Here is a 57,832-nt window from a genome sequence, read left to right as displayed (position 1 = left end):
AGATAAAAACTTCCTATGGGAAAAGATAAATTTGACTACATTAAAATGAGGAATTTCTATTTATCAAAAAACAGAGAGAGGTTGGGAAGACAAAAAACCGGGAGAAGACATCTGCAACCCATACGATTGGTCTGTATCCAGAATATGCAAAGAATTCCTATTAACTGAAAGGAAAAACAAACCACCTATTGTTAAATGGGCAAGACAACTTTTACAGAGAAAGGATCCCAGATAGAATTCATATAATAAATAGCATACGAGTAGGTGCTCAACCTCATTATTAGTTACAGAAATCCAAATTAAAACCACATGGAAGATCATGTCATACCTGCCAGGTTGACAAAAATAAAAACTGATACCAGGATGTGCTGGTAAGGGGACAGAACAATAACTTTTATCCAAAGTTGGTGGGGTTATAGACTGATGCAACCACTTTGGGAAACAGTTTCATATTATCCAGCTAAGTTGGACATGAGCATACCTGCAGAATGTTAGAGCATTATTATTTGTAGTAGAGAAAACTGGAACAACTCAGTGCCCATCAACAATTTCATGAATTAGTAAGTTGTGATATATTCATACAATGGATTATATGGGAAATAAATGAACCATAGCTACACCATCTACACAACTGACTCAAAAACAATGTTGAGAGAAAAGCAAGTTGCAGAAGAATATGTACAGTCTGATTTCATTTTTACAAAGGCAAAAAACCGGCCAAACTAAACAATGTTGTGTTTAGGGATAGTCACATAGGTAATAAAATCCATTAAGAAAAGCAAAGGAGAAAGAAAGAAAGAAGAAAAGAGAAGAAAAATGATTAAGACAAAATTCACTGTAGCAATAACTTCCAGGTGGGGAGAAGGGGCATGTGATTGAGAAGGGAAGCAGGTGGCTTCTGGCATATGGCAGTGTTTCAATCCACAGACACATGGATCAACCTGACAGAATGGTCCTAACAGCCATGAGTATGGGTGAAATGGCACAGGAAGGAACATCAATCCTTAAAAGCACTAGAGAAAGAGGAAGTTTCCAAGGTCAGAGAAGGAACTGAGTGGACAGGAGTAAATACTGGGAGGAGAGACAGGAAGGAGGAAGGCAAAGGCATATTGTGTGCTGCAGTGGGATGGAAATGCAGGCTGAGGCACATTTGTTGGATTCAGCCAGGTTTCCTGCTGACCTTCCTTGGCTGTAGAAATTTCAGCCAAGACCTGGTGGTACAGGCCACATAGCTGAGAACTGAGTGGGAGCTAAGAAGTGCAGATCGGAGAAAGGGATAACACTGAAAAAGTCTGAAAGGGGGAGGAAGAAAATGGATAGCAGCTGGGGGGATCGGGTGGGGGCCAGGGTTCCTTGAGAGATGTTAAAGGGTCTAAAAGCAAAAATAAGTACATTTTAAGCTATATGCGTGACTGGTACAAATATCATAGTGACAGAAAAAAGCAAGTTGCAGAAGGCTACGTACAGTATGGTACTATTTACATAATGGTCTTAAATACAGAAGGAATTCTATGAAACGTTTAACGATGTACACAAATGCAGTAAAAGGAGTAAAATGTGCGCAAATTTACCTAAATTCAGGACAGTGGTTACCTGGAGGGCAGGGTGGAATTATCTGGGATGTGCTAGGTACCTGACATATTGCAACTTTACGTATAACCCGTTTGGTAGGTACATTCGGTCCATTTTACTAATGAGCAAATTGCGGCTCAGGGAGGTGAGCTGGTTAGAATAGCAGTTTCGCTAGGTTTTGACTATGGATTTCGTGGCGGAACGAATGAAAGAAAGGAAGCCTCAGGTCTGCCCTCAGTACTCTCCCGGAGCTCTCTTCCAGACCCATCACGGGCAAAATCCGGGTTTTTTTCTCAGCTGGATTCGAAGTAGGTTCCGGCCCCTGCCCCCTCCCTCCGCGGCTTTGGGCCCCGCCCCGGACCGCTCAGCACTAGCGGGACTCATGAATATGCAAGATAGAGGAAGATATTTAAAGGCGCCGGCGTCTATCGCAGGTCCCTGCCCAGCGCCGCCCTTCCTGCGCTATCCCGTAGTCCCAGGGCTGGTTCCCTTCGCGTGTGTCCATCACTCTGTGCGGAAACTGCCAGCATGTCGGACAAACTGCCGTACAAAGTCGGTGAGTTCCAGGAGCGCAGCTAGCCGCGTGGGCTCCACATCTGCTGGGGGCCTGTTGGGGAGGCGGCCGCGGGCCCCTCGCGGGGAGCTCTTGGTCCTCTTGAATCTTTGGCTCGGCGCGATCTTGGCTGCGCGAGGCCTTCTGGGGGTTGGAGTTCTCAAGTCAAAGCGAGCCGTTCGTTGGAGGCGGCCGTGGACTACAAGTTCCGGCGTACCGCGCAAGGCCCATTGCCCCGGCGCGGGCTGCGGAGCCGCCAACTGGCGGCGTGTTGCGCCCGGAGGGGGCTGGGGCAGGCGGAGAGCGTGCACCTGGCTGCGGCCTGGGACTGTTGGCACCTGCAGGGACCTATTCCAGGAGGCCAAGATCCTGTCGTCTGGACCTGGATCCCCCTTGGCCAGCTGGGTGGACCCGGACAAGTGCCTACCCCTGTCTGGGCCTCCTGTAGGGAAAGCGAGGGCGCTGGAGTGCTTAAGGCGTGTGCGGGGGGGGGGGGGCGCGGGGGGAGGCCTGGACAGCTAGCCAGAGGCCGGCACTAGTCCACTCACAGGGGACTTTGGGCTCGTTACTCAACCTCTGGGGTCACTCTCCTGGTCAACAGGGACAGTCGTGCAGCGAATCTCGAAGAAAGCTTGGAGTGCTTAGAAAAATCCTTGCTGTCCTGTGGATTAAAGTTGATAAACTGCCAGTGTATTTTGGGCGTTTACTATGGGATGGGCACCACCTTTGACCTTTATTCTACATTAATTCATTTTATGTCACGGTTTTTTAGGGAAGAGACTATTACTTTCTCATTTGTTGAGTATGCGTAGTCACAGGAATAAAGATAGCTTGCTCAAGATCTTACAGCAGGTTGGTGTTGGAGCAGGATATGAACGTAGGCCTTGAAGGCCTCTAAGCACACTCCTTTCACCACTGTGTAATTGAACACACTTGGCGCAAACTAATGAACTCTCAGCACAAACCTGTTCAGGCTGCTAGCAGTTTTTAAAGTAAATTCAAGACACCATTAAACTTGGAGAAAGGCATCAGTATTTATGGGGCACTTGCAGTGTATTTGGTGGTTTGCTTGTGTTTACAAAATAATCTTTGGAAGTAGACTTTATCCCATTATACAGAGGAAGAAACTGAGGCACTAGTAGGAAGTACTTGTAAAGATGCTGTGGAAATAGGATGCCTGGGTGACTTAGTGGATTAGGTCTTAGTGAGTTAGTTGGGCTCAGGTCATAATCTCAGGGTCCTGGGACAGAGCCCGGAGTTGGGCTCCCTGCTCAGTGGGGAGTGTGCTTCTCCCTTGCCCTCTGCTCCTCCCCTCTGCTTGTGCTCTCTTACATAAAATCTTTGGGGGAAAAAAAAGATATTGTGGAAATGGTGGCTTATCAAATAGCCAGTTGTCCCCATGAAACTGAAGCCCAGAGAGGTTAAGTAAAGATCTCATTGGTGCCTGAGCTAGAATGGGGTCATGTCATACTGTGGAGAGATCAGCGGGCAGTAAGTTGGATTATATGAGTCCTAAGTTCAGGGGAGAAGTTTGGGCTGGAAATAACAGTAGAATTGTTGCTGTAGGGAAGGTATTTAAAAGCTGTAATGTGATGAGCTCACCTGGTAAGAGAGAAGAGGGAGATGATGGAGCCCTGAAGGCTTCCAAACATTAGAGTCAGTTATAGGAATAGGAGCCAGGAGGGTAGGAATAAAACCACGGGACGACAGACATAGAAGCCAAGAAAAGAAAGGGTTTCAGAAGGAGGACGTAATTAGTGGGAGCAGTGCTTCAGGGAGAAACATGAACATAGATAATTGACCATTGGATGTAGGATCAGACCAGTCTTGGGAGACCTTGAGAACAAGTTCAGTGGAATAGTAATGTTGCACAAGAAGGTGAGAGGACAGGGTATCAAGCCCCACCCCACAGAAACTGTTCTCTTATAATAAGAATGCTTGGTCTACAGCTACGGAGGAGGAGGACTAGTGGATTGCATGAAGGCAATATGGCATAGTTCTGATTTCTTCTCAATGAATTGTGAAGTGAGGTTATTAGTTCATGAGGAGAGGTGCTAGAGGCTTGGACAGAGTAGGAAAAGAGTAAATTTTTTTTTTTTTTTTTTTTTTAAGAGAGAGAGAGTGTGCATGCAAGAGAGTACACCCACCCAGGCGCCCTGGGAGTGAGAGCCTTAAGCAGGCTCCATGCTCAGCACTCACAACCCTGAGATCATGACCTGAACCAAAATCAAGAGTTGGACACTTAACCAACTGAACCACCAAGGTGCCCCAGCCTAAGGAGAGTAAATTTATTAAGAAAATCCTACGATTGGGGTGCCTGGGTGGCTCAATGGGTTAAGCCTCTGCCTTCGGCTCAGGTCATGGTCTCAGGGTCCTGGGATTCAGCCCCACCTCGGGCTCACTGCTCAGCAGGGAGTCTGCTTCCCCCCTCTCTCTGCCTGCCTCTCTGCCTACTTGTGATCTCTACCCATCAAATTAATAAAATGTTAAAAAAAAAAAAAGAAAATCCTATGATTGCTGAATGTGCTGTGAGATTTGTGGTCTTAGTATGGTTATGATTTTCCTCCTGCTGGGCTCACTGGCTTGGGTGCAGCGGAGGGTTGGGTGGGGGAGTTTTGCCAAGGAGTTCTCAGAGGGAAAGGGGAATCTTCCACTGTGGAAGAAATTGAGAATAGAAGGTGGTGTGGTGAGGGACTGTGGAAATCGGTAGGATTAATGCATTCGAGGTTCTGACCTGATCAGCTTTGCCCTTGTTGGAGTTCGGGCTCCAGAGGGAGAGGATTGGAAAGATGGGACATGGCCAGAGCTGGTTTTGAAATCAAGAATTCCAAAGGAGGGTCAGAATTGGTGCTGGCCTGCCAAGGTGAATGGGTGGGTGTGGGATGGGAGGGTGAAAGGGGAGGGTGTGTGTGTTGAGGCACTGGGGGGAGTCGTTCCTCCCGTGGGGGAGGAATATTTCTTCTCTGAAATTGTTTAGATGTACAGTAGGAAGCAGACTTAGTTTTATTGTTACTATTCTCTGTAGTTCTTTCCCTCCCACCAACTACCTTTTTGGGTGATTGGCAGGACATAAATTTCCCTGAGGATAAAAATCGCCAGGAGTCTCAGCCCTCAGCCTAGAACTCTTGAATCTTTTTTTCCAGGGGAGATTTACAAGGATGCCTGATGACTCTTATCAGGGAAGTTTGTAACCACTGACCTAGGGGATGAGCTGGTGTGGCCTGGGAGAGAGAAAGGGTGAAATTGTTAGAAGAATATTGAGATGGTGAGAGAGCTCATTATAGTATCCTTCTTTCCTGTCTGAGAATTTGGACACATTTGAGACATTTGGGGGGGGGGGCAGAGAGAAGCCAAAATAGAACTCTCATTACTGATGACATCAAAGCCAGAGGGTGTAGATGAGTGTTGAAGTCCGATGATCCTGCTTAGCAAATGGCCAAATTCAGGTACCCTGCAGGTACAGGCAAGGGGAGCTTAGGTACGTCTCCATGTGAAAGAACTTGCTCCCCGCAGGCTGGCTGGCTACTGCTTGCTTGCAAAAGGGAGAGCTTAACCGCGCATGCCCTTCATTCTTCCCAAGTTTACCAATCAGACATGTCACTCTGGCTTCCCCAAGGGCAGAGAGAAGCCAAGAGTATTAGTTACACAGGTGAGTTTACTCCCAGTGGAAAGAAACATCGGTAGTGGGGAAGCAGCATTTTCATATGGTCAGGGAGATCAAGCAACTGTGTTGTAGTGACTCCTTGATTACACGTGTTCTCCCACAATGCTGTAAGCTGTGGTTAGGCAGGGACCATGTCTGTCTGTCTTTGACTGCCCTGTTTCCGTAAATCCTTGTTGTGTTAGTGAGAGTGCAGTGACCAGATTGCTCACTTGAGTGTTTTGTGTCCACAAGTGGATGAGCGAGAATGGTGGTGTTTTGTGGTTGGTGGGAGGAGGTGGCTCACGGAACTCCCCATCCATCTTGGTCCTACAGCCGACATCAGCCTGGCCTCCTGGGGACGCAAGGCCCTGGACATCGCGGAGAATGAGATGCCGGGCCTGATGCGCATGAGGGAGATGTACTCGGCCTCTAAGCCACTGAAGGGCGCCCGCATCGCTGGCTGTCTACACATGACTGTGGAGACAGCTGTCCTCATTGAGACCCTCGTGGCCCTGGGTGCAGAGGTGAGGCCCTCAGCATTTCCTGTGGGGGGTGGGGACGTCCAGTGTGGTGCCCCTGGGGCCCAGTAGGGGCTCCAGGCTTGTCACAGTGTCACCACCCTTTGTGGTGACTGTTCTTACGCATGTTTTTGCCCTGACTGCGAAGATTGTTTGAGTTCCTTCAGTTCACATCCTGCTGACTGAGGAGCTCTGGGTAGGAAAAAACTCAAGGCTGGTGTCCCACTGGGTCATCTAAGGACTGCCTCTCACGGGCCCTCCCAGGGTCCAGTGCCCGCCATGGACCAGTCATGGTGCCAGGAGGATGGGTGTGCTCTCGTTGTTTCAGCCTGGGTTTTAAGTGCCAACGGCTGGCGGCTCTTCCAACCTCTCTGGGAGTTTTGGAGTAAGATGGTTTCCTGAGACGCGGCAGGGAAGAGCAGCCAAAACCAACTAACCAAGCTACCAACCCTCAGTCCTTGGACCTCTTATTTATTTCTCTTCAACGCTCACACTCAGTGGTCTGATTTCATGGCTTTAAGTACTGTCTGTACGACTCCAAAATACTTGTATTAGCCTGGGCTTCTCCCCGCAACTCCAGACTATGTATCCGGCTGTCGCTGTGTCCGTCATCTCCACTTAAGAAATCTAGTAGACATCTCAACCTCAACATGTCCAAACTCATGATTTCCTGTCCCCCTCCTCCTCCTGCAGTCTTCCTCATGTAAGTAAATGGAAACACCAGCCTTCCAGGTTCTCTCCGTCCAAGGACCTGGACTCCTTTTTCTCTCTCCCGCCAGCAACTAACCCCACAGCAAATTCTGTCATCTCGGCCTTCAGGATAGACCCGTCATCACCTCCGCTGCTACCATGGCATTTCTCGTCTGAACTCTTACAGCAGCTTCCTCACTTATCTCCTTGCTTCCTTGTGGAGCCCTTTGCCCTTCCCATAGCACCAGGTGATGTCTTAAAACCTAAATCGGGTTTTGTTAATGCTCTGGCTCCCATCCGCTCACCAGTTGTCCCCAGCTTATGGTTGAAGAGACCCTCTGGGCCTCGTTCCCCCTTGTTCCAGGGCTTTGCTCGATCCCTGTCCAGTGCATGAGCCGTCTGACCAGCAGCCCTGTCTCGTTGGCTCTTCTAGGTGCAGTGGTCCAGCTGCAACATCTTCTCGACCCAGGACCACGCAGCTGCTGCCATCGCCAAGGCTGGCATTCCAGGTGAGTCCTGTTTGCTGCTGAGGGATGTGGGAATGCATAATGGGGCTCTGCTTCTCCCTTTGCTGCCTCACTGACTCGCACCGCAACAGATTTTCCCATGGCAGGGGAGAGGGGTTCCGGTCACAGAATTCTAGCCTAGTGATTTAAGGAAAGAGTTGTTTTGTGCCACTGTCATCTAAAATCCTCTGGGATGCACTTCCTGGCCCATCCCAAATCATATAACCAGGGAGGGTGGGATCCTATGATTGGGAACCACATGATGCTGAGGAGAGGAAGTTCCTTAAAGGAAGATGTACGTCTATTTCCAAAAGAATCAGGGGGGATACTGGGTGGAAAAATAGCCCCAGAGGTCCATTGCCTAGAGTCTGATGGTCTAGGAGGCTGAGGAAAGGCTTCTTCACAAGCTGCTAGAGAAACAGGTACACATCTGCTGGGACTTTGGGAGGAAGTGGTTAGCTCTGATGGTGATTAAATAGGACATTCACAATTCCCTCTAACCAGCCATTGGTGGAGAGAATGGGTGGGGGAGGACCCTTCCAGAGCCTGGACTGGCAGGTCCCCCAATCCTCTGTCTTATTTGGCTCCGTGACCCTTTTCTGGGAGAGGCCTTGTTTTCAAGACCACCCACCATCTGCTGTAGTTCAGGGGAGAGGGCAGCTGGGCCTGCTTGGCCAGTTTCGTTTGCTCACAGGAGATTCACAGGAGCCCAGCATCAGTGTCCCACTCTGGGCCGGCAGTTAGGAGGAGGCCTGGATTCTGGTGCCTGTTCTGGAATGCCCATGTTGTGACCTGGCCGCATCTTAGCCCCTCTCTGGGCATCAAAAATGAATGATGGTAATGCCTGCCTCAGAGTGTTACTGCGAGGAAAAATGAGATGGAGCATGAGGCATTCAAAATAATGTCTGGCACAGAGAAAGTGCTCCACGCACAGTAGCTGCTATTAATGATTTTTTGGCCAGACTTAGCCCAGGACAACCCACCACAGAGACTACTGGGCCCTCAAGTCCTTTCAGTGCAGAATGGATCTTGGATCTTGGCTTGTGGGTCCACCTGAGTGTGGCTCCGTGATCCTGTAGCACTTTGCAGCATTAGGCATTGTGGGTGGGAGCCCTGGTCACTTGTTGCTGTCCCTGTCCTTGGGGTCCAGACAGAAGGGGGTAGGGAAGGAAATAATTATTTCCAGATACCTATATATGGAGGGGCCTTACTTGGTCTCCATCTCACTTAATGAGTACTGTTAGAGGTGAAGAAACTGAGGCTGTCAGAGGTGAAGTGCTTTGTTCAAAGTCCCCCAGCTGGTGAATGGAGAACCAGGATTTGCCCTCAGATCGAGCTGGTTCTTTTCACCGCCTGAGTCCTCAGAGGGCCTGGAGGTGGCTGGGGATGGGAACTCGGTAGGAGATCGCATTGGCTGTGCTCAGGTGGCTGCCTGTAGCAGGCCTCAGTGGGGAGGGTGAGTCCCGATGTACTGTGCCACCCAACCTCCAGTGTACGCCTGGAAGGGTGAGACAGACGAGGAGTACCTGTGGTGCATTGAGCAGACGCTGTACTTCAAGGACGGGCCCCTCAACATGATTCTGGATGACGGCGGTGACCTCACCAACCTCATTCACACCAAGTACCCACAGCTCCTGTCAGGTAAGTGGGGTAGGTGGGTGGGCAGGATATTGGTAGGCTAGATGGGGCCTGCTTGCCCGTGTGAAGGCAGCAGCCCTGGCAGAACTCCACTGCCTAGAGCAGCAGATTCTGTGGAAGATGGGAAGATGGCAGGCTCCTGCAGACATGCTGGGGCCTGGCCTCCTGATTTCTGATGGTGTGGGGCTGAGGTGGTGGGGGGGAGGTCTGGCTAAGGTCTGGTTTGAGGGCTGGGAACAGCTGGGAAGGAGTCAGCTTTGTTAAATCAGGGTGGGAAGGAATGTAGAGGGGTTAGGCAGTACAAAGGCCCTGAGGCAGGAAAGGATGGACTATTCAGGAAACTGAAGGGAAGCCAGTGTGGCATTCCTTTACTGAGGGGAATTGCAGGGTGAGGACGGAGCTTTAATGACGGGCGGATGTGTGAGGACTTAACAGGCCAAGAGAAGAGAGTTTGGCTTGATCCTGAGAGGAAAGAGAAGTAATTGGGTGGTATTAAAAAGATTTCTCTGAAAATATATACATTAAAAATGGCTGCTGGGCTCTGTGTAGAAGATGGGTTGTGGCTGGGAGACCAGGCGAGAGATGATGGTGGCAGGGACTAGGGCAGTGGCAGTTCGAATGGAGAGCTTGGGGATTGCTGGGAGACGGGATCCTTAGGGCTGGTGATGGTAGTGACTTCCCTTGCATGCTGGGCTAGAGGATCGGGTGACTGGTATCAGTCACAGAGATGGGAACCCAGAAAGAAAAGCAGCTTTTGGGGCAGAGATGAGGGATTTGGGTGAGTTGAGGTGTGGGCTCTTTGAGGCTCTTGGGGTTTCATCCCAGAGGCACGGCCATTAATTATCCTTTGGTCAGCCCCTTCCTGGCCTTAGCCTCATGCCCTCCTCTCTTGTCCAGGCATCCGAGGCATTTCTGAAGAGACCACAACGGGGGTCCACAACCTATACAAGATGATGGCCAACGGGAAGCTGAAGGTGCCTGCCATCAACGTCAATGACTCAGTCACCAAGGTGAGTCCGTGGGGCAGTGTCGTGTTCAGCTGTTCATTCCCAGTGCAGCTCAGGAGCAGGCCTCTGAAGAAAGGGAAGCCTGGGAAGGCTGTAGGCCAAGGACTTGAAGCCCTCATTTGACAGGGGGAAAGGAGTTATAATGACTGAGGGTAATAAGTGCATTAAAGAGGGAAGAATTATACAATGAGTTTTAGAGCTAGACAGCCAGAGCTTTAAAGTGAAGCAGATTCTAGGCAATCTCTCTTAGCAGTTGATCCTCAGGAAGCCTTCTAGACTGGCACAGAAGAGCTAGGGAGAATGTCTTGGGCTGATCAGAGCAAGGGGCATATGAGCACATTAGCTGGTGGGGAGAAGTCACAGGAAGTGATGAGCCCAAGCCCCACTAGGCCAAGATGCTGAGAGTAGGCCCGAGGCCCCAGGGCCTTGCCTGCCCCCGTCACCCCTTTGCCCCCTTCTCCTTTCAGAGCAAGTTTGACAACCTGTATGGCTGCCGGGAGTCTCTTATAGATGGCATCAAGCGGGCTACAGATGTGATGATTGCAGGCAAGGTGGCAGTGGTAGCAGGCTATGGCGATGTGGGCAAAGGTTGTGCCCAGGCCCTGAGGGGTTTTGGGGCCCGCGTCATCATCACGGAAATCGACCCCATCAATGCACTGCAGGCTGCCATGGAGGGTATGATAGGGCAAGGGTTGGCTGTCAGCCACTGGGGCCAGAGGGGCAGGGCCACCCTGGATGACCCGTGGACGCCATCTCTGCACAGGCTATGAGGTGACCACTATGGATGAGGCCTGTCAGGAGGGCAACATATTTGTCACCACCACAGGCTGTACTGACATCATCCTTGGCCGGTAGGTGCCAGGTTGGGGGTTGCAGGGAGCGAGGAAGAAGACAGGCTTGGGGCTGCTCTTTGTCCCTGACAGCCTCCCATGGGTTGGCACTCCCCAACAGGCACTTTGAGCAGATGAAAGATGACTCCATAGTGTGTAACATTGGACACTTTGACGTGGAGATTGATGTCAAGTGGCTGAACGAAAATGCTGTGGAGAAGGTGAACATCAAACCCCAGGTGAGAAGCCCCAGCAGGGTGGGCAGATGAAGGCTGAGGGGGATGTGTTTGTGGGCTGGTCACCAAGAAGAGTAGATGAGGGGGCTCTGGCAACCCGGGCAGTGGAACGGGGGAGGACGAGGGCCTAGTTTCAGGGCCACTTAAATCAGAATCTTAGAGTGACACCAAGACATCCCCATATTTTTTTAAAGCTCCCAAGATGATTCTGCTGTGCAGCTAAGGTTGGGCACACCTCCCACTTCGACTAAACATGGAGATCGAGAGAACATGGGATTTGTCCTCAAAATGTCCAGGCTCAAATTGCAGCAACTTAACCCTTTAAACTTCAGTTTCTCTATCTGTGAAATGAGGATAATAATAGTACTTAAATCATGGGGTGGTTACTGGAATCAAATGTAATAATTATATACAAATATATGATTAGTTTGTGTATGCTTTTAACCCAGGGCACATGGCAATAATAATGATAATAACATTAGTTAATACCTACTGAGTACTTAGGGTCTGCCAAGCCATATGTCAAGGGCTTTACACGTGTCAGCTCATTAAATTCTCACAGCAGACCTGTGAGCTCTACAGCTCAGAGCTCCTTAAAAACTATTGGCTCTTACTAATTGTGAGTGCCTGGCCCTGTGCTGGGGGTTGTTCTAGGACAGTCCAGTCCCTTCACAGACGCTGCTGGAGGCAGGAAGGCCTGCTAGACAAGAGGGTAGGATGAGGCAGGGATGGACATTAGGAACAATGTCCTGCCAACCCTCATTGCTGCTCTGCCCACTTACAGGTGGACCGCTACTGGCTGAAAAATGGGCGCCGTATCATCCTGTTGGCTGAGGGCCGGCTGGTCAACCTAGGCTGTGCCACGGGCCATCCCAGCTTTGTGATGAGCAACTCCTTTACCAACCAAGTGCTGGCACAGATAGAGTTGTGGACCCACCCAGACAAGTACTCTGTTGGGGTCCACTTCCTGCCCAAGAAGGTGGGTTTGCATTTCTGCCCTCTTAGGGTCCTCCCAGAGTCCTTCACAGGGCAGAAATCATTCTCTCCATTTATCAGAGGAGGAAACAGGCCCAAAAGCAGGGACTGACTCCCAGAGAGTGGCTGTTGCCCCTAGGGGAGCTGGCCTTTCCCTAGAGTGCGTGATCCACGAGAGAGCAAAGGAGGAAGCTTCAAGTGCCTTTTAGGACCTAGTCTCCAAGTCCTACAACATCATTTCTGCTTTATTCTATTCATTGGAAGTGAGTCACTCAAAGAGCGAGGAATTGGCTCTACCTCTTGAAGGAAAGGATATTACGAATTTATAGACAAAGAATTTAAGGATATATTGTAAAACAGTTAACAGCCATTTTAACCTAAAAGGAAACCCTTGGTTATATAACAGAGAAGTCTAAGAGTCAGACAGTGGACCTAGGGATTCATCTTCCTCTGTGTCTTGGCTGTTCTCTTCTTTAGATTCACTTCACTTGTCAAATAGACTTGCCACTGACTCACGAGCTGAGACCGATACCCTCCCTGTTTAAGATTCCCTCCCCTGGGCTCTCAGGTGGCTCAGTTGGTTGAGCAACTGCCTTCCACTTGGGTCATGATCCTGGGGTCCTGGGATCAAGTCCCACATCGGGCTCCCGGCTCCATGGGGAGTCTGCTTCTCCCTCTGACCTTTTCCTCTCTCATGCGCTCTCTCACTCTCTCTCAAATAAATAGATAAAATCTTAAAAAAAAAAAAAAATTCTCTCCCTGTTTAGGAATTAAAGAATCCCTGTCTCTGTCATAGAAAATATGTTCTGTTCATAGATAAATTCCAGAGCAGTGTTTGGTAGTTGCTTGGGTTGGTGGAGGGTGAGGAAGGAGATGTAGTCAATGGTCTCACCAGGGCTACTTGGAGGGGGTATTTTGCGTGGTTCCCTCTTGAGGAAGGGGAGCTGGGCAGCCAAAAACAACACATCCAGTGAGGCTGGCTGTGAGGATAGAATGAGGTAATATGTGTAACATGTATGATGGATACTTCAACAGAGTAGTTCTTGTCTCTCTTGGTAGCTGGTTGCAGGTAATGGGTCCCAGAGCATGACACTGATTCTAGATCTTCCTGTATTTCTCTCTAGCTGGATGAAGCAGTGGCTGAAGCCCACCTGACTAAGCTGAATGTGAAGCTGACCAAGCTGACTGAGAAGCAGGCCCAGTACTTGGGCTTGTCCCGTGATGGTCCCTTCAAGCCTGATCATTACCGCTACTGAAAACCAGGCCTACTGTTTGCCTTATAGCTGCTGGCCTTGCTGGGGTCCCACCTCTCTTCCCCAAGAGCAAATGGCACCAACTTTGAGATAGGTTTGTTGATGTTCCCCATTGACTCCCCAGAGCTAGTCACTCCATCTTTGGCTGGTGCATCCCTCATACTGTTCTAAAAGTGTGGCAGATGGAATTGAGAAGCCCCTTCTCAAGCCCTGGTCATCACAAGTACATAGGAGATACCCACAGGAAACCATGAGCTCAGGGGTTTTGGAACTGCTCAGTCAGTCCTTACTTGGGTTGGAAGTCAGCAGTGGTGGTCACAAAGTGCATGCACTTTACCATCTAGGCCCTCACCTGGCCTGGGGACTTTACATATGTTCTTAGTTTACTGATTCACTGGTTCCTCAGCCCATGACATGAGAATGAACTGTATCAGAGAGCTGGAAGGAACTTTTGGGAGTTTGATGTCCCTGAGAACCTACCTTAGTGCTGCGGATTCTCTTGTTTAAGAGGTTTCACAGAACAATGAGGTTAGTACTGTCAGTTTCTATTTTACACAGGTTAGAGTATACTGTTAAGGGAGAGCAAGAAAAAGAGAAGTGACACCCAGAGGTTGAGAGGGGCCAGAGAATCCTAAAAGGAGGCATAGATCTGCCACCTCTTTGGAACACAATGGTTCCTGTCACAACCCTGGATCAAAAAGATTCATTTGGTTTATAATGTTTAATGTTTATAATGTTAAAAGACAGCAGGAAGATGGGTAAATAAAAATTTTGGTGCCTAAAAGAATTCTGAGCCTTTATTATACAGATAATCCACAGCCAACAATAAATGCCGTGGATAAGAAGTAATAGTTGACTGCCAATGAAGATGAGGGTTTGTTTGCAGTGTGGGGTGGGGTGATAAAGCCTGCAAGCAAACCCTTGGACTTGGAAGAATGGGTAAAGTGAAGAGAGAATTTGATCTCCTGAGGTATGTGCCTTGTAAGCTTACATGTTTTTTTAACCTAATCTATCATTTAATAGGTGGATTTAGCCCATTTATATTTATTGTAATCTCTATTCAAATTTTTTCATCTACCTTATTTTTTTGTGTGTTTCATTCATCTTTTCTTTTTCTCCCCCTTGATACTTTGGGTTGATCCAGTGCTCCTTGGGGGAGCTGTTATTTACTGAGCATCTATCTACTGGATGCTAGGTGCTTCATTATTGATTTTCTTTATTCTCATAATAAGCTTAGTAATAATGTTACCCCACCTTTATAGTTGAGAGTGGAGACTCAGATTAAATGTCTTTCCTAAAGTCCCACAGTTTATAAGAGGCTACTTATAGGAAATTGAGGTCCCTCCTATTTGCTGAAATGGTCATATATTGAACTCTGTGCTGGTCCTGGAAGTCAAGAACCCACCTGGAAAGGGTAACTGAAGACTATTCTATGGGTCATTCACTGGATGGAGGGCCTGATGGGGATATTGGGATGTTTGAGATCTGACTAGCCTTCTGGGATCAAGCTAGAGGGAGAATACACTTACAAAACAGCTTTGCCATCTCCTGGCATTTCTTTTTCTCTGCCCAGCTTTAGAGTTCAGTTCCTGGCAGTAGTAGGAGAAAGGCACAGGGAAGAGGTAATGCTTGAAATGGATTATGAAAGAACTGGTGAATTTTAACGGGAGGAATTGAAGGAAAGGGCATTCCAGGCAGAACAGCTTAAGCAAGTGTGAGTTGAGGGGATGGGTAAGGATAGAGTTGTTCGGCTGTAATTTAGGAGAAGCTATGAGATAAAGGGCTTGAAAGGTGGCCTGGGGGATAGGAAGGATAGACTTGGAACACTAAGACGAGACCTCTGGTTTTAATCCTTGAGCCATACAGACTCCTGAAATGTCCCTACTTGACTGAACATTCCACAAATGTGGTTTGTTCATTTCTGTATTCTCGGCCTCCAGCTATGAGGTGGTATTATTCCCATGTTACTAATGAGGACGGGTTCAGAGAGGCCAAATGGCCTGACCCTAGGTCATACAAACATTATTGCATATATGATAGGTCTCTACTGTAAATAATTTTACAAATTTTCATACTTCAATGATTACCAGTAACAAATGACATAGGACCTACTTCTCAACTGATTGTGACACCAATGGTCAAACATCCATTACCATGCCCACTGCTGTTTCTTGTATACCTAATTGTTTATCACATATTGTGCTAAGAAAGTGTTTATTCCTCATGATAACCTCGTAGGGGCTTGGCATTCCTGTTCGACAGATCAGCAAACAGGCTCTGAGAGGAACCATGAGAGTGAACTGGCCTTTGTACTAGGTAGGATTCTGAGCCCCAATCCAAGCCTTATCCATACCCCAGGACTTCCCAACATTTGGATCAGTAATGGAACTGTAATACAGATCCCCCTAAAGGTAAGACTTCCACCAGAAAGTGCTGCCCCCAGCAACCCCCTCAGCAACTCTACCGTGGTGGTCTTTGGGACAATGACTTCTCAGTGGAAAAGAGGGGCAGGCCGCTGTTCATCTGAGTCAGAGAGTTAGACACTTAAGCTCACAAGGCAGTCATGCTGCTCCCTCCAAGAAGCCCTGTGTGTAAGCACATTCCCTTCCCTCAAGTCCGCCTCCTCCCAGACCTAGGAAATACCTTTCTAGAATTCCCTTCTGTGAGATCCCCGCGCCCCCAGCCCCGACCTCCAGTCTCCCAGGAGTTCTGGTTTCTGGTATCCAGGCCTTTCCTTTTTTTTTTTTTTTTTCCCTTTCGTCTTTGGAAATGTCCTGCCAGTTCTTAGAATCTTTCTTCTTAAAAAAACACTGCCTCCTACACTATATATAATGCATCTTTCAAGCAACATCCTTATTAAGATATAAATGTACACTTGTAGGAATGGGAATGGCCTCAGGTAAACTCAGTAAAACTACACTGTGTATTAAAAAACAACCCTCTCCTCTTACATCTGGTTTCAGCCTTACCTCTGATCTCAGGTCTGCTAATCTGTCACATGTGTAACATTGACCTGGTACCCACAATGAAAGATGATGTGTCTCGTATGTCCCCAGTCCCCACTCCTGATGTCTGGGCTCCATCATCAAAGCTTCATGGGGTAAAAAAGGAATTGGCTGAGGGTTCTGTAACACCTAACCTGGCCATGGCTGTCTCCGTCCCCGCTTCCCCCACAGGAAAGGGAGAAAGGAGTTAAGGCCTTTGGAGGCTGGGTGGGGGTTGTGGAGCAGGGGCTGGGGTTTGAAAGAACGAGACATGGGTCTGCTGTTAACCCACCACGTGACTTGGGGCACGGACAAGTATCTACCTCAGGTGGCTGTTTTGAGGGTCAAATGATATAACATGTATGAAGAGTTTCATGTCAAATTTTAAGTGTGTCAGGGTGCCTGGGTGGCTCAGTGGGTTAAAGCCTCTGCCTTCGGCTCAGGTCATGATCCCAGGGTTCTGGGATTGAGCTCCGCATCAGGCTCTCTGCTCAGCAGGGAGTCTGCTTCCCTTCCTCTCTGCCTGCCTCTCTGCCTACTTGTGGTCTCTTGTCTGTCAAATAAATAAATAAAATCTTTAAAAAAATTTTTTAAGTGTGTCAAGTACAGTGGGTGTGAGGGAGCAGTTTTGAGGGCAGAGAATTTAGAATACTTGGAAAATTAGACAATACTATAGAAAAATCATAGGCTCTTAGAACCAGGAAGGGTCTTAGAGCATCTGTAGAGCCAAATCCAACATTTGTATGTGGAGAAGTGGAGGCTCAAAGAACTTAAGTGACACATAAAGTCATCCTGCAGATCCAGGTGTCCAGCTTGCCTCCAGATAGAGCTTTTCCCTGGATACCAGGCCCCTCTGCTCACATCCACGTGGTGGCGGGGCCCTGCAAGGCTAGAGGTGCTGGCATCCTTTTCAAGTCCTGTTGGGGATAAGTAATGAGCTTGGAGGGGTCGTGTGGGCCTGTTGATACCAGTGGGAACTAGAAGCGGCAGCAGGCAGGGGTCACCACTGCTTTGGTGGGGGTTCAACGTTTCAGGAAACCTCAGGAATCCAGACTCTTATACCTGAGACCTACTCAGGACTACCCCAGGGGACGAGACTAGGAAACCTACTTGAAGTGATGGAGGCAGCCAGGGGTGCTGATGTGATCCAGGCCTTGTCAGTCAGCTTCAGTCTGTTCCTCATCTATCAGCTCTCCAAACTGGCTCAAGGACAGGCACGTGGCTCAAGTAGGTCCAGACTCAAATGCAGGGCTTTAGGACTTTTACTGGAAATCTGGTGTGTGCAATGTAGAACATTTCCCAACAGTGACCCCAGGACCCTGCTCTGGGCTGCCTGGACCCAGTGGGAGCTGCGCTCATTCCCAGATTCCTCCAGGACTACTGCTTTCTCTCCAGGCTGGAGGAGTTACGATCTCACAAGGGGCCCAAAGACCCCAAGTACTAGGCACTGGGCTTTTCCCGACAACTGCCATAAGTATAATTGGCACCTAAGTCCACTCTGCCCAGCACCCTAGTGGGCTGCCTGCACTCACATTTGTTCTCATACTTGTCCTGTCACCAGGGAGAGAAACAGGTGGGTGGGAATATACACCTACAGTGTGTCCAACAGAATGCCTTGCTTCAGCATGACTCTCCGTGGGGACCTGTGCCTGCCTTTTTTTTTTTTTTTAAAGAGTTTATTTATTTATTTGACAGACAGAGATCACAAGTAGGCAGAGAGGCAGGCAGAGAGAGAGGAGAGAGGAGGAAGCAGGCTCCCTGCTGAGCAGAGAGCCCGATGCGATGCGGGGCTCTATCCCAGGACCCTGGGATCATGACCTGAGCTGAAGGCAGAGGCTTAACTCACTGAGCCACCCAGGTGCCCCTGTGCCTGCTTTCCTACTAACTGCTGGCTTATGTGTAACTCCAGTAAAGCCTTTTCCCTAACCCAGTGGTTCTTAAACCCAGTGTGCATCAGAACTATGTAGAGAGCTTATTGAAACAGATTGTTGGGCCTACCCCCAGAGCTCCGGATTCAGTAGGTCTGGGATTGGGCCCTATAATTTGCATTTCTACAAAGTTCCCAAGTGATGCCTATGCTGTACAGCGATCATTGTACAGTTTGCCTCTGTGCCTGTTGCAGAGCAAATGACAAGGGCAAAAGAGACCTACCTGTCCTGAAAATGAAGAAGAGGCACACTCTTCAGTGGGGCTGCCAGGCTTGATAAGAATATAAACCCAGACCTGCTGCTTTGCCCCCACTAGGGGGAGCCTACCTGAGGGGGACATCACCACAGAATTGGGGGACAGAGTGACAATTCCGGAGGACCTGAATCTAAGCTTTATGCTAACTAGAAATACCTTCTGGACTTCTTAGGGAAGTGAACAATGACAAAGCTGTCCCTGGCAATTTCAAGAGTCCTGCTGAGGTGGAGGAGAAAGAAATGACACCAGGTTGTAGGAAAATAACAGAGAAAATGGGAAAAGACCTTGGGGCTGCATCTGCTATAAAGTGTTGGCTCCAGGCAGATAGAATCTCATACCAGGCTTGCAGAGGCTTAGTGCTTAAGATGGGCCGGAAGTGAATCAGCGGTGAGATGTAAGGTCTACGCACGATACTTAGCCCATCTGAGCCCCAGTCCCCTCATTTGTCATACCTACCTCAAGAAGTAAATGTGGGAGCTTGGTATCACTCAGGCATGAAGTAGCTGCTCAATCAATTGTCACAGTTAGTGTGATATTGTGCTAATTGCAGAGCACATGGCCTCAGGCTCTGAGCAGCAGCTCTGGGTCTGTGGCAAAGGTGAGGAAACAACCTTAGAGGCATCCTGGAGAGAGTGGGTAGGTCTCAGGGCCTCCAGAGGTATCAGCAAGTGCAGGAGTCCATGATTCTGGCTTGAGTGAAACTACTGAGGATTACTTGGGGTATTGGGCCTTCAGGGGTGGTGGGCGTGGGGGATGCTCTGTCAGATGGAGATCAATTAATTCCCAGATCATTTAAAATGGGAAAACAGACTGCCTTGGGATTCCAAAAGATCAGCCCTTGGCTCATCAGTGAATTAACTGTCCCCTTTCCCTCCTTAAGCCCCCCAACACCCACTTTATTTCCCAGTTCTCCAGGTGCAGCACTTCTGTCCCTTCTCACCAGGCCCCATCTCTATTTTTCCTTTGCAACCTCTGACGTGCATACATATGCAGAATTCCATATGTTGATAGATACTGGGATAGATAATGGGAGGGGAAAAGAAAAAAAGAGAAGAAAAAATAACAAAATAACAGAAATTGAGAAAACAATCCCCAGGGTGCCTGGGTGGCTCAGTTGTTAAGTGACTGCCTTCGGCTCAGGTCATGATCTCAGCGTCCGGGGATCGAGCCTCACATCAGGCTCTCTACTCAGCGGGAAGTCTTCTTCTCCCTTTCCCACTCCCCCTTCTTGTGTTCCCCCTCTCTCTGTGTCTCTCTCTGTCAAATAAATTAAAAAAGAAAAGAAAAAAGAAAACAATCCCCATTTGCAATTGCATCAAAGGGTATAAAATACCTAGGAATAAATTTAACCAAGGAGATGAAAGACCTGTACTCTAAACTGTAAAACATTGATGAAAAACTGAAGATGACACAAACAAATGGAAAGCATTCCATGCTCATGATTGGAAGAACAAATATCATTAAAATGTCCATACTACCCAAGAAATCTACAGATTTAATGCAGTCCCTATCAAAATACCAATAGTGTTTTTCAGAGAACTAGAACAAACAATCCTAAAATTTGTATGAAACTACAAAAGACCCCAAATAGCCAAAACAATCATGAAAAAGAAGAACAAAATTGGAGGTATCATTGGGGCGCCTGGGTGGCTCAGTGGGTTGAGCCGCTGCCTTCGGCTCAGGTCATGATCCCAGGTCCTGGGTTCGAGCCCCACATCGGGCTTTCTGCTCAGCAGGGAGCCTGCTTCCTCCTCTCTCTCTGCCTGCCTCTCTGCCTACTTGTGATTTCTCTCTGTCAAATAAATAAGTAAAATCTTAAAAAAAAAAATGGAGGTATCACAATCCTAGATTTCAAGGTATACTACGAATCTGTAGTAATCAAAACAGTAAGGTGCTACATAAAAACAGAAACAATGGAACCAAATAAACAGCCCAGGCATAAACCCATGATTATATGGTCACTCTTCAATGAAGGAGGCAAGAAAATTCAACGGAAAAAGAGTCTTCAACAAAGGTGTTGAAAAAACTGCGTAGTTACTTACAAAGGAATGAAACCAAACCACTTTCTTAAACACACACACACACACACACACACATGCAAAACCTCAATGTGGATGGAAGACCTAAATGTGAGACCTGAAATCATAAAAATCCTAGAAGAGAGCATGGGCAGTAATTTCTTTGGCATCGGCCATAGCAACATTCTTCTAGATATGTCTCCTGAAGCAAGGGAAACAAAAGCAAAAATAAACTATTGGGACTACATCAGAATAAAAAGCTCCTGCACAGCAAAGGAAACAGCCAACAAAATTAAAAGACCATCTACTGAATGGGAGAAGATATTTGTAAATGACATACCCAATAAAGCGTTAGTATCCAAAATATATAAAGAACGTATAGAACTCAACAACAAAAAAACCAATCCAATTTTTAAAATGGGCATAAGGGGGCACCTGGGTGGCTCAGTCGTTTAAGTGTCTGCCTTCAGCTCAGCTCATGATCCCAGGGTCCTGGGATAGAGCCCTGCATCGAGCTCTGCATCGGGCTCCCTGCTCAGCGGGAGGCCTGTTTCTCCCTCTCCCACTCCCCCCTGCTTGTGTTCCCTCTCTCGCTGTGTCTCTCTGTCAAATGAATAAATAATATCTTTGAAAAGAAAAAGTAAAGTAAAATGGGTATAAGACATGAACAGACACATGAAAAGATGCTCAGCATCACTCATCATCAAGGAAATATGAATCAAAACCACAATGAGATATCTCACCTCACACCTGTCAGAATGGCTAAAGTAGAAAACACAAAAAACAAATGTTGGCAAGGATGTGAAGAAAAAAGAACCCTTGTGTGCCATTAGTGGAAGTGCAAACTGACGCAGCCACTGTGGAAAACAGTATGGAGGTTCCTCAAATTATTCAAAATAGAATTACCACATACTCCACTAATTCCACTACTCAGTATTTACCCAAAGACTACAAAAACACTAATTCAAAAGAATATTGCACCCTTATGTTTTACTGCAGCATTATTTCAAAAGTCGAGTTATGGAATCAACCCAAGCATCCAGCATCCATCAATAAATGAATAGATAAAGAAGACATAACACACACACACACACACACACACACACACACACACACACACCAGAATATCACTAAGCCATAAAAAGAATAATATCTTAGCATTTGCAACAACATGGAAGGATCTAGAGGGTAAAGTGCTAAGTGAAATAGGTCAGTCACAGGGAGATAAATACCACATAATTTCACTCATATGTGGAATTTAAGAAACAAAACAAAAAAGAGACAACCCAGGGGCATCTGGGTGGCTCAGTTGTTAAGCGTCTGCCTTTGGCTCAGTTCATGATCCTGGGGTCCTGGGATTGAGCTGAGTGAGCCCCAGGTCAGGCTCCCTGGGTCAGGCTTCCCTCAGTGGGAAGACTGCTTCTTCCTCTCCCACTCTCCCTGCTTGTATTCCTTCTCTCGCTGTTTCTCTCTCTGTCAAATAAATAAATAAATAGAATCTTTATTTCCAGAAAACAGCCTCTTGACTGTAGAGAAAATGTGGTGGTTAACAGAGTGGAAGTGGGTGGGGAAGGATGGGTGCAACCAGTGAAAGGGATTAAGAGTGCCCTTATTTTTTTTTTTTAAAGATTTTATTTATTTATTTGTCAGAGAGAGAGAGGGAGAGAGAGCAAGCACAGGCAGACAGAATGGCAGGCAGAGGCAGAGGGAGAAGCAGGCTCCCTGATGAGCAAGGAGCCCGATGTGGGACTCGATCCCAGGACGCTGGGATCATGACCTGAGCCGAAGGCAGCTGCTTAACCAACTGAGCCACCCAGGCGTCCCTAGAGTGCCCTTATTTTGATGAGCACTGAGGAATACATGGAATTATTGAATCACTATAGTGTATACCTGAACCTAATATACCACTGTATATTAACTATACTGGAATTAAAATTTTTGAAAAATTAAAAAATAAATTGGACTGAGATTGAATTTTTATTAAAATGTAAAGGATACACACACACACACACACACACACACACACACACACACACACACACACACAACTTTTCCCCAAAGTCATAAGGCTCTGCTTTTTGATTTGGGGAGGATCAGTGCACCCAAAGGCTTGCAAATGTGATCTCACCAAATTAGGTGACTTGGGGAAGTTATTTTTTATCATCATCATTATCATTATATTAGTTTTTCTAGCAGTTGTCTTTTATTTTTGTTCTGGCAGTTTATGCAGCCATTGGGTCCAGGAATTCTAAAGAGGAGTTCTGGAGAGTGTGGAGACCTTCAGGAGCTTAAGGAATGAAGCTGTCCGCTGGGCTCCCCAGGCAACAAGGAGGCACCACCATTATCATCATCATTGTCATCATCACCACCACCACTAGGTGGTGCCACCTCCCAGATTCTACAGCTCCCATAGCCAGTCGGGAGAGCTGGCAACAGCTACAGTCTCTCTGCGGGCCATTAGGAAAAAGCTTTCTGGAGTAAACATAAACATTTGATGGTTTTTACCAATAAAACAAAGGCTATTCCTGCCCCACCCTCAACCCCGTCTACACACACACCCCACCCCCAGGAAGAGAGAGATGAGCAAGTTTATTTCAGACTAATCTGAAATTTGCTACAAGTGGTTTGGCTAATTGAGTTAAAATCAAATTCCTTTCTTCACTTAATCCTGCCCCCCTCACACACAGAAATTAGATCTTGCAGTTAGAATCCTCTATATAGTTTCTATTGCATGACTGGGGGGTAACTTCGCGACAGTGGGTGGAGATGTTACATCTGTGGCTGTTCATACAGATGAAGGAATTTACAATAAGGAGCCAAAGATTGCCCTTAGGTTGGTCTCTGGTCCAGAATCCAGGAAGGGGTTTGAGGCCCTGAAGGCCATGGTTTTTGAAGTCTATTATTTCTGTAGAACCATAAGCTTCAATTTCTACTTTTAAAAACATTGAAGACTTTTAGAAGATGTAGTAAAAACTTGCAGGTTTCAATGTGCGATGCACTAGATTTTAACACATTGGCAGATTTAGATTTAAATAAAGTTAGATTTAAATAAAGTTTAGATTTAAATAAAGATTTAAATAAAATATCAGATTTAGAAATAAATTATTTGCTGTTTCTCTTTAATAGAAGATTGTTCAGAGATCGCAGGGTGAGTTGTTCAAACCTTTTGCAATAACTTCTCTGTGTGAGTTAGATCTTTGTCAGTACTGTGCAACCAAAACAAGACAGAAACAAACTGGTTGCTGAGGCTGACCTAGGGGGCAACTGTTAATCTTGATTCCCCGATTTCAAATTTTTGTGTGCATCATTATCACGTTTTACTAACTTAAAACTGCTTTAATGTGTATTATATAATGAGGATTCCCCCTTAAGATTTCAACTGAGGAAGGGTACCTCTTTGAAATTAAAGCAAGGCAAAGTAAACCATCGCTTCAGATTGTATTATTCAGATTATGACGCAGAATTTCTGGGGTTGGAAGTATCCTGCTAATAAATCTGGAGTCCAGCTCTCTCATAGTGGCCAGTTGCAGGTTTTACCCCCCCAGCAAGTCTGTCTTTGATTTTCTCTTGGAGAATACCCTTCCTCTGTTACAAACAGTGTTTGTGAGACTGTTAATTGAAACAGACCACGTGTTCCTGGGCACCATTTCAGTTCAATCAGATCCTCTCTCCTGGGAATTGAAATTGCAAGAACTGAAGTGGTTGGGGCTGACTTGTCCTGTGGTCTTGCCTCGAAGACAATGTCTACTGGTTTCTTTGACCTGGCTTCCTTAGCAGCCCTTAGGGTGCTGTCCTTTCTAAGGCCTGTCATATGGCTTTTCCTTTGGTTCTTTCAGGTTTCCCCAGTTCACTCCAGTAGATTACTGCCCAGTCCCTCCCCCCTTTATTTTTTGCTTAGACTAGGCAGAATTATTTCTGTTGTTTGCAGTCATAACACTGTGAATGATTTTGCAAATGGGAAAGTGGCCTCAAGAAGCCAAGGAGCCTTGAGTAGCCTCAAGAAGTCAATAACTTGTCCAAGGCTCTATTGTGAAAACTTTGGGCCAAGTTGAAGGCTCTACCCTGGAGGAAGAAATTATTATCAATCAATAACCACGAAAGCAGAACAAATCTTCCCAGGCCAGAGTTCACCCTGTGGGTGTATGAGAGAGAGAAAGAGGATGTGTGTCTGGGTCCAGGGGGGAGAATGAATGAATAATGGTGTGTAAGTTGGGGAGCGGCAGATCCTACAATGCTGGAATCGTTAAGTCTGAGCCACGGATGTGTTTCGGTTCTGGTCATTCAGATAGGGTTTTGCAGAAGCTCAGAACCATGTTATCAGGACCCTAAAGTTTGAGGGAGAATTCTGAAAAGGTGGAGGAATCTTAGGATCTCAAGCTGAAGGAGCACTTGGGTACATTATTAATCTACCAGGGATCTGAGGCAACAGAAGCGACAACTGAGAGTTTGAGGGAATAGGCCACATATGCTAACAATGGTTCTAGCCTCTTATAAGGGACAATGGTCATAGTGTTCACAGAACCTGGCACAATGCCTGGCACATAGTAGGTGCTCAACACACATTTGCTAAATGAGTGAATGGGTTGGTCTTCCATGTAGTTGTCTAGCCCTGTAGCCAAGTGATTTTGTCACTAATGGACTGGATCTTTGGCTTTTCATACCTGGCCTCACTCCTAGGGGCCAAATGGTGCCTGACCGGTGACCAAAGTCTGGAAAACACAGGAGCAGCAGCTGGAATATGTTCCCAGGGTTCTCATTACTGATGACATTTACTCAGTGGCAGCTGTGGTACAATGAACAAAAGGTTCTTGCCCTATGGGTTTGTAGCCTAAATAACAGAACCAAACAAGCAATTGAAAGCTTTTCTCTCTGCGTGTATGTGTTTCTTGTCTTTTTAAGGTACAGGAAGCATCAGTATCTCAGATTTATAATGAGAAGAGTAAAAATGATTATTTCCCTTTTTACACACGAGTAAATGGAAGCCCAGAGAAACACAGAAACTTACTCCATGCGCAGAACTGTCACCAGCCTAGCTTGGAGTGCCCACCTTTTTTCTTGTGCTCTATTCAGGTGCCTCCTGCTCTATCCAATCCAGGGCCTGGGGTTTGCCTCCTCCATTCCCTACTGGCTATATCACTATAGGCACAACCTGGTTCTCTAGTTGGGAAAAGGTCCTTGGAAAGGAGGGAGTTTTAAGACATTAGAAAGATGGAAGGTTCCAAGTAGACAAGTGGGCCAGGAGAGGTGGTTTCATCTACATTCGTCCTTGAGTCTCATTATCCTCATGTCTAAGGACAAAGAAACATGGTATTTATCAGGGCTGAGACAACTACTCTACATTAGTCTGTCTCATGGGATCTTTCTTGTGCACAGCCCCTTTTTTTTTTTTTTAAAGATTTTATTCATTTAGAAATCTTGCCCTTTGCGATGACGTGGATGGAACTAGAGGGTATCATGCTTAGCGAAGTAAGTCAATGGGAGAAAGACAACTATCATATGATCTCCCTGATATGAGGAAGTGGAGATGCAACATGGGGGGTTTGGTGGGTAGGAAAAGAATAAAGGAAACAAGATGGGATTGGGAGGGAGACAAACCATAAGAAACTCTTAATCTCACAAAACAAACTGAGGGTTGCTGGGGGGAGGAGGGTCTGGAGAGGGGGGTGGAGTTATGGACATTGGGGAGGGTATGTGCTATGGTGAATGCTGTGAAGTGTGTAAACCTGGTGATTCACAGACCTGTACCCCTAGGGCTAAAAATACTTATATGTTTATAAAAAAATTAAAAAAATAGTTATTTTTATCTGTGAAAAAAAAAAAAAGATTTTATTCATTTATTTGACAGAGAGAGATCACAAGTAGGCAGAGAGGCAGGCAGAGAGAGAGGGGAAGCAGGATTCCAGCTGAGTAGAGAGCCCAATGCAGGGCTTGATCCCAGGACCCGGAGACCATGACCTGAGCCGAAAGCAGAGGCTTAACCCACTGAGCCACCCAGGTGCCCCTGCACAGGCTTTTTCAAAATCTTCTTAGGCAACCATTGTTTGTTCCCTCCTTTTTCTTGTTTACATTGATTTCTTATTGGAAGAGCTCCAGTTGCTGGGGAGCACCGATAGGTGACAGCTCAGTTTTTCTCCCTAGTGGCAGGGATATCCCCCAGCCATACAGTGCAAAGTAGATGATGTCATCTGGAGCCCTTGCCCCTCAAGTTTCCATATGACCCCTGACCTTGGCTGGTCCTTCCTCATAGACCCTGTTCCCACCTCCACCCTCTCTTCCCCTAGTATCCCAGGTGCTCTTGCTTTAAGGGTCTTTCTAAAGATATAATGCCGCATTCAGTTTCTCACAGATTCAAAGAATCTCTCAGGATGGAATTTCAGGCAACAGTTGGGACATTTTAGGTGGCAGGGCCTCTGACAAACCAGGACAAAGGCTACTGCCAACTCACCAAGCCTTGGCTCATTGCCTGGTTACTGGGCTGACAGAGCTGGGGTGGGGAGTGAAGAAGTATTCCTGAACTCCTGCTTCTCACTTGGGAACACATACTCTGGACAATCAGAGTTAAAAATGCCTGGAACCAATGGTCAGTGTTCATTTTGCCTTGAAGTGGAAGAAATTCCTTCTGGTCCCCAGAACGTCTGTAAAACTCTAGAATAAAGGGAGGAGTGGCCACAAGTGGTACCTTTGTTTAGGAGTCTCCTAAAACTCTGGGATCCTCAGGCCAGAGACTTCTAGCTGCAGGGACACATGTCACAACAAGCCACCCCAATTTCTATCTGCAGATCCCCCAGGACAAAAGCCCAGTGAGACCATGTATGGAATTTTAGCCTTTCTTGTTTTTTGGGGGGGAGTCAGGGGAGCTTCTTAAAAGGGGAGAAACGGTCAAAGACTGGAAGTTCCTTAATATTTACTTTCTGTCTACCTGGTGTTCATGCCCTCGTTTTGGAGGCAATGTAGAGAGCAAGATAGAGTCACTCATGTCAGTCAGGGGACTGAGTCAAGCAATGATGCAAGCAGCTAAGGGCATTGCAGCTATAAATCTAGTCTCCTTAAGTCTTTTCACACCTATAGGGTATAAGACACAACTCAATTTCTCCAACACCATTCTTACCTATGACACATCTTTCTGCAAATTACTTAATGTGATTGGCACATACAATGCTACCTTAATACCAAAATCTAAAGCCAACCTATAAGACACAACAAAGGAAGAGAGCATACCGATATGTCCATTATCACAATTAGGTTCAACACATTTTTAGTATCCTTTAGTTAATAAAACCTCAATTATACAAGGAAAATCGCCGATGTGGTGGGAAGCATTGGAAATTGATTGTAATGCAAATTTAGTGACGTGTACTGATCCAGGTATCAGATACACAAGGCATGGAAATACAGGGCCAGTACAGCACCATATCTATGGGAATATAACCAGAACCGATTCATCTATACCAATTTACATAGCTAAAAGAGTCAGCTTTGACAAATGTGGTGTACCACCCAATAGTTAAAGCCCAGGTATTACTGAGAGAGGATGTTGGAATACTACACGTTGTCTGAGAAATTTCCACTGGAAGCCACAATGGACACATGGCATTACCAACACAACACCAAAATTCAAGCCAAATGTTTGAACCTAATTACTTAACCCTCTGAGGACTGTATACAAACCTATGCCACAGAAACTGGAAATAACCTTCCAAAAGGAACAACTCAATTTGTTCTATATACAATCCAAATGTAAAATTTATGCCACAGAGGCTAGGAACAACCACTCATGAACAGCCCAACCAACCACCCATCGACAGGATTAGACTTAGAAAGCCTACAGTCCTGGGTAGAGGTAGGCATTACTTCCAATTTAATTATCTCTGGAATTCAGAAAGCAGACATCCAGACTCTTAAGCAGGAACTATCTGCATTTAAAAAACATGTGAACCCCTACTAAATCCAGTAGGACGTTTAGGTTCCAACATCTCAGCATTCAGAGAACCACATTCCATTGTCTCAACCATGTATGATTATCATGCCTACCAACTGGAATTTAACTATAACACTGACCATAAAGTTCAGGTCCTCCAGCAAAATTTACTTAACTTTAGACATTTTTACATAAGAGAACAGCTAAAAAATAATTACTTCAGAATCAATAACCACCTGGAGAGAGCATGGAATGATATCAGAAGCATTATTGTAACAAGAAAAAGTATTCTAACTGGATGGAGTCTCTCTTAAAATTAGACATGTCCAGATCAGGTTGTGACAATACAGGACAATGTAAACTTTCATTATTAAGACTTTTAGGGGGTCAAAGCTTATTAACATATGATACAGATGATGTGCCACAACAAATACCTTATCGTACAGCGCTTCTGACAACACATACGCACTCACAGATTAATGGATATTTGCTATGTAAAGAGATGGTATTTCAGTGGTCTAATAACATGGATTATACCTGCCATAAACTAGAAATCAATGCTAATCTTTTTCCTTTAACAAGAACATCCATTGAAAATTTACTTTTGGACATGGGACACCTTAACTGGATAACTTGTGCTAATAACTTCTTAGAGGTCATGTTTGTTTGTTTGTTTGTTTTCTGAGATTTCTTTATTTCAGAGAGAGAGAGAGCGAGCCTGTGAGCAGGGGTAGGGGCAGAAGGAGAGGAAGAGAGGGAATCCTCAAGCAGACACCCCTCCTGAGTGTGGAGGTTGATGGGGCTCTATCCCAGGACCCTGAGATCATGACCTGAGCTGCCCAACTGACTGAGCCACCCAGGTGCCCCTCAGAGGTCATGCTCTTTAATCATAGTAGAGTGAATGATACTATCATAACCATAGATTATGAGTGTGTTAAAATATTGTATGTTATTAGTGAACATTTAGTAATGTTACCAAATGGGTACCTTTATCTCAGAATATTCATATAAAATGTTTTCAACATCTTATATTAAAGTAACAGAAGTACTTTGGGTGAAAATTAACAAAATTGATAAACCCTTTGATGAAAACTTAGAAGAGCTCAAATCAGCCCATAAAACCTTGACCAAGAAGCCAACCCACTTTGAGCATGCTACACAAGCCTTTCAAGCAGCCTCAGGAGTCATTAACACCAACTTAGCTGCACTGAACAAAAATATACAAAACTTATATAATAAATATTCCTTTCTAGAGTTGTTAACAAAAATCCTTTAAACACATGGTTTGTTCTGGCTCATGGTCTGATGATAACCCTTTAAAATACATAAAGGAAAGTAAATAAATAAACAAAATAAAATACGTAAAGGAATTCTCTTTCTACACGTGTCTTGGAATCCATCAGGGAAATCCTTCTCTCGCTTTTAGCTATTATTTTTGTTACATATCTTATTAAACATGCTATTAAAATGTAATGCAGGGGCGCCTGGGTGGCTCAGTGGTTAAGCCGCTGCCTTTGGCTCAGGTCATGATCTCAGGGTCCTGGGATCGAGCCCCGCATCGGGCTCTCTGCTCTGCGGGGAGCCTGCTTCCTCCCCTCTCTCTGCCTGCCTCTCTGCCTGCTTGTGATCTCTCTCTCTCTGTCAAATAAATAAATAAAATCTTTAAAAAAAAAATGTAATGCAGCCTCAAGCTTAAGTAGGAAACATTACAAAAAGACTGATTAACCATGCCCTCACCATTCTTTTCTAGATGTGCCAAGACCCTATGTTGAAGATTCTGTACATATTTTTGTACTTTGATCTGCCTATAGTTGGCAATGTGATTCTTATTTCATTTATTTGACTGCTTTGTTGATCTGTTAACTTACCTTAATAAAGGTAGATTTAGTTTTTCTTCTTCTTGACTTGATTCTGACTAGATGTGACTTTGAGTTGGAGTTTTAAAATTTAATCCTTACTTAATTTTGCTTTATTTGATTCAGTTGAATGTATCTAACTTGTTTGGATTCGATGTGATCTTTGATTTATGTCAATCGACATTTCATATGATTTGAGATTTATTTGATTTTGTTTGATTCTCACTGAAAATACAATTGAATGATTTGGATTTACCTTCTTCCACATTAGCGAACTAGTACTGCTGACCTAGTTTAAGACATATTTGATTCCTGTATGACCCTTACAGATTTGTCATGAGGAATCGCGCGGGAGAATGTAGACAGCAAGATGGAGTCACTCATGACAAGCAGGGGCCTGTGTCAAGCAGTGATGCAAGCAGCTAAGGGCATTGCAGCCAAGACCAGGTATCACTGAGACCAGCACCAGCTTTTGACACACTCCAAAGTGATAACCAACAGAAACAGGGGAGGCCTGTAAAGGCTCAAGACTGATTAAATCCCTCTTAAAAAGAGGATATTTGCAGCAAATTGTGAAGACTCCTCAGACACTGACCTCGCTCTGTCTGATCATTTCAAAGCCAGCTGCTGCTGAAGGCTGCCTGGTTGATGTCTGAAAAGAACAGAGCTCCTTCTTATTGTTATGCTTGAACATAAGAAGCAGCAAGAGCCAAGAGCTAACCCAGACCCGAGTGAGGCCTTATCTCAACTTCTCGCTCACAGAGTTTCACCTTCGGTTTGTTAACGTCCTGTCCTCCGTTCTGTACTGTTTGTTATGTGACTTGTGCTTTGCTTTGTGTGACCCTTAAGAAGACAAGTTAAACACGTGGTGAAATGTTACCGCGTTTAAAGTATTGAACCTGCTGGGGCGCCTGGGTGGCTCAGTGGGTTAAGCCGCTGCCTTCGGCTCAGGTCATGATCTCAGGGTCCTAGGATCGAGTCCCGCATCGGGCTCTCGGCTCAGCAGGGAGCCTGCTTCCGTCTCTCTCTCTCTCTCTCTCTCTGCCTGCCTCTCCGTCTACTTGTGATCTCTCTCTGTCAAATAAATAAATAAAATCTTAAAAAAAAAAAAAGTATTGAACCTGCTTTATAATTGTTCATCGTGCTCTATGACTGAAAAAGCTGACCTTGTGGAAGGACACAGCCCATATGTGAGTCTTCATAGAGAACTCCTGACAGGCAACTTCGCGTGTTCTTCTCAGGTTTAAAGGTCGGGATAACGTCTGTCTCCAGCAGTGAAGCGGACAAGCGATTAAGAAGGGGGCAGCGCGGGGCGCCTGGGTGGCTCAGTGGGTTAAGCCGCTACCTTCGGCTCAGGTCATGATCTCAGGGTCCTGGGATCGAGTCCCGCATCGGGCTCTCTGCTCAGCAGGGAGCCTGCTTCCCTCTCTCTCTCTCTCTCTCTGCCTGCCTCTCTGTCTACTTGTGATCTCTCTGTCAAATAAATAAATAAAATCTTTAAAAAAAAAAAAAAAAAAGAAGGGGGCAGCGCTAGGGCCGGGGAAATCGGGTTTCCCATGCCCAGGAGACAGAGCATGGGCAGTCCACGGGTCTTCCGCTGTGAAGGAGCCAGGAGTAAGGGAAAGGGATCTTTGGGGTCCTTTAAGGAAACAGCCACACACTTTGGAGCAGCCTACAACTTTGGAGCAGCCTACATATATTTGGGGTTTAGCCGGGCCCAAGCCAGGTCTTCTTGAAGCCCCGCCTCCTGGAAGCTCCGCCCCAACCTAAGTAATTCAACCTAAGTAACTGTACGCGCACCCGGTCCTAGGAAGGCACAGCTATTGGAGGCGGCTGGGCGCGCTCAGCAGACGGGGCGGAGCACGCGGCAGGAGCAGCTGCTGTGGAAGAAGCGGCACTGGCAGGAGGCGCAGGCGGGCGCCGGCGACTTGCAGCTCGCTCGAGTAGCCACGCAGTGGGTGGGTGGCGGGGGCCGGGGCCGAGCCACGGTCTTCGTGGAAGAGTTTCTCTGCGGGAAAAAGCCGGGACTGCCCAAGCCGGCCACGCCCACCCCACCGGCCTCAAGTCGGCCTGGGAACTCCTTCGGGCAGCGGAGGTCCCAGACCAGACATCCCCACCTGCTGCCCCACGATCCCTTGGACTTCATGCCCACCGGGGACCCCACAGGCACCAGCCTCCCCCAGTCATCCACCCCCTGCCTCCAAACCCATTAACATTTACTTACCTGGCTGGGCTTGGCCCACTTTTTTCCCTAGGGAATCCCACTCTGTTCTAGAGTTTTCACCACCTCTATTTTACCCCTTCCAGTGTATCCCCAATCTCTTCTCAGTCCTGCCTTCACAGTAAATCGGATCCACCCACTTCTTCACCGCTTTGCTGCCCTAGGCCAGGCCACTATCCTCCCATTTACAGCCTAACCTGTGTTGCGCCAAACCCGGCTCTCCGAAGATGTATGTATGTATGTATGATGGCAACCACTCCGGCTTAAAGCTCCCAGTGGGTTATCTTTGAACTTAGAATAAACCATAAACTTCACTTTGGCTCTTGAGGCCCTCAGGTTTGGGCCCGCCCACCTCTCTGAGCTGAGCCGTTGTTACCCCGCTGCCTGCATTCCACGCATCAAACACAGAAAATGAGCAGCCATTAGCCATATGAAGCTTCTGAGTACTTGAAATGCGTCTAGTGCAAATGAAGTGTAAGGACCTATTTAGCCGAGCGCTTCCATCAGTTACAGGATAACTTTGTTGTCTAAAACTTAAACTGTCCCTGCGCCCCTTCCCTCAGGGGACTTACTTAAAAACAAGTCTTGGAAACCAGCCCCAGGTAACAAAGCCCAGATACAAGGGTGGGTCAGGCCAGGTGGAGACATCCGATCAGTGGAGGGATGCATACTGTCTCCCTAGCTACCAAGGAGTATGCGTCCCGCCCTTTGGGAGCCTTTTGGGAGCCAGTTCTAACCAAGGTGACAAGCTAGGTCAAATGTCTACTCTAGGGTAACTTGTAATTCAATTGGTCACTTAGGTGTGACCTAATATGACTGTGGAGTTTCCTCTGTGTGTTACAATCTCATTGGCCACCTGTGTGGCCAGGCCAAACCACACGGCCTTTGCCCTTAAAAGCTAGTCTGTGAAACAGAGAAAGGTCACCCTCTCTTGTAAGTGGCTGAACGTTCGGTCTGATTCTTTTTTTTTTTTTTTTTTTTTTTTAATTTATTTATTTGAGAGACAGAGAGAGAGCATGAGAGGGGAGGTCAGAGGGAGAAGCAGACTCCCCATGGAGCTGGGAGCCCGATGTGGGACTCGATCCCAGGACTCCGGGATCATGACCTGAGCCAAAGGCAGTTGCTTAACCAACTGAGCCACCCAGGCGCCCCTGTTCGGTCTGATGCTTGATGCTTGGCGCGGAATAAAGCTTTGCTTGACCTTCGCTTTATATCAGTCTCGCTCCTTTAATCATGGACCCATTATTGAGGGACATATCAGAAGAACTGAATCTTCAAATTTTATTTAATTTTAATTCACTTTTTTTTAAAGGTTTTATTTGTCAGAGCGAGAGAGTGAGCACAAGCAGGGGGAAGGGCAAGCAGAGAAAGAAGCAGGCTTCCTTCTGAGTAAAGGAACCCAATATGGGACTGGAACCCAGGACCCTGGGATCCCCACCTGAGTGGAAGACAGGCCCTTAACGGACTGAGCCACCCAGGTGTCCCTTAATTTACATTTTAAAATAGAAGCAGTGTAACATTTTTTCTTTAAATAATTCTTTTCTTGTTGTTGTTAGGACTACAACTGACTAACTATTAAAATTTAGCATTGGAATTGAGATGTACTGTGAGTGTAAAGGGGCACCACCAGGTTTCAGACTTAGCACACACACACACACACACACACACACAGAGTAATGTAAAATATCTCACTTTTCATATTGGTTACATATCAAAATGATAATATTTTGGATATATTGGGTTAAATAAAATATTACTGAAATTAATTACACGTACTTCTTTTTACTTTTTTTAAAATGTGGCTACTAGGAAATTTTAATTTATATATGTGGCCCACATTGTATTTTTTTTTTCTTTCTTTTTTTAAGATTTTGGGGAGCAGCAGAGGGAGAGAAGCAGGCTCCCTGCTGAGCTGGAAGCCCAGTGTGGGTCCTGGGGTCATGACCTGAGCCCAAGGCAGATGGTTAACCAGCTGAGCCACTCAGGCCCCCTTCACATAGTATTTCCATGGGGAGTCGCTGCTTGAGATTACTGAATTTTTCAGTAAGTGCTGCTTCCTCGGGGAGGTCTTCTGAGATGACTCTTCCCTTCATTTTCATCACCATGCTTTAATTTCTTTACAGGGTTTATCATTATCTGAATTTATTTTGCCTATTTATTGGCTTACTTGCTGTTTGTCTGTCTTCCCCACAAGAATGTAAACTCCTTGACAGGGGGCTATATCTCTTGTTCCCTTGGATAGTCCCCATACCTAGCATGCAAATACATTTGTCAACTGTGTTTTCTTACATGTCAATCACATGATCAGCTTGTTCACAGAAGGTCTAGAAAGGAGCAGGGGCTTTCTCAAGATCACACAGTACCAGGTCTAAGACAGGAATAATGTGTGCATTTCAATAATGCCTTAATCTAGTATTTCCCACAGTGTGGGAACCTGTGCCGCGGTAGTATGATTTTAGGTGGTATACGCCTATTAAGTGACATTAGATCACATAGTGAGAAAGGACCCTCTTTGCAATCTCTTTCAACTTGAAAGTCTCCAGTTGGTGCCAATTTATCATTAATGCTTTCCCAACTCTCTCTTTCTTCCTCCCTTCCTTCCTTCCTGCCTTCCTTCTTTTATATTTTATTAATTTATTTAACAGAGAGCGAGAGAGCACAAGCAGGGGGAGTGGCAGAGGGAGAGGGAGAAGCAGGCTCCCCACTGAGCAGGGAGCCAGCCCTAGTATCTGGGGCTGGATCCAGGACCAGGATCAGGACCTGAGCAAAAGACAGATGCTTAAGCTTAACTGACTGAGCCACCCAGGCTCCCTTTCCCAACAGTTTCTAATCTGACTTTTAACACAAAGTAAGATCCCAGATTTAGAGCATTTGACAAGCAGCCCCATCCAGCTAAAATCCACTAACAATGTTTCATTTTCTTTATAATTATTTTTATGGTTACCTCCTATTTATGGCAAGTGATATTGATTTCCTATCATAGTTATATATATATATATATTTTAAAGATTTTATTTATTTATTTGACAGACAGAGATCACAAGCAGGCAGAGAGGCAGGCAGAGAGAGAGGAGGAAGCAGGCTCCCTGCTGAGCAGAGAGCCCGATGCGGGGCTCGATCCCAGGACTCCGAGATCATGACCTGAGCCGAAGGCAGCGGCTTAACCCACTGAGCCACCCAGGCGCCCCATAGTTATATATTTTTAAGTTTTAATTTAATTTTTAAAATATTTGTTTAATTGAGAGTGAGAGAGAGCACAAGTGGCAGGGGGAGAGGGAGAAGAAGAAACAGATTCCCCACTGAGCAGAGATCCCACCCTGGGACTCCATCCCAGGACTTTGGAATCATGACTGGAGGTGAAGGCAGACACGTAACTGACAGAACCACCCACGTGCCCCTTGAGTTTTAATTTTAAACAAATATATTAAGTAAATAAGTGAAACTCGGTTATGGCAAAAATTGTCGGGGGTGCTTGGCTGGCTCAGTCAGTGGAGCATGTGACTCTTGATCTCAGGGTTTTGAGTTCAGGCCCCACGCTGGGTGTAGAGATCACTTACAAATAAAAGCTTTCAGAAAAAAAAAATTGTGGGAAGTCGTTCTGAAATACCTAAACTTTAGGAAACAGTGCATTCATTCAAAAGAACGAGAGATGATGACCATTTCAGTCAAAGGGCTAGCTCATATAAGAAGATGCTTTTTAAGGACACCTGGGTGACTCAGTTGGTTAGGCGACTGCCTTCAGCTCAGGTCATGATCCCAGGGTGCTGGGATGGAGCCCCGCATTGGGCTCCTCCTGCTTGTGCTCGCTCTCTTTCTGGCCAATAAATAAATAAAGCTTTTTTAAAAGAAGATGCTTTTTAGCATGTAAGCTATTTCACTTAGTGAAACTTAGCTCTCTGGGCTTCTGTGGGGGGTCTGATTCAGAGCTTGAGGCCAGGAAGCCTTTAGATAGCTTTCAGCTTCTTTTGTTCATGTAAGGCTGGAAAATCTTTCATTTAGTTCCTAGCTAGAATTCCCTTTTAAGTCCAGTCCCACCCCCAACCCCACAATGAAAACTCCTGGTCCTACCTTGGAAGATTTCTTCTTTTCCGCCTCTTTTCTACTGATTCTTTTGGATTTCTTGTTCAGTGCTTCAAAGAGAGACAGAAGGAGCAAAGCCAGATGTTTCTGGAGGTCACGAACTGCAATAAATTGGGAGGAGCCAGAGGGGGCTCCAGGAAGTCTCAGGGTTGGGGAGAAGAGGGGTTGGTTGGATGAATCATAACTTGGGACTTAGGCCAACAGGTTCTTGATAGCCTGGCTGCTGACCTGGAGTGACCTCTGAGGGAAGGCAAAAAGGAAATCCAAAAAGGCCTGAAAAAATGGGTTCAGTGTCATGTACACGGATGGACCTGTGTTTCTTGTATTCCTCTTTTTCATTTCTCAGAGTTATGGAGCCAGGCACACCTGATTTGAATCCTGACTCTGCCATTTAACAGCTCTGTTTCCTTAAGCAACCTACTTAATCTTCTTAAGATCCAGTTTTCTCATCTGTAAATAGGGTATGGTAATATCTGCCTTGCAGGATTGTTTTGAGGATAAAAAAATTATGTTTATAAAATGAGAAGCCTGGCACGTCAAAGGTGATCAAAGGTGATACTTCCCTGATACATCGAGAATATTCTCTTTTCCTAGTGAGACGTAAGGCAGTGAGGGACATTAGTTTAGAACTTGTGTTCTAGAATTAAACACCTGGGTTTGAATTCTGGCTCTGCCAATTAAGAACTGCGTGATCTTATATCAGTCATTTAACCTTAAGCCTCAATTTCCTCAACTGTGAAGTAGGAATGAAAATAGCACTCACTTTACAGTGCCTAGCACACAAGGAGTATATCTGTTACTATCGTTTTTTTGTTCTTTTTTTTTTTTTAGATTTTATTTATTTATTTGACAGACAGAGATCACAAGTAGGCAGAGAGGCAGGCAGAGAGAGAGGCGGAAGCAGGCTGTCTGCTGAGCAGAGAGCCCGATGCGGGGCTCGATCCCAGGACCCTGAGATCATGACCTGAGCTGAAGGCAGAAGCTTAACCCACTGAGCCACCCAGGCGCCCCTGTTACTATCATTTTTATCAGGTGAAGTTGAACCAGAAAATGCTCCATGCCAGGCTGTAATGCCCCTGGTATTTTCCCTGAGCAGTTATTTTCGGTTCTCAACCCTGAAAGGACTAGTTCATCCCACACTCGGTTATATTCTGCAGCATTTTCTAACATTTTTATTGTTGATTTTTAAGATTTAACATTTAACATTTTAACATTTAATATTTTTACAGTTCTGTGATTCAATAAGTTTCAGAAATGCTAAGTTGAACCAAGTTCACGAAGTTGAACCAAGTTCACGAAGTGTCTTGACTTCAGGGTTTCTCAGAGCCTTTAACATGCAAAAATTGTTTATGAAATTGGTGGTATACAGGGCTTTTTAAAGCCATAGGAGTCAAGGAATATTTTATTCCTTGAAGATTGCTTTTTTTTTTTTTTAAAGATTTTATTTATTTATTTGACAGAGAGAAATCACAAGTAGGCAGAGAGGCAGGCAGAGAGAGAGGAGGAAGCAAGCTCCCTGCTGAGCAGAAAGCCCGATGTGGGGCTCGAACCCAGGACCTGGGATCATGACCTGAGCCGAAGGCAGCGGCTTAACCCACTGAGCCACCCAGGCGCCCCAGATTGCTTTGAAGAATAAACAAAAAGGAGCTCTGACTTATGTCAGTGAACCCTGGGGAGCATGTTTGACATCCTGTAGCCCCTTCTCATGTGCCAGAGTCCAGAGACTAGGCACCACGACAAGCTACTTACCTACAATGGAGACAGAAGGGAAATCCAATATTTTCACGGAGGAATTGTCCCTTAGGCTCCTGTCATCCCTGGGCTTTTCTTCAGGTGCCAGGTGGCTGTTGGGAGTGAGGAAGCACAGGGAGACCAGAGGATGTGTCATCCTCTTGCTTTCATTGTGTTTCTTTGGGCTGGTGCTCTGACCAATTTCCTAAGTGTCCCGGTAGAGCTGGAGGACCACCAAGGCTTAGGACAGGAAAGGGGGGCTGATGAAGGATGAAGAGAGAAAAGGAGAGATGGGGAGAGGAGAGGAAGAGAGACAAGGCAAGAAGGGAGATTGAAGCCAAGAGAAAAGGAATACATTGCAGTTTTCTCTGTCATCCAGAGCATGGGGTGATGGTTTTTATTTTTTATTTTTTTTTAAGTCAGTGGCCCCAGGTGACCCTAGACCTGGGCAGAATTTTTGAATGGTCCCCAGTAGTGCCTCACTGTGGCCAAGGTTTTACTAAGGTGCAGAGGATAAAGCTCATAAGACTCTCTGAGAAATATGCAGTGATAAATGGCATCTTCAGGCAAGTGTACGTTGTTGCATTTGCTGTATTCCCATGTCCAGAGGGAATGAAATGGTATGGTTTGTATGAGAAGGATGGACCTGTTGACATAGCCTAACTGTATTTAGTGACTTATTACTAGCTGGATTTTGATGAAGCAGACAGATCTCAGAGTGGATTTATTCCCATGAATCCTTTGTTTGGCTTAATCAGGGCTCAAATCTTCAGTAGCATCTTCACTTTCTCTGAGTGTGGGATCCCCACTCCTCCCCTGCTCTGTGGGCTGCTCTCTCTGGCCTGGGGAAAAACTGAGGCTGCTTTTCCAAAAATCTCTCTGCCCTGCCATAAAGCACGGTGGGTAAGAAGAGAATAAAAACAATCTGCTTATGCTGGTCCTGCCCACTCCCGGGTTCCCCTTACAGAAGCCTGGCAATTCCTAGCTTACTCCTCCCAGCCTAACAAACTACAATTAATAAAATAATGATTTCTTAGAACCTAAGTAATTTAGTGGAACTATATGACTAAACTGAGTCTGAGAAGGGTGAAATCTCAGTGGAATTAATCTTATTTGTATGTTGGGAGAGGGCAAAGAATGAATATTCCTTGCACCAATTCTGGGGAAGGATATGTATATTCTAAATGTAAGATAGGCCTATAATGTCTAGTTGTGTTATCATCCTCAGGATCAGATTTTTTTTTTTTTTTTTAGAATTCAGAATTTTGTGGATTTTAGAAAGCTAATATCATCTATATCTTAAATTAAACTACATACAAGGGTTCTGGGAGTACTTATATAAAATTTTTGCTACTTCCGCAGCAAAAAGATGGTGATATTCATAATAAACAGGATAAAAAAGACTATGAATTGACTTGCATCAAGTGAGGATGGGTTTTGTTGCCAAGAGACTTCAGGTAAGGTCAGGTTTTGCTGCCAAAGGAAGAAAGAAAACTGGCAGTTTTCAGACTTTTGGGATTTTGCAATTTCAGGTAAAGGATTATGGACCTCTACAAACCCTCATTGCTGTTACGACTCAACATGGAACACACGCTCCCTGCTATTAATACAGGATAATAATGCTGACAGCAATGACTATCTGTGCAATTGTTTCTCAAGAGTAATTTATCTTCCCCTTCTGTCATGGTGAAGACTCTTCTTTGATCTGTGTATCACTGGAGATAATTCCTTCTCTTAAACTTATCATCTGGTTGAAGTTACTGCTTAGGATTTGAGATGAGTTTCTGTTCAGCATGGTGGATGTAAAGAATCCAGAAAGGGGATTAGGTTAACTGGATGTACTTGCTATTTAAGTGGCTGTATGACCCTGGACCCATCTGGGCCTCTGCTTTCTCATCTGTTAAAAGAGATTGCATGATCTCTTAAAAGATCACTGCATGATTTAGTACACATTATGAGGCACAGAGTTGAAACTTTAAATAAAGATTTGTTTAATGAATGAAAGAACCTTAAGAACTTCCTATTCTAAAATCCTATGAATCAGTGATATCTGATTCTTGCTTCCTGGACTTTGAAACAGGTTAAACAGTTGTACAAAGATTTTGTTAAGGCCACCCTTGAATCCTTAAGAGTTAAGGGATTTGCAAGTACCTTCATGTGACTGAATCTGAGTAAATCCTGGAAAAGAGGGCACGGAAAGTCATGGCAAAATGCAATTGGCTGTATATCTCAGAAGTCTTGCTGGTGTGTGTGTGCATATGTGTATTTACGTGTGTTGTGCCAGCACATGGGTGCTAGTGAATAAGGGCTCTAATTGAGGAAATATGGGAGACAACAGTATCCAGATCATCCCTGAGTATGATAAAATGAGTAGACAGTATATCAGTACAGAGTACACACTCACTGTGCAGTGCAGACATTCCCTTAGCTATGGCACTGAGGGATAGCCTGATATCTTAATCCTTTAGGGTCAAGCCTTGGTCCCCAAAGCAAAAAAAGGGATTATAATTTCCCAGTGATGAGGAAGGGCTAACCACCTATTGGAACAGAGGTATAGTGAGAGATAAGAACTGAGGAAGAGGAGAAGGCACCAGAGTTTTCCTGAAAAGAGTGAACAATATTAGCTGCTGACCATACTAGGTGTTAATGAGGTGCAGCCCCGACATCCTGCCTTGGGTTTTGCTTGTGGCATCAGTGAGGGGAGCCAGAGTGTTTGGGAAGTCAGCAAACTGGCATTACTGAGAAGGTGACCGGGCTTTGTTGGTTGTAATAATGGCTTCTACCAGTCTTGCCAAGCACCAATTGCCAGGGACATAAGGGTCTGGGTGAAGCTCATCCCTGTGTAGGAAAAAAGTGGTCAGAGGCAAAGTAGTGTTTGGTAGAGGCCTAACATGGAGGAGCATCTCTTACAGGCCAGTGGTGCTGGAGACAGACTCTCCCCTGATCAATCTTTTGGAACAAAATATATACTTAGGAATAAAGAATAATTAATCCAGGAGGGAATCTTAACCTTTAAATTATCTACAAACCTTTGCCTGTATGTGCATTTTTTTTTTCCCTGGGGAGAAGGTCCATAGCTTTCTCTGGATCTATAAGGACCCCTAAAATGCTCAGAACCCCTTTTTTGCAACTGAGTGGGGCTCATCCAGAACCACATGAGAACAGAGGATACTTTTTTTTTTTCTGTCCAGGCAATAATTGAGTTCTATACTTGTGAAAGTGTGCTTTTTGGAAGGGACATATCATTCCAGTACTGGTATAAAATAAATATAGTATTGAAGCAAACCAAAGAATATAAACATTATGGTTTCATTTGTGAATAAATATCAAAACTCCTTCAAATATAGATATGCTTACATATGCAAAGAAAAAAGAGTGGAAGGATACACATAAAAATTTTAATAACGAATACTTCTTAGGAGCGGAATTGAGGATGGCGAGTCAGGTAGAGACACGTGCTTCTTCATGTACTTCTGTATTTGAATTTTCTTTTCAAGAATATTATCACTTTGGGGCACCTGAGTGGCTCATTTGGTTAAGTGTCTGCTTTCAACTAAGGGCATGATCCCATGGTCCTGGGATGGACCCCCACTCCCTGCTCAGCAGGGAGTCTGCTTCTCCTCTCCCTCTGCTCTCCCCCTTCTTCTCTTTCTCTCAAATAAATAAATAAAATCTTTTAAAAAGGGAGAGGAGCAAGATGGCGGAGGAGTAGGAGACCTAAATATCACTGGGTCAGCATCGTTCAGCTAGATAGTTATCAAACCATTCTGAACACTTACAAACTCAACAGGAGATTGAAGAGAAGAAGAGCAGCAATTCTAGGAACAGAAAATTGACCACTTTCTGGAAGGTAGGACGTGCAGAGAAGTGAATCTGGGGCGATATACAGGAAGAGAGAGCATGGTGGTGGTGGGGGAAGTGGTAGAGCAGGAGCACAAAATTGGAACTTTTAGAAGTCTGCTCTACTGAGGGACATTGCTCCAGAGGCTAAGCAGGGGTGAAGCCCTCATGGGGACAGTGTGGTCTCAGGACCTGAGGTGTCACAAAAAGACCGGGGGTGTCTGAGTGTGGCAAAGCTCCCAGGTATCAGAGCGGAAAAGCCAGCTGCAGAGATGGAGCTGAGGAGTGGGCTCTCAGCTTGGGGTTACCTTAAGCCATGATTCAAGCACAGTTGAAAGAGCAGGGGCCCCACAAGTGGCAGATCCAGGGAGACCCCCCTCCTTCCTCCTCTGGGAGAAGCAGGTGCGGGAGCATGCTGCACAATCTGCTGGTTTGGAGACTCCAAATGGGGCCATGCCCCAGAGATAGAAACACTCCATTAGAGGCTGGGTGAGCACAGAGTGAGGCTGGAGACCAGGGAGACAGGTGTGAATGATTGCTTTTCTCTGAGGGTACACTGAGGAATGGGGTCCTGAGTTCTCAGCTTCTACAGGGCCAGATATTGAGAGGCCACCATATTTATTCCCATCCTCCAAAGCTGTTCAGAAATTGTTCAGGGAACAAAAGCTACTGAGAGCAAAACTGAGCAGATTACTTAGCCTGGCCCCTGGCAAGGGCAGTGCAATTCCAACTCAGGCAAAGACATTTGAGAATCAATGCAACAGGCCCTCCCCCCAGAAGATCAACAAGAACAGCCAGCAAAGACCAAGTTCACCAATCAATGAAAATTGCAAAACTTCAGAGCTCTGGGAATACAGCACATAGACTTTGTAGCTTTTTCCCCATGATTCTTTAGTCTTTCAAAGTTAAATTTTTTAAATTTTATTTTTTTCTTATTCTATTTTTAAAATATTTTCTTCTTTCTTATTTTAATGTTTTTTAAACTATTTTATCTTATCAGTACATAAAAAAACTTTAAAAATTTTCATTGTTATAGTCATAGTCTATCCCTTCATTGTATTTAACCTTATTTTTTGTATACATATAGATTTTTCCTTCTTTAAAATTTTAGGATACAGTTTCTTCTAATAGATCAAAATATACCCTAAATGTAGAACATGGCTTTGTTCTAGTCTCCAGCCTGATCACATTCTTTCCTCTTTTTTCAACCAACTTCTCATCTTATCAATTCTTTTTTAGAATCTTTTAAAATTTTCATCTTTACAGTCATATTCTATCCCTTCATCAGGTTTACCCCTATATATATATATATTTTTTTTTCTTTCTTTAAAATTTTGGGAGGCAGTTTCTTCTAACAGACCAAAATACACCCAAAATCAAGTGTGTGGCTCTGTTCTATTCACCAGTCTAAGATATATCTATATCTATATCTATATCATCTATATCTATATCTTCATATATTCATATATTCATCCCTCCCATTTTCTTCTCCCCCAAGTTTTGAGTCTATTCTGCTTTGGTTAGTGTATATTTTTCTGGGGTTGTTGCTACTCTTTTAGCATTTTTGTTCTCTCATTCATCTATCTTCTGGATAAAATGACAGGGTGGAAAAACTCACCTCAAATAAAAGAACAAGAGGCAGTACCAATGGCTAGGGACCTAATCAATACAGACATTAGTAATATGTCAGAACTAGAGTTCAGAATGACAATTATCGAGGTGCTAGCTGGGCTTGAAAAAAGCATGGAAGATACTAGAGAATCCCTTTCTGAAGAAATAAAATCCCTTTCAGGAGAAATAAAAGAACTAAAATCTAACCAAGTTGAAATTTAAAAAGCTATTAATGAGGTGCAATAAAAAAATGGAGGCTCTTACTGCTAGGATAAGTGAGGCAGAAGAGAGAATTAGTGATATAGAAGACTAAATGATGGAGAATAAAGTATCTGAGAAAAAGAGAGACAAATAACTACTGAACCATGAAGGGAGAATTTGAGAGATAAGAGAGATAAGATAAGAGATACCATAAGATGAAACGATATCAGAATAATTAGGATCCCAGAAGAAGAAGAAAGAGAGAGGGGGTTAGAAGATATATTGGAGCAAATTATAGCAGAGAATTTCCATAATTTGGTGACAGGAACAAGCATCAAAATCCAGGAGACACAGAGATCCCCCCCCTCAAAATCAATAAAAATAGGTCCATACCCTGTCATCTAATAGTAAAACTTGCAATTATCAGTGACAAAGAGAAAATCCTGAAAGCAGCTTGAGACAAGAGGTCCATAACATACAATGGCAGAAATATTAGATTGGCAGAAGACCTATACACAGAGAACTGGCAGGCCAAAAAGGAGTGGCATGATTTATTCAGAGCACTAAATGAGAAAAATTTGCAGCCAAGAATACTATATCCTGCTAGGCTGTCATTGAAAATAGAAGGAGCGATAAAAACTTCCAGGATGAACAAAAACTAAAAGAATTTTCAAACACAAAACCAGCCCTACAAGAAATATTGAAAGAGGTCCTCTAAGCAAAGAGAGAGCCTAAAAGTAACAGCCCAGAAAGGAACAGAGATAATATATAGTAACAGTCACCTTACAGGCAATACAATGGCTCTAAATTCATATCTTTCAATAGTTACCCTGAATGTAAATGGGCTAAATGTCCCAATCAAAAGATACAGAGTATCAGAATGGATAAAAAAACAAGACCCACCAATATGCCGTCTGCAAGAAACTCATTTTAGACCCAAAGATACCTCCAGATTTAAATAGAGGGAGTGGAAAACCACTTACCATGCTAATGGACATCAAAAGAAGTCTGGGGTGGCAATCCTTATACCAGATCAATTAGATTAGATTTTAAGCCAAAGACTATAATAAGAGACGAGGAAGGACACTATATCGTACTTAAGGGTTTGTCCAACAAGAAGATCTAACAATTTTAAATATCTATGCCCCTAACATGGAAGCAAGCAGCCAATTATATAAACCAACTAATAACAAAATCAAAGAAACAATATCAACAATAATACAATAATAGTAGGGGACTTTAACAGCACCCATCACTGAAATGGACAGATCATCTAAGCAAAGATCAAGGAAATAAAGGCTTTACACACTGGACCAGATGGACATTGCAGATTTATTTAGAACATTCCACCCCAAAGCAACAGAATACACATTCTTCTAGAGTGTGCATGGAACATTCTCGAGAATAGATCACATCCTGGGTCACAAATAAGGTCTCAACTGGTACCAAAAGATTAGGATCATTCCCTGCATATTTTCAGACTGCAATGCTTTGAAACTAGAACTCAACCACAAGAGGAAAGTTGGAAAGAACTCAAATACATGGAGGCTAAAGAGCATCCTACTAAAAAATGAATGGGTCTACCAGGAAATTAGAAAATTTTTAAAAATTCATGGAAATAAATGAAAATGAAGACACAGCTGTTCAAAATCTTTGGGACACATCAAAGGCAGTCCTGAGAGCAAAGCATATAGCATATAAGCCTTTCTCATGAAACAAGAAAGCACTCAAGTACACAACCTAACCCTACACCTAAAGGAGCTGGAGAAAGAATAGCAAAGAAAGCCTAACCCCAGCAGGAGAAGAGAAATCATAAAGATCAGAGCAGAAATCAATGAAATAGAAACCAAAAGAACAGTAGACAAATCAATGAAACTAGGAGCTGGTTCTTTGAAAGAATTAATAAGATTGATAAACCCCTGGCCAGACTTACCAAAAACAAAAGAGAAAAGAGCCAAGTTAATAAAATCATGAATGAAAGAGGAGAGATCACAACCAACACCAAAAAAAAAAAAATACAAACAATTATAAGAACATATTATGAGCAACTATATGTCAGCAAATTTGACAACCTGGAAGAAATGAATGCATTCCTAGAGATGTATAAATGACCAAAACTGAACCAGGAAGAAATAGAAAATCTGAACGGACCCACAACCAGTAAGGAAATTGAAGCAGTTATCAAAAGTCTCCCAACAAACAAGAGCCCAGGGCCAGATGGCTTCCCAGGGGAATTCTACCAAACATTTAAAAAACAATTAATACCTATTCTCCTGAAATGGTTCCAAAAAAATAGGAATGGAAGGAAAACTTCCAAACTCATCTTATGAGGCCAGCATTACCTTGATCCCCAAACCAGACAAAGACCTCATCAAAAAGGAGAATTACAGAACACAGATGCAAAAATTCTCACCAAAATACTAGCCAAGAGGATCCAACAGTACATTAAAAGGATTATTCACCACGACCAACTGGGATTTATTCCTGGGTTGCAAGTCTGGATCAACATCTTCAAATCAACCAGCGTGATACAGTACATTAATAAAAGGAAGAACAAGAACCATATGATACTCTCAACAGATGCAGAAAAAGCATTTGACAAAGTACAGCATCCATTCTTGATCAAAACTCTTCACAGGATAGGGATAGAGAGTACACACCTCAATATCATCAAAGCCATCTATGAAAAGCCCACACCAAATATCATTCTCAATGGGGAAAAACTGAGAGCTTTCCCCCTAAGGTCAGGAACATAGGAGGGATGTCCACCATCACCACTGCTATTCAACATAGGACTAGAAGTCCTAGCTTCAGCAATCAGACAACAAAAATAAATAAAAGGGATCCAAATCAGCAAAGAAGTCAAACTCTCACTCTTTGCAGATGATATGATACTTTTTGTGGAAAACCCAAAAGACTCCACCCCCAAAACTGCTAGAACTCATACAAGAATTCAGTAAAATGGCAGGATATAAAATCAATGCACAGAAATCCGTTACATTTCTATACACCAACAACAAGACAGAAGAAAGAGAAATTAAGGAGTCGATCCCATTTACAAATGCACCCAAAACCATAAGATACCTAGGAATAAATCTAACCAAAGAGGCAAAGAACCCGTACTCAGAAAACTATAGAATACTCATGGAAGAAACTAAGGAAGACACAAAGAAATGGAAAAAAAAAAAAAACCATTTCATGCTCATGGACTGGAAGAACAAATATTGTGAAAATGTCTATGCTACTTAAAGCAATCTACACATTTAATGCAATCCCTATCAAAATACCATCAATTTTTTTTCCTCCAGAGAAATGGAACAAATAATCCTAAAACTTGTATGGAACCAGAAAAGATCCCAAATAGCCAGAGGAATGTTGAAAAAGAAAACCAAAGTTGGTGGCACCACAATTCCAGACTTCAAGCTCTATTACAAAGCTGTAATCATCAAGACAGTATGGTACTGGCACAAAAACAGACACATAGGTCAATGGAACAGAACAGAGAGCCCAGAAATGGACCCGCAACTCTATGGTCAACTAATCTTCGACAAAGCAGGAAAGAATGTCCAATGGAAAAAGACAGTCTCTTCAGCAAATGTTGTCAGGAAAATTGGACAGCCACATGCAGAAGAACAAAACTGACCATTTCCTTATACCATACACAAAAACAGACTCAAAATGGATGAAAGACCTCAATGTGAGACAAAAATCCCTCAAAATCCTTGAGGAGAACATAGGCAGCAACCTCTTCGACCTCAGCCACAGCAACTTCTTCCTCGAAACCTCTTCGACCTCAGCCACAGCAACTCCTTCCTAGAAACATTGCCAAAGACAAGGGAAGCAAGGGCAAAATGAACTATTGGGACTTCATCAAGATCAAAAGCTTTTGCACAGCAAAGGAAACAGTCAACAAAACCAAAAGACAACTGACAGAATGGGGCAAGATATTTGCAAAATGACTTATCAGATAAAGGACTAGTATCCACAATCTATAAAGAACTTATCGAATTCAACACACAAAGAACAAATAATCCAATCAAGAAATGGGCAGAAGACATGAACAGACATTTCTGTAAAGAAGACATCCAAATGGCCAACAGACACATGAAAAAGTGCTCAACAGTACTTGGCATCAGGGAAATACAAATCAAAACCACAGTGAAATACTACCTCACACCAGTCAGAATGACTAAAATCAACAAGTCAGGAAATGACCGATGTTGGTGAGGATGCAGAGAAAGGGGAACCCTCCTACACTGTTGGTGGGAATGCTAGCTGGTGCAGCCACTCTGGAAGACGGTATGGAGGTTCCTCAAATAGTTGAAAATAGAGCTATCCTATGACCCAGCAATCGCACTACTGTGTATGTACCACAAAGATACAAATGTAGTGATCCAAAGGGGCACCTGCACCCCAGTGTTTATAGCTGCGATGTCCACAATAGCCAAACTATGGAGAGAACCTAGATGTCCATGAACAGATGAATGGATAAAGAAAATGTGGTACATACACACACACACACACACAATGGAATATTATGCAGCCATTAAAAAATGAAATCCTGCTATTTGCAACAACATGGACGGAACTAGAGGCTATTATGCTAGGTGAAATAAGTCAATCAGAGAATGACAGTTATCATATGATATCTTTGATATGAGGAATTTGAGAGATAGTCAGGGCACCTGGGGAGTAAGGAGGGAAAAAATGAAACAAGATGGGATTTTGGAGGGAGACAAACCATGAGAGACTCTTAATTTCAGGAAACAAACTGAGGGTTGCTGAGGGGTAGGGGGGATGGGGGATGGATAGGGTGGCTGGGTTATGGACACTGGGGAGGGTATGTGCTATGGTGAGTGCTGTGAATTGTGTAAGACTGATGATTCACAGACCTGTACCCCTGAAAAAAATAATGCATTATATATTAATAAAAAAATCTTTTAAAAACAGAATCTTACTACTTTGTCATAAAAAGAGATGATAGAAATAAAATACTGAATGCTACTTGACATAACATCAAAGGATTTAAAGAAAATGGATGGAGAGTTATATTTGATTTGTGACAATGATGCTGTGGAATTTGCAGGAACTTCCTCCCACTTTGTAACTCAAATTCAAGGTACAGTTTGCTCTCAGCATCTACTGCTCTATCACCAAAATGTAGGGCTTTCTCATAGCATATCTTCCTTTTACCCTTCTCTGTCCTGGAAAGCTCTCAAAGTTTTTACCCTTCTGGTTCATCAGCCACTGTTTCTGATATGCCAAAACTTAGGAAAGGTAACACAAATTTTGTTATGGTTTTGTTTCTCAACCAAATGAGCTACACCAATTACTGAAGGTCAGAGCCAGAGGAGAAATATCTCTCATTCATAATTACCTAGTTTCCCCACACAAAATGTTCAATGGCTGCATAGGGGTCCTATCGTCCTACACATCTTTCACCCATCTGATCAACAGGTGATATATGTGGATATATGTGGATACGACAGGTGTCTTGCTGTGCTGAGCTAAGGAGGCTCCATTAGGGCTATCGGCTCATTCCTTAATGTTCCTTCAGGCTTATCAGTGAGAGCAATTTCTGGAGTAGTATGAAGGTGTCAATATGTTTTATCTACTTAGTTTTCTCCTAGAATAGCCAATCGAGCAACAGATATTTTTTGAGGCTTCCTTCCCATGGCAGTTAGTGTTACAGGATTAAGTAGACCTCTGAGCAAGGCAAGAGAAGGAGAAGCAAAGAAAGAAGGGTCCAGAGAACTTCGGGACATGGTGCTAGGAGAGCAGATTTTGCTGAGGATGGTAATGGGATACCAAAAAAGAGGAAGAGACTGATGGAAAGGGCCTGAAGAAAGGCACCTGAAGGACTGAGACCAATATTCCAAGGGATCATTTAATTGACCTCATCCATAACAGGTGGGAAAAACATTAGAAAGACAAGGCCAAGAGAGCATAAGGAATTCACCAACCTCACAGTTAGTTCTTGCTCTCTTTTTGGTTAACACGGTCCTAGAGATTCAGCATCCCTGATGAACTGCTAACCAAAGCTACTCTAAGCCAAGCCACCGACACCTTTGCCTAGACACTGTGAATGTCCCATGTGTGTATGAATGTCTCTTAATTGACATCCTGCCTCCTTTCTTGTCCCATTCCATCCATTCCTCAAATAGTAGCCAGAGGGATTGGAGAAGAGGGGCATGATTCAAATCATGCATCACTCCCTGCTTAAACCCTGTTAGAACTTCCCATTGTTCTTGAAATAAAACCAGAATTTCCTACAAAGCCCTGTTACTGTCTCTGGACTCATCTGATAGACTCTCCTGCTGAGTCACTATATTCTAGACATATTGTACTCCTTTCTGTTTCTAGAATATGCTAAACTGTTTCCTATCTCGGGGCCTTTACACCTGTCATTCTCTTAACCCTAAATGTTCATTCCCTGGCCTTGAACTTGATTCCCTCATCTCTTCACATGGCTGGATCATTGGCAACCTTTGGATCTTTGTACAAATATCATCTCATTTTTTTTTTTACCACTTTATCAGAAAGTGTCCTTTCTCCAGTTTCTCTCTTATCCATTTTTTTCATAGTTCTTACAAATTAGCAATTATCTATGCTTATCTTCATAATGTCTTTCCTTCTCTTGTAGAATTTAAATTTCCAGAAGATAGGGACCTTGTTGTCAAATTCATTTTGCTGCCCCCACTACTAAGCACTGCCTGGCACATAGTCAACCCTCAATAAGTATTTGGCAAATAAGTGAATGAATGAATGGGTAGCAAAAAAAACCAACAACAGAAAATCTTTAGATTTGCTAGTCCCTTCAGGCCAACAGGACAGGTTACACGTCAAATTTGATTGTGATTCAATGTCTTTTCCTTGGCTTTTGTTCTACTATACTGGGGCTTGGACAATTCTTGAGTTTCATCAGTATCCATTATCTAAGTGCTAGGATAGGACTCTGGCTTTTCTTAATATCTTTGATCTTGTGCTTGACCAAAAAAGGTGAAAGAGACCATTTACTCTATGAATAAAAGTGTCTGGCAAGGGGGCCAAGATGGGAATAGAAGAATCTTAGGGCTTTAGGGACGCCTGGGTGGCTCAGTTGGTTAAGCAGCTGCCTTCGGCTCAAGTCATGATCCCAGCATCCTGGGATCGAGTCCCGCATCGGGCTCCTTGCTCAGCAGGGAGCCTGCTTCTCCCTCTGCCTCTGCCTGCCATTCTGTCTGCCTGTGCTCACTCTCTCTCCCTCTCTCTCTGACAAATAAATAAAATCTTAAAAAAAAAAAAAGAATCTTAGGGCTTTAGAACAGGAAGAGACTTCAAGGATCTTGTTCAAGGAACTTAAGCCTGGTTATGCATTAGAATTATCAGGGGAGTTTTTGCCACTATGCCCACAATACTGTGTTAAGTATTGTGTACTTACTGTACACAAGCACTTACTATACTTACATACAGTAAGATGCACAAATTTAAGTATTCAGCCTAATGAATTTTAACTTACATATACACTTATGTAACCACTACTCAGATCAAGATATACAATACTTCTTTCACTCCTGAAAGTTTCCTTGGGCGTCTTTCCAGTCAATACCTATTTTTACCCTTCCGAAGTAACCTCTATTTTCACTCTAACCACCATAGATCAATTTTTCTGGTTTTTGTATTCATATAAATGAATCATACTGGATGAAATATTTTGTGTGGGATTATTTCTTCTTTTGCTCAACATATTTTTGAGGTTTTATTTTTTCATGAATTTTTGTTTGTTTGTTTCATGAATAAGTAGTTTGCTCTTTTTTTCCTGATTAGTATTTCACTGTAAATACATCACATTCATTTATCCATTCTCTTGGAAAGCCTTTACAAGAAGTAAACCCAAACCTTGTCCTGGGCTCACTGAATCTGAATCTCCAGGAATGGAACCTGGGAGACATATTTTTAATGTTTCCAGGTAATTGTGGTGTACAGCCATGTGCGAGAAACAACACTAATTTTGCCCAACCACCCTGGTTCTACAGATAAGAAAACTGAGGCTACAGTAAGAAAGGAGTTCTCTAAGTAGACACTTGAACCAATAAGAGGCAAGACTAGAACTTCTTTCACTGTGCTACTCTTTCCACTGCAAGACAACCCAAACTTCTAATTAATAATTAGTGACAAAGACAGGGATGTGACTCATAATAGCTTCCGTTTATTGAGTACCAGCTATATGCCAGACTCTGCTCTAGGCACATTATGTACACCTAATCCTCTCCATAAACTACATATCATAGCTGAGGAAACTGAAACTCAGAGCAGCTCAAAGGACAGAGATAGTGAGTACACAGAGAGGCATCAATCCCAGGTCTGACTCAAGTCACACAAGAAGGTTGGCACCTTTTCCTAAGGTAGAAAGGAGGAACACTTCAAACTCATTGGTTTGGGGGCCTGCCGTCCTGGCCTAGTCTAGCTTGCTACATTAGAAATAAACAAAACCAAGCAAAACACTATTTACCTTGCTTTTCAAACCCTGGTTTTAGAACTTCTTTAGTTCTCTATACTCACTGTTCTATCAGTGAAAGTTGTTGACAGTCAGATTAATTAAAAATGTTCCAGCTAAGGAGAGGGTGATATGTTTGCTTAGCCACTTGCTCTTCCTCCTCTACTGACCAGTCTCCGCACAGTGGTGGGGACTACAAATACTACCAGTGAGTCTGTCAGGGATGCCTCTCCACATCTGGGAAGCATGTTTCCCAAAGTGGGGAGGGCCTTGACAAATTCACCAGGGAGTAAACCGACCCTAGCAATCAGAAACCAGAGTAAGTCAGCCACATCTGCTAGTTGAGATGTTGAACCTGGAGTTCTGAGAGTCTGGAAAGCTCTGTTTTTCAATAATGAGGGAGCCTGGGAAGTATAAGGGAAGGGCCAGTGGAGGAAATAGAGTCTTCTCTTTTGTAGCTGGTGGGATTGAGGGAGCAGAATGGGAAAGGATGGAGAAGGAGAGAAGAAAGCTTGTGGGTATTGACAAAGACTCTTCCTGGTCAGACTTTAGACTCCTCTGAGGCTTCTCAACTAGGTCTCAGCCTTAGTCCTCCTCCTGTCTTTGGTCTGCCTATCACATCGTTTTAGCAAGAATCCTGTCAATTTAATGAGAATCTCCCCACCCCTGATTTCCTCGTCCCCCACTTTGATGTACAAGGCTGCCTTTAGCAAGAATCCTGTTAGGTCAGTTTAGCAAGAATTCCTCCTATCCTTGATGTCTCCTTTTAGTAATTTTGCATCCACTGACCCTCACTCTGCTTGTTGGTTATAAATCCACAACTATCTTTGCTGTATTTGGAGTTGAGCCTGATCTCCATCCTTTATTGTACTATCCCTACTGAAATAGTCTTGAAGAAAGTCTTCCTCAACCATTTTAACAAGCATCAGAATGATTTCTTCTTTAACAATACCAAAACAATTTTATTTCTTGTGCTGTTTCTATATATACAGACAAATCTGACTATTGTGACTGAATTGACTAGTTTAATTTTTATACCTTTTTTAATGACTAGTCTATATTTTTATTATCTGATGCCAAACTGGATAATATTCTAATGGGTGGTTTTGGTCTTAACAGCCTGCTTCAGGACTCTTCTGCAGAGAGCAAGAACCATGTGTCAGGCCCAGGATCTGCCTAAGGGACCCCGAGTTAGAATTTGAGAGAAGGTTTAATTAAGGCTGTGTTTCTCTTCAAGAAGCAAAAAGACACAAATCATCCAGGCAGCTGCTTCTCAGCATGAAATATGTCTCCATGTTCTACTGAGACAGAGGTCAGAGTCCAGGCTTCCAGATATTCATTCCCAGAGTGTACAAGGAATACAATACTTGTAGGAGTTGCTAAAAAGATTACTTTGTTCCCCTGACAATGTTCCCTTCAGTATGATTTAGTGCTTATTACTCAACAAAAACCTTAGTGGGGACTTCACTGATTTTGTTTTTGTCTGCCAGAAACTACTTCTCTCCCATTTCTTTGCCCTGGGCCAAGCTGTCTTCTGAGTCTCTAGATCCCTTTGACTTGGGGCACATTCTGCACTCACTAAGCATGACCTGAAGCTAGGCTGATGGTCTGCTACAGCTCAGAACTTCACAGCAGATGGAAGAGAAGAGGTTTTTTGTCAAATGAAATTTTCTGCAGAAAAGGTTCAAGGCAGAGACAAGGATATACAGCTGAACAAATCCTTTTTTTTTTTTAAAGATTTTATTTATTTTAGAGAGAGCACAAGCAGAGGGAGGGGCAGAAGGAAAGGGAGAAAATCTCAAGCAGATTCCATGCTTAGTGCAGAGCCCTTTGTGGGCTTGATCTTATGATGCCGAAATCATGACCTGAGCCAGGGACACCTAAATGACTGAGCCACACCCAGGTACCCCACAGCTGAACTTAAGACTATGTATGAATTAATTCCAAGAGAAAGTAGAAAAAGTTTTGAAACAGATGCCCATGCAAGTGTTTCGGGAGTGGGTCATGATCTTTTGATCCCACAAAGTCCTCCAAAATAACCAAAGAGAACCACAAGTGGCTCCAGTGTGCCATTCCTTCTCCTAGCATCACTTCAATGGAAATGGCAGAACAAATGTCCAATGTTGCTGACGTGGAACAAATTCATCCACAATTGAAAATATTAACCCGAGCTTTCCCCTGGGCCAATAAAATGTGCCAAAATGGACATCCACTCTGAAAACTCAAACATTTAGAAAGGAAAAGGAGGCTTTGCCATAAATGGACTTTTGGTTATCTGTTTTGCTTTTAATAAATATGAAATGAATCAGTTTTACACAAGCAGATTAATCCCAAATCCTAAATTCTGCTCTGTAACAATCATTAGAAATCTGATACTATAGGTGACTTTCTGAAGACATTAAATAAGTGCTAAAATCTGACTCTGGAGTCAGAATTGAGATCTTGGAGTACTTCTTTCTTAGAACTTTTTTTTTTTTTTAACTGCTAGGAAATGGAAAAAGCAGAGTAAAGAAAAGTAAGAAGCTACTAGTTAACAGAAGGTAAACTGCTTTGACTAACAAGTTCTTTAAACTTTCCAAAGTAGTAGCAGCTTCACTCATTCTGAAAGCATATTTAAGTTGCTAACTAAACTCTATATGCTTCTCCTTGAAGAACAGAGGCCAAAGGAACTTTGTTTCTGACCTTGCAGCAGAAGAGGCTTGCAGCTTGTTTGTCCGTAATTTCAAAGACAAGAATAAGGAAACAGCAGATCATATTACAAAAAAATTATTCCAAATTTCACTCCATCTCATGGGAAGGAAGATTCTCACTGATGCACAATGAAAAGAACTGTTTCATCAGCTGAAAAGCAGCAAGGAGAGCAGACCAAGAGAGCAGGCTAGGTTTGGCAGGAGAAGCAAAAGTAAAGGGTAGCATATATTTTACAGAGAGTATCTCTAACAACTCAGGTCATTTGAAACTTAAACCCAGAGAAGAAGATGGGGTCTCTGCCGGCAGCAGAAGAAAAGTGTTTTCCTCCTACTTACAGTGCCTGTTAGTCAGCCTCTATAATGAAGGGAAGCTGCAGCTGCGTCTCTTCCCTGTCCTTAAGCAGCAGAGACAAGATGTGTTGTGGTGAGATTTTTAGAAGACCTGGGGAGCTCCCAGCAGCTGGCTTCCCATCTCATCCTTTTGCTTTCAGTCAAGCAAAGGCTGTGCCTTCATATTCATTCTGGCAGCCACATGGATGTCTAACTTCCCCATATTTGTTGTCTGATTCCATATATTTCTCCTCAGTTTTGGAATTGGAATTGGGGTTGACACTAAAATTATAAGAAGTTGAAAAGGAAGTGGTTGTACTGAGGACACTCATGACCAAGATTTTTTTTTAAATTTTTTAAGCTTTTATTTTAATTCCACTTAGTTAATGTACAGTGTAATAGTAGTTTCAGGTATACAATGTAGCATGACCAAGATTTAACGAGAATTTACCTCAGAATGGATCCCAGGAGATAGAATGAAACTTTGACTAAAGGAGTTAACCTGGAAAAAAAAAAAAACAAAAACAAAACCTGCCAGAGAAGGGTTTAATTCAGCTTCTTTCAGAAATTCTGGGTGGGCTAAGGAGAGCTTGGTGGAGAAGTTAAACCCTAGATGGGAAGACTGATGAGGCCTCGCTTGTCTTATTAGTAAGATCTTTTGGAGACTTTCAGTATTGGTCTCATGATTTTCAAATTTCTATGTAATTTCTGTCAGTTGAGGATCTGCCCTTCAGCTGACTCTGGAGGTTATTAGGCTGTGGCTCTTCTCTTCTTTTTCATTTGGGTTTTACTTGAACAAATTAGAACTACAAGGTCACAATTTATAGCCCCCTGGGTAACGTGAAGCTCAGAGGCTCTCTAGAAGGGAACAGTTCCTACAGCAAGCATTTTTTGTTTTTGTGGGGATGTCAGTGAAAGAGTTTGAAAGGAAATAGCACAACTCTACATTGATTTAGCCTTATTTCCTCATATCTATTTTTAAAATTCCAGTATAGTTAACATACGGTGTCATATTAGTTTCAGATATACAATACAGTGATTCAACAATTCTATAGATCACCCAGTGTTCACCAAAATAAGTGTACTCTTAATCCCCTTCACCGGTTTCACCCACCTCCACCTACCACCCCTCTGACAACCACCAGTTTGTTCTCTATAGTTAAGAGGCTGTTTGGGGGGTTATCTCTTTTTTTCTTTGTTGTTTTGTAGTTTTTCTTAAATTCCACACATGAGAGAAATCATATGGTATTTGTCTTTCTCTGACTTATTTCACTTAGCAATATAGTTTCTAGAGCCATCCATTTGTTGCAGATGCCAAGGTTCCATTCTTCTTATTACTGAGTAATATTCCATTGTATATATGCTCCACATCTCCCCACCTCCTCCTCCTGTTGCTGCTGCTGCTTCTTCACCTCCTCCTCCTCCTTCTTTTCCTTCTCCTTCTTTGATTCTTTTTTTTTTTTAAGATTTATTTATTTATTTATTTATTTGACAGAGAGATCACAAGCAGGCAGAGAGGCAGGCAGAGAGAGGAGGAAGCAGGCCCCCCCGCTGAGCAGAGAGCCCGATGCGGGACTCGATCCCAGGACTCTGAGATCATGACCTGAGCCGAAGGCAGTGGCTTAACCCACTGAGCCACCCAGGCGCCCCTCCTTCTTTGATTCTTCATCTTCTTTTTTTCCCCATGCAGGGAGCCTGATGTGGGGCTCGATCCCAGGACCGTGGGGCTCGATCCCAGGACCCTGGGATCATATCCCGAGCAGAAGGCAGACGCTTAATGACTGAGCCACCCAGGTGCCCCCACACAACATCTTCTTTATCCTTTCATCAGTCAATGGAAAGTCATCTTTCCATAATTTGACTATTGTTGATAATGCTGCTGTAAACACCATCGTGCCTGTATCCCTTTGAATTATTATTTTTGTATCCTTTAAGTAAATACCTAGTAGTACAATCCCTAGATCATAGCATAGTTCTATTTTTAACTTTCTGAGGAACCTCCATATTGTTTTCCAGAGTGGCTGCACCAGTTTACATCCCTACCAACAGTGTAATAGGGTTCCATTTTCTCCACAACCTTGCCATCACCTGTTGTTTCCTGTGTTGTTAATTTTAGCCATTCTGACAGGTGTGAAGTGATATCTCATGTAGTTTTGATTTGTATTTCTCTGATAAGTGATGTTGAGTATCTTTTCATGTGTCTGTTAGCCATCTGTATGTCTTCTTTGGAAACATGTCTGTCCATATCTTCTGCCCATTTTTAACTGGATT

The 57,832-nt window shown here is 44.1% G+C and overlaps 2 protein-coding genes across 2 annotated transcripts; one reads left to right on the top strand and one right to left on the bottom strand.

Annotated features, from left to right (window-relative positions):
• Nucleotides 1–1,968: 1,968 nt before the first annotated feature.
• Nucleotides 1,969–14,205, top strand: AHCY (adenosylhomocysteinase). Its single transcript, XM_047746097.1, has 10 exons — nt 1,969–2,128; nt 6,102–6,292; nt 7,410–7,485; nt 8,974–9,123; nt 10,018–10,130; nt 10,595–10,802; nt 10,891–10,978; nt 11,079–11,196; nt 11,978–12,172; nt 13,293–14,205. Exons 1-10 carry the CDS (start codon nt 2,101–2,103, stop codon nt 13,422–13,424), a joined length of 1,299 nt encoding a protein of 432 aa, XP_047602053.1. The 5' UTR covers nt 1,969–2,100; the 3' UTR covers nt 13,425–14,205.
• A 17,697-nt stretch (nt 14,206–31,902) lies between these two features.
• ASIP (agouti signaling protein) lies at nt 31,903–38,570 on the bottom strand. Its single transcript, XM_047746978.1, has 3 exons — nt 38,432–38,570; nt 36,671–36,732; nt 31,903–32,389 (listed from the first exon to the last, which is right to left on the bottom strand). Exons 1-3 carry the CDS (start codon nt 38,568–38,570, stop codon nt 32,225–32,227), a joined length of 366 nt encoding a protein of 121 aa, XP_047602934.1. The 3' UTR covers nt 31,903–32,224.
• Nucleotides 38,571–57,832: the final 19,262 nt, after the last annotated feature.

This window comes from Lutra lutra, chromosome 9 (assembly GCF_902655055.1).
Source record: "Lutra lutra chromosome 9, mLutLut1.2, whole genome shotgun sequence".
Taxonomy (NCBI): domain Eukaryota; kingdom Metazoa; phylum Chordata; class Mammalia; order Carnivora; family Mustelidae; genus Lutra; species Lutra lutra.
This window is presented reverse-complemented; position numbering and strand designations above follow the sequence as displayed.

Coding starts and splice junctions, on each gene's coding strand:
- ASIP (XM_047746978.1), bottom strand. CDS start 38,570: ATGACACATCCTCTGGTCTCCCTGTGCTTCCTCACTCCCAACAGCCAC. Junction 36,733..38,431: donor CCCTTCTGTCTCCATTGTAG/GTAAGTAGCTTG, acceptor CTCTCTTTGAAG/CACTGAACAAGAAATCCAAA. Junction 32,390..36,670: donor AAAAGAAGAAATCTTCCAAG/GTAGGACCAGGA, acceptor TTTTTCCCGCAG/AGAAACTCTTCCACGAAGAC.
- AHCY (XM_047746097.1), top strand. CDS start 2,101: ATGTCGGACAAACTGCCGTACAAAGTCG. Junction 9,124..10,017: donor GTACCCACAGCTCCTGTCAG/GTAAGTGGGGTA, acceptor TCTCTTGTCCAG/GCATCCGAGGCATTTCTGAA. Junction 12,173..13,292: donor TCCACTTCCTGCCCAAGAAG/GTGGGTTTGCAT, acceptor ATTTCTCTCTAG/CTGGATGAAGCAGTGGCTGA.